This window comes from Chenopodium quinoa, unplaced genomic scaffold (genome assembly GCF_001683475.1).
Source record: "Chenopodium quinoa cultivar QQ74 unplaced genomic scaffold, ASM168347v1, whole genome shotgun sequence".
Classification (NCBI taxonomy): domain Eukaryota; kingdom Viridiplantae; phylum Streptophyta; class Magnoliopsida; order Caryophyllales; family Amaranthaceae; genus Chenopodium; species Chenopodium quinoa.
Window position 1 is genome coordinate 252,754 of NW_018743828.1, and position 72,089 is coordinate 324,842.

The 72,089-nt window shown below is 33.7% G+C and overlaps 5 protein-coding genes across 7 annotated transcripts; 3 read left to right on the top strand and 2 right to left on the bottom strand.

Moving 5' to 3' along the window:
• Nucleotides 1-12,036: 12,036 nt before the first annotated feature.
• LOC110685503 (glycosyltransferase family 92 protein At1g27200-like) lies at nucleotides 12,037-14,442 on the top strand. Its single transcript, XM_021862035.1, has one exon. It carries the CDS (start codon nucleotides 12,414-12,416, stop codon nucleotides 14,106-14,108), a length of 1,695 nt encoding a protein of 564 aa, XP_021717727.1. The 5' UTR covers nucleotides 12,037-12,413; the 3' UTR covers nucleotides 14,109-14,442.
• Nucleotides 14,443-17,324: 2,882 nt separating this feature from the next.
• LOC110685504 lies at nucleotides 17,325-22,382 on the bottom strand. 2 transcript variants are annotated; one of them, XM_021862037.1, is made up of 9 exons: nucleotides 21,549-22,382; nucleotides 20,908-20,944; nucleotides 20,607-20,742; nucleotides 20,419-20,464; nucleotides 20,221-20,319; nucleotides 19,249-19,317; nucleotides 18,825-19,176; nucleotides 18,525-18,679; nucleotides 17,325-18,419 (listed from the first exon to the last, which is right to left on the bottom strand). In XM_021862037.1, exons 1-9 carry the CDS (start codon nucleotides 21,978-21,980, stop codon nucleotides 17,679-17,681), a joined length of 2,067 nt encoding a protein of 688 aa, XP_021717729.1. In that variant the 5' UTR covers nucleotides 21,981-22,382; the 3' UTR covers nucleotides 17,325-17,678. The 2 variants fall into 2 exon arrangements, with proteins under 2 accessions (XP_021717729.1, XP_021717728.1); XM_021862036.1 differs by having other exon boundaries at nucleotides 17,325-18,422.
• A 12,256-nt stretch (nucleotides 22,383-34,638) lies between these two features.
• Nucleotides 34,639-39,664, top strand: LOC110685506 (transport and Golgi organization 2 homolog). The gene is made up of 5 exons (XM_021862040.1): nucleotides 34,639-35,975; nucleotides 36,083-36,266; nucleotides 36,698-36,904; nucleotides 38,183-38,374; nucleotides 38,456-39,664. The coding sequence occupies exons 1-5, from the start codon at nucleotides 35,893-35,895 to the stop codon at nucleotides 38,600-38,602; spliced, it is 813 nt and encodes a 270-aa protein (XP_021717732.1). The 5' UTR covers nucleotides 34,639-35,892; the 3' UTR covers nucleotides 38,603-39,664.
• Nucleotides 36,608-41,896, bottom strand: LOC110685505 (pentatricopeptide repeat-containing protein At2g01860-like). 2 transcript variants are annotated; one of them, XM_021862038.1, is made up of 3 exons: nucleotides 41,678-41,892; nucleotides 39,673-41,345; nucleotides 36,608-36,990 (listed from the first exon to the last, which is right to left on the bottom strand). In XM_021862038.1, the coding sequence occupies exon 2, from the start codon at nucleotides 41,216-41,218 to the stop codon at nucleotides 39,683-39,685; it is 1,536 nt and encodes a 511-aa protein (XP_021717730.1). In that variant the 5' UTR covers nucleotides 41,219-41,345; nucleotides 41,678-41,892; the 3' UTR covers nucleotides 36,608-36,990; nucleotides 39,673-39,682. The 2 variants fall into 2 exon arrangements, with proteins under 2 accessions (XP_021717730.1, XP_021717731.1); XM_021862039.1 differs by lacking the exon at nucleotides 36,608-36,990 and adding an exon at nucleotides 38,451-38,536 and having other exon boundaries at nucleotides 41,678-41,896.
• Nucleotides 41,897-53,270: 11,374 nt separating this feature from the next.
• On the top strand, nucleotides 53,271-55,541 carry LOC110685507 (high mobility group B protein 3-like). Its single transcript, XM_021862041.1, has 8 exons — nucleotides 53,271-53,481; nucleotides 53,616-53,667; nucleotides 54,340-54,435; nucleotides 54,535-54,592; nucleotides 54,676-54,720; nucleotides 54,816-54,896; nucleotides 55,012-55,101; nucleotides 55,204-55,541. The coding sequence occupies exons 2-8, from the start codon at nucleotides 53,618-53,620 to the stop codon at nucleotides 55,222-55,224; spliced, it is 441 nt and encodes a 146-aa protein (XP_021717733.1). The 5' UTR covers nucleotides 53,271-53,481; nucleotides 53,616-53,617; the 3' UTR covers nucleotides 55,225-55,541.
• The last annotated feature ends 16,548 nt before the right edge of the window (nucleotides 55,542-72,089 follow it).

Genomic DNA, 72,089 nt, shown 5'->3' on the forward strand with positions numbered 1-72,089 from the left:
CCCATTCAAACTTTTTTGTGTCAAAAATGGATTGGTTTTTCGATTCTCTTGCCCACATACATCATCGCAACTGCAAAGTTGAATGCATGATTCGTACGATTAATAATATTAAACGTACTCTTTTAATTCATGCTTCTCTCCCACTTTCATTTTGGAGTCATTCCCTTGAAACGGTTACTTATTCATTGAACATCTTGCCCACTAAAAATCTCAATCATATTACTCCGGCCCAAGCTATTTTTGGTGTCATTCCTTCATATAGTCATCGTTGGGTCTTTGGGTGTCTCAGCTTTCCTAATCTTTCGGCCCCCGCCAAACACAAATTAGCTCCCCAATCCACACCATGTGCTTTCCTAGGCTGTCCATCCGAACATAGGGGATATAAGTGTTTAGATCTCTCTACCAATAAAATCATAATCTTGCGTCATGTCACTTTTGACGAAAGCACACTTCCATATCAAAATATCTCTGACTTTCGATCCTCATTATGCTTTTTAGGCCAACAATGATCCCTCCCCTTTGTTTCAACGCCAAAATATGTTACATTTACCACCTATTACTCATGAGCAGCCCACTCCACAAGAGACCTGTGGCCATGTCAACTCCCTTACATCCAACCTGCGACCCACTTCACACTAACCAAGCCTAGCGCCAGATGGGAATTCAGCGGCCACACCAGAAGCTGAAAAGCCTCCCCAATCGTAGTCCCAACGCTTTTTGGCACACAGCAGGCCCAACCGCAACCTGCTCAGCCCATAACACACATTACCCATTCCCCGAGCCAATCTTCTAGCCCAACTACATACACTCCACCTCTATTAAGAGGAATCACGCTAATCTCCCCAACCAGGCCCATTCCCAACTCACCACAAATGCAAACCAGATCCAAACATGGGATTTACAAACCCAACCCCAAATTCAGACTAATTGTATCCCTACCCAGCACCTATATAACCCGTTCTCCTTTACCTAAAAATCACAGACAAGCTCTTTCTGACCCAAATTGGAATGCGGCAATGCGTGATGAATATAGTGCTTTAATTGAAACAGAGACTTGGGATTTGGTTCCTAGGCCTACGGGGGTGAACATTATTAATTGCATGTGGTTGTTTTGTCATAAATTAAATGCTAATGGTGATCTTGAAAGATACAAAGCTTGTTTAGTTTGTGATGGAAGGTCTCAGGTCGAAGGTGTTGAATGTGATGAAACTTTTAGTCTGGTTGTTAAAGTGGCCACTATTCGAACTGTGTTGAGTTTGGCTATGGCTCGTAAATGGTTAATTCACCAACTTGATGTTAAAAATGCCTTTTTGCATGGTGATTGGAATGAGTGTGTACATGCATCAACCCCCCGGGTTTGTTAACAAGAGGTTCCCAGGTTATGTTTGCAGACTGACATGGTAAAGTCGTATCCCCAAATCAAAATTAATACCTAAATCCTCTAACTAATGTAGATAGGGAAGTAGGGTCGATCTCCACAGGGAAACAAGTCTTTCTATTCCTAATTAACTAAAATAATCTAGATTATGAAGTAACCAATATTTCTGTTTAAATATGAAACTAAACTACTAAGATTGAGAATAGGGAGAAAACAATATATAAAAGGATCTAGGGTATATGTTCACCAATAAATAATACTACAGGGTAAAACATAGTAATCAATCATTAACATTGCATAAATAACATGATTAACAAGCTCTCGCAATTTATTAGTCTCCATAGATCTAACAGGCTTTCGCAATTTACTAGATCTAAGTTCTTATTGAAAATAGCCTTTAATATCAAATTAACATCTGCTCGATTCATCAATTTAATATTGCTATACTTTTACAAGCCGCAATTGTAAAGCGTTAAAACAATTCAATAAGAAATTATCATGCAATAACAATAATCAATAATAGTCAATCATCAATGCATCAATTAACCAGATTGTAAAGGGCTTTCGCTACGTATTACAATCACACAATTAATTTACCAGTATTAAATCTCATCTCTCGTATCTCGACTTAACCATTTATAAATTAATCTGCCTATTGAAACTAGACCTAAACATTAATTCTCATCTGTCGAATCTCGAATCAATGTTGTCAAACTCATGCATAAAAGACAGGCCTAATCTAGTCACAGAGCATTAAATCAATCAATAGGAAATTAATCTAGCATTGATAATTAACAACAATAAATTACCCCTTCTGATAAGTGCATAATATATTGTATTTTTAGTCCATAATATTAGTCTCATAGCCTCGTTATTTTAGTTAATTTATGAAATTATCGATTTTAATTATTTTAGATTCTATTTTATTTAGTATTTTATTTTATAGTTATTTTTATGAATAATTGGCACTTAAAATTATGTTGTGTGTATTTGGTAGGAAAACAAGAGGGAAATAAGTGGGCCAAGATTATACAAGTAAAGATATTAAAGCCCACTTGTATCAAAAGCCACTTGCAACCACAACATCAAGAAGGAAATAAGTGGATTTGTAAACATAAGCCACTTATTGAAGCCCACAAGCAAATTGTTTCCTGAACAAGCACGTGATTAAGAGCCAAAGCAAAAGAAATAAAAGATAAGAAGAAGAGGAAAAGGGGCGTGAATATTAACCAGAACAAGACCCCAAACTACCATCATCTTCCTTAATCAAAGAAGATCAATATAAAATATTGTTAACCAAGAAAATACACGAGTGAGGTAGTCCGAGTGACTCATAATTGGGCAATTGGAGCAGAGAAGGTAGCCATTGGAGGTAAGCTTAGTCTCGAGTCCAAGGTTGAACGAGAACGACGACAATTCGCGGGGTCGAATTCGGGTCTTGTACGGTTGTTCTTGGGAGTATAGTTCATAAGTCTTCTTACTCAATTGTTCCATTTACTGTTATTTTGGATTGTTTTTGCTAAGATTGATTAATTACTTTTATTGGATTATTGGTGTGATGATTTGATTATTGATTTTATAATCTATTTGCATGGTTTATTTCAATTTACGGCTATTTGAATTTGCTAGGTATTAATTATTAATTTTGCAGTTCAGCTATGATTGTTACCTTTCTATTGTTGGATTGTAAAGTATTGCTATCTATATGCTTGAGCTTAATTTAAATTGTATAGAAGAGTAGTCCCTAATTTTAAATCGAGTCTGCCATTATGGTTTGGTTTAAGTTAGAGAGCAATTTCAATCTAAATAATCTGACATTTATGTGATCGGATTAGTTAGAACTAATGAGGTCTCCTAGATATTAATGCTGCCAAGACTAATTCATGCAAGTTGCGACCATATTTGTGTTAATTAGATTGGTTTAGAGTCAATTTCGGTTTAGTTCAAAATTGGTTTAAAATAAGGGAAGATAGGGAGTCTTTGTTACTAAAGTCTCTACAGTTAGTCTGGTAATTAAGTTGATTAATTATGCGAGTCCGGTTTATTATGATCACCAATAGTTTAATTTGAGTAAATGTTATTAATGGAGTTGGTTAAGTATGTCGTCGATTGTATATAGTAGTTTAAATTCTATTTTTTTCATTATAGTACTAGTTGATTATTATCATTTAAACCCCCCATCACATGTAAATAGTGTAAATAGTTATTGTATTTTACGAGTTACTCGAGTATAATAGATTAACAATCTCTCTGTGGGATCGACCCTTTCTTGTCCTTTTTACTACTTGTAAATATTTTTGAAGGTCTAGTTAGGTAAATAAATTATTAATTTAATACGGTAAACGACACGTATCACCTTCATATTATTTATTAGATCCCCATAAACCCTAGAAATTAAACTACTCACAAATCATCTTGACTAAACTAATCAAATAAATAAATAAAAGCATAATCAAGGGAGCAAATAAAATAACTGAAATTAAAGGGGAAGAAATTGTTACCAAAAAGTAATCTAGAATTAATGGAAGAATTAAGAACAAAAGTTGAGAGAGAATTTAAAAGAGAGAAAAATACTAAGTAGAGAGAGAAAGTCTAAGGAAAAAGGTCCTCTAATAATTCCGTACAAAATCGTATTTAAACGTTTTCTAAAACAAGAATTAAAACTAAACTTAATCGGGTCTTCCAAAAACGCGCGCCTGATCGGGCGAAGGGCCGCCCGATTGGGCGCGCCTTTTTCTTCGCGTTCTTCCCAAGCAGCATCGCCCGATCGTGCTAGCAGCTCGCACGATCGGGCGCGCCTCAGCACGCTCAGCCTAATAGGCTTGCCGCTCCCGATCGTGCTAGAGGTAGCCCGATCGGGCGGTTGCTTCTCCTTGAGCTTGGACTTCGATTGGGCTTGATTTCTCGGCCCAATCCGGATTTCCTCCTCGGGTCTTGAGTACTTGGTCCAAATGCCTCGGGATCCCAATTACCGAGCCCTTAATCACCGGCTCTCACCGATCTTGGGCTCCAAAAGTGGTCGTGTCCTTCTAGCGTCCGTAGTTGATCCATAAAGCCCGGGAAAATGCTCCAAGAGTGCAATTTCCTGTAGAATACAACTAAAACTACGAAAATACTAGAACACACAAATTAGTAATAAAAGTGGCTCTAAAGAGCCAAAAACACTACTAATAACGACCAAGGGACGGGGGTAAAGCACTATATAAAATGGACACATCACAGACTCCGCAAGGCTTTGTATGGTCTTAAAAAGCTCCGAGAGCTTGGTATCAGCAATTTGCTAACTATCTCTTGCAGATGGGTTTTGTCATTGCAAAGATGGATAATTTATTATTCATCTTCCGCCATGGGAATGATATGGCATATTTGTTATTATATGTTTATGATATTGTGTTGGTTACATCTTCTGATATGTTATGGGACCGCATCATCTCTCACTTACTGGGTTTCTATGACTGACTTAGGTCCTTTGAATTTTTTTCTGGGTATTGTTGTCACTCGTACTCCTTCGTATATGCTCTTATCTCAGCAGAAGTATGCTCAGGTTATTTTAGAGCGCACAAGCATGGGCAGTTGTAAGCATGCGGCGACTCCAGTGGATACTCAATCCAAGCTCAGTGCAACGTTCGGTCCTAAATTTCATGATCCAACACTTTATCGCAGTCTTGTAGGTGCATTACAGTATCTCACTTTCACTCGCCCTTATATAGCCTATGCAGTTCAGCAGGTTTGTTTATTCATCATGCACGATCCCAGAGAGGCACATAATGATGCATTGAAACGCATCCTGTGATATATTCAAGGTACCATTAATCACGGGTTACATTTATATCCTTCATCTCCTACAAACTTGATTACTTATACTAATGCACATTGGGGCGGGTGTCCAGACACTCGTCGATCGACCTCGGGTTATTGTTGCTTTCTAAGGGACAATCTCGTTTCCTTGTCTTCTAAGCATCAACCTACTCTTCCAAAATCAAGTGCAGTGGCAGAATACAGGGGCGTCGCAAATGTTGTTGTCGAGGCATGTTGGCTTCGTAATCTTCTTTTGGAGTTACATTGTCCTCTTCGCAAGGCCACTGTTGTTTACTGTGATAATGTCAGTGCAATTTATTTATCTCATAACCCCGTCCAGCACCAATGCACCAAGCACATCAAAATAAAAATTCATTTCGTGCGAGAAAAGGTGACATTGGGGCATGTACGGGTATTGCACATTCCATCATGTTATCAGTTTGTAGACATTTTCACGAAAGGCTTACCTCGACAACTATTTTTGGTGTTCAGATTAAGTCTCAGCGTTCGCCCTCCTCCCGCTATGACTGCGGGGGTGTGTTAGAATATGATAAATATTCTAGATAACATTATGTATAGAAGGATATAGTTTGTGAATATTCTGTAAATATCTTTTGAGATTTCCTAATGTGATTAGGTCTCATCGTTCCAACCCTATATATACGAGTCAATGGAATACACTCCGATCTGAGGAGTTTCAAAAAATTTAACAACTTTAACTTCCCATCGATCGTCCTCTATAAGCTTCTGGCAGTATATGATATCATGCACATATTCCCCTCGCACTACATTCTTCTTCAGAAGAGCTTGCACACATGTTGCATTGTCCATTTGGACTTCCAGCTTTTCAATTTGTAAATTGCGGGCTATTTCAAGACCTCTAGTGTGCGCAAGAACCTCTGCTCTAAAAGCAGAGCAGTTCCAAAATTGGAAGCAAATGCAGTGATCAAACTACCCGTATAGTCTCTAATTATTGCTCCACCACCTGCCGGACCTGGATTACCTTTCACTGCTCCGTCACAATTCTATTATTATTTTTTGTTGTTGTTGTTACTTGACCCGCTTTGACTTTAACACTATTCACCCCCCTCCTTTGACCCTCTACTGTGAACAATATGTAAGGAAAAATATATTCATATCGAATCTTTTTGAATTCCCCTCAATAAGTACTATCATAATATATATAACTTTTATAATTTTTACTTATGAAGCATTAAAGCTATTGATCGTTAAACTTTTACATTGACAAGCGTGATAAAAGAAATAGGTCAAGTAAAATAGAACAGAGGAAGTATATTGCTAGCTATGTTTAGACTTTTCCAAAACCTAGGACAGCCAAAGCGCGTGTTGTGCGCGGTATGGCCAATCTTTCGGCTTATTTTTTCTTGGCTTGTGTTTGCACTTGACATGGATCGGAGTTATTGGACTAATTAAGAAAATATATCTCTCTATTGCTTAGCCTTAATTTTTTTTTGGCTTGTGTTTGCACTTCACATGGAGTTAATTGTCTGCTATCGAGGGCTCTAATCTTTGAAGTTGTAGGATATTCTGGGGAACCTGATACAACAGGTTGCACTGGTACCCTTATTTAATTAGTGAAAAAAACAACGTGCTGACACTTTATATAGGAACTTATGATACTAATATAACTTTTGCGCTCATTGACCTGATTGGAAATAACAAGCTACAACATATAGTAGTACAGGGCACATCATCACAATACATAGTAGTTGCATTAATATATTATAGTATTCAAATACACATGATTTCACAATCCTCAAAAGTTAACAAACAATCAGAAAATGAACTCGGACTTAATGCTTCTAACAATTTGGTTTGCTGTAAAATAAGCTTTATGTAGCCCCATAATTCCCTTGAACCCTGCTTTCTTCCCCTTTTCACCGTAATTAGTTTGGTTTCCTTTCTTCCAAGTACATCTAGTTTGGCACAATCATAGATTAATATTTTCCTCTAGTGGTTTCATCAATGTCCTTTAAACACAATTATGTATGTGTAAGTCATTAATTTTGACCTTCACAAAATTGATTAAAAAAACCCCTCCTACATAAAGCTAGCAACAACCTTTCGTTGTCCAGTGACAAATGTTGTCATGTAATTAAACCAATAAATTACATATAAAAAATTTTAAACTTTATTATTCTATTTTCCATTTGATTTCTAATAAATTGATGGGTTTTAGGAAAAATTACAAAATTACAATAGGGTAAGAAGTTAAACAAACATTTTAAGGGATATAATGATCCATGCACTATTTAATATAAGAATAATCTCCTACTTTTTATAAGGTAGGGAGGAAGAGGGATTAATTGTAATCTTAAGCTTGAGATATACCATATCAGCCCTTTTCCTAAACTTTCGACAGAAGTAAAGGGCTAACATTCTTTTTTTTTTTTTAATAAAAAAAATAAGCACCAAAAGAATTAAAGTAATCACCGTATCATTATTCTAATTTTAAATTACGTGCATGGATTTATACATCAAAGTATCATACTACTACGTATGATTCAAGGGACTGAGTGTTGAGATACTGGGATTATAAATGATAATAAATTAATTTACTAATGATAGAATATTAGAATCTTATAATGGAGTGCATGAAAATCAAATTGCGCACTTTGTGGTTTATTATAGCATTAAACCATTAAGTATAGTTGTAAAGGCATTAGCCTTTGATAATTGCTTATCTTGTGTCCAAATATATCTTTTGGAATTTGGACCTAATCCCTCTTGTTATAACAAAATCAAACCTCTTTTGTTCCTAAATAATCCTTCATATAAAATAGGATACATCTGTCGATCTTTGAATAATGTTTAGAAATTTGAATTAAGATACCATATGTTTTAATTTTACTGTCAATATAAATTCTTAAATTATTTTTAAAATTATCATGCATCTTCATATACTCTATTGTATAAACATTTTTTTTAGGAAAAAATGATTTTTGCTACCTATCAAACACATCAAATTGAATTTTGCTACCTATCAAAACTTTTATTGAATTTTGCTACCTAACATATGCCCTTTTTTAAAAAATTTTGCTACCACTGAACGGAATCCGTTAAGTGGGTCCATAACGACACGTATCGTGTTATTATTGGCCAAAAAAATTAAAAAAATAAAATGAAAATAAAAAGAAAAACCTAAACTACCCAGCCACCACCCCCGCGCCACCCCCGTGCCACCACCCCCTTCCCCCAACTCACCGCACCCCTCGCCGAAACCACCACCCGCGTCGCACCACCAGCCCCAACCCACCCTCACCCTCCCCCTCCCCCTCCCTTTCCCGCAACTGCATCGCCCCTAAAACCGCTAAACCCAAAACCCTCGTCCCCAAAAACGGCCAAGAATCTGGCCTTAAAAGGCCGAAATCGGCCGGTTAAGGCCACTGAGCCCCAAAACCGGATGATTTCAGCCATTTGTGGCCAGATTCGTGGTCGTGGTGGGATCTAGGGTTTTAGTTTTGGTGGTTTTTGGGGGCGACGCGGTTGCGGGAAAGGGAGGGGGAGGGTTCAGGTGGGTTGGGGCTGGTGGTGCGACGCGGGTGGTGGTTTCGGGGAGGGGTGCGGTGAGTTAGGGGGAAGGGGGTGGTGGCGCGGGGGTGGTGGCTGGGTAGTTTAGTTTTTTTTTTAAAAAATTTATTTATTTTTTTTATTTTTTTTGGCCAATAATAACACGACACGTGTCGTTATGGACCCACTTAACGGATTCCGTTTAGTGATAGCAAAATTTAAAAAAAGGGCATATGTTAGGTAGCAAAATAAAATAAAAGTTTTGATAGGTAGCAAAATTCAATTTGATGTGTTTGATAGGTAGCAAAAATCAATTTTTCCTTTTTTTTATACGAGTATTTCTTTAATCTAATTTAATCTTTTTATGGGTTGTTCTCTTCACCTTATAAAAATAAGTTAGATAAGGTCAAAGGTCTAATAAGTTCTAATTTTAAGTGAGGTGTAATAAGTTTTAATCAATTCCAATAATAAGGTCCAATAAGTTTTATTAAGTTTTAATAAGTTCAATCATGTCTAATAAGTTCAATAAGCTAAGGTTTGACCTTATACAAATTTGTAGGGAGTTTTGGAATTTTGACAAACATTTTGGTATAATATTTCCTTCAATTTGGTAATTGAGAAGATTTAGGGCCTGTTTTATTCGGCTTAATTTCAATTTAGTTCAGCTCCAATCAGTTCAATTTAGTCCAGTTCCTAATTTCTTTCTCTCATAAACATGACAAACTTTTAAATAAAACGGATGTTCAGTAAATTACTGAACGTCCATTATAAAGTGACAATAAAATGTGCAAAAGTTACACTAAAACACACAAAAGTTACCCTAACATATATAAGAGTTATTTATGCTTCATTGATATATTTGACAAAAGTGACACTAAATTTGACAAAAGTGACACTAAATCTGACAAAATTGTACCCGATGTACAGTAAATTACTGTAAACCGGGTGTATACAAAAGTTTTCCCATAAATAATTCATTCCAGCTCTATTCAGTTCAGTTCACTTCAATTGTTTTCAGTAAATCAGAACAGACCCTTATTCTATTACAAGTTTACAACATTGCACAATTCAACACGACCAAGTTGAACATGATAGTGTGACATAAAAATAAGCGGAGATTGGCAGGTAAGTGTTGTGCTCATAAAATGGCTTGATAAAGTTTGGGCCTAACAACTGGTCGGGCAAAAGTTAATATGCACCCAAACTCGTCCCGAACTCATTTGAGTTGTTCAGCTTATAACATATATTGTATAATTTATATTATTAATAGATTAGTAATTCTAACAAGTCAAAATAAGTTTAAATCGACTACATTGTTATTAATATCCTTCAAAAAAAAAAAGTCAAAATAAGTTTAAATCGACTACATTGTTATTAATGATTCAAATAAAGTAAAGATATAGTCATGCCATTTTCTAAAATATTGTTCCAAATTTTTAATCAAAATCTTTTCCAGTTTCAAATTCTCAATGAAAGAAATAATAGGGACATTTTCTCTTTCCTCCAAAAGTTTTGTTCTCTCTCCTCTAAAATAACCCCCCCGAAACCTAGAACTCACCGGAGTTTTAGCACTGCCCGCGGCCGGTTCTCCGACGGGTTCCTCTTCCATGTTTTAATTTTTCTTTAGCTCGTGTTCTAGCGTTGAAGTTGAAGTGGAACGAGGCTGCGTCCACAATGGGCTTCAAACTCCGCTTAGTACTAACCTCTTCTCGCCGGAAAAGTTCTCTAGTTGATTTTCTGAGTTTTGTAGTTTTAAAGTATAGTTGCTTTGTGAATTGGGTACTAGAGGGTAGCAAGGCTTTTTCAATTTGGGTTTAAGGTTTTGGTTGACGAAACAAGATTCAACGACTAGCTCTAACGCCGCCGACTACGTGCGATCGGAAAGATCGAGTTGGTAAAGCTCGTTAATATGTTTGCCGAAATTTGTTTGATCGTTGTCCTCCAAAGCATTCTCCAAGTTCAAAGGAAAGTGAAATACATAAACATAATGGTGTGTTCCACGTCGCATTCTCAAAGAAAAGTGGCAGATTATTCAAACCAGCAAGATCAAGTGTAGAAGGTTTTTTTTTTTTTGAAATAAAATTGATTCATAAATTAGTCATACGACATCTACAAAGAGATTTAGATCTAACAAATACATAATAATTGAATCAAATAAAAACATTATGTAAGCAAAGCTACGATCGTTGTTGCAAATTGTACATTCTTCATACCCTCTTTCATATCGCTGTGATTTACAGCCTTCTTTGGCAAGGGGGTCTAACGATCTGTTGTAGCCGTGCAGAAAAATTCCGTCTGATTCATTAGATTGTTGTTGAAATATTAATCTCTTTTTCGATCCCGCACAAAATTTTACCCATGAAACAACTCTATAGAAATCCATGAAATAAAAAAGCAAATCCTCCCTCAAAAGAGAGAAGAAAAATCCGGTCTTTTGAAGGAGCCAAATCTTGCTAAAGGGGAAGAAAAACCTTGTCTTTCGAGGGAGAAATATTCCTCCTAGAAGAGGAAGAGCTATTATAAACCTAAAACAAGAGAAAAAGCACAAAAGAAACAACAATTGAGTCTTTCCACCGGTAAATTCGATGGAAGCCCCTTCAAAATTCAACAATAGAGGCTAGGGTTTTAGAGAGAGAAGAGAGGAAAGAGAGGCTAGAAGAGAGGAAAGAGATACGTAACTCTTTACTCCCTCTGTAAAAGTTTTTTTTTTTAATTTAATGTATCTTCGTTGTAATAGAGGAGCTAGTAAGGCTCGTAGTTTGTAATACTTTTATTTTAATTTAAACTGTTGTTAAATAATAATAATAATAATAATAATAATAATAATAATAATAATAATAATAATAATAATAATAATAATAATAATTCCTGGACGGGTTGTGGTTGATGCAACTTATCGAAAGCGGGTTAAATATGAGGCTCGTTGTCAGGTGGTTGTTTAAGGGTTCATGCTCTTCTCCTTTTCTTCATTTGGTGAATTAGAGAATGAGTCTGTTGCGTTGCTTAAGCGAATTCAGAGGTTCTCGACGACAAAAGACATTGGAGCACGTGCTGCAGCTCATATTTTTACTAGGGTAGGCTTTTCTATAGCTAGAGGAGTGAGGGCCCAGATTGTATCTCGGCTTCCCACTAATTTATTGTAGGTTGTATGACTTTTTTTATTAATCTCAATAAAAAAATAAGCCTAAAGTTTAAAACAATGAATGAATTTTATTTTTAGACAATGAGGGAGTTTTTTTTTTTTTAATTTTTATTTATTTAATGGGAGGGAGTACTCTGTAATAATTTTTTTTTTTGAGACAGTACTCCGTAATATTTAAGAAATTATAATAAAATATTTTTTTTTACTAATAAAATATTATCTTTGTTAAAATAGTCAAATGATAATAAATGCTAAACAGAATAAAATTCAGCCAAAATTTATCTTTACAAAGTTTGGTTCAGAAAATATATTTATTCATTTATTTATTTATAATAATTACAAATATTCTCCCGCACACCCAAAAACCAATAACGAACACCCCTTTTTCCTATTCGCCCTCAACCTCCTTCTTCTTCTTCGTACTCCTCTGTTCTTCTCACAATTTCAAATTCAAACCCAGAAAATCCAAAACACCCAGAAAATCATGAACTAAACCCAGAAAAATTCCTTATTCTTCCTTAATTCTTTAATTCACCCAGAAAAATTCTCAAAAATAATAGAACAATGGTAAGAAAATCAAGGAAGAACATCTTCCTAATCATCCTCGCCGTTATCACATTCTTCGCCGTTCTCTCTCATCACATCTACCGTTTCGCCAATCAATCCCTTTCTCTCTCCTCCACCTGCATCTTCCGCCGCCAATCCCTCGATTTTCTCTCTCCACCACCATCACCGCCGCCCCCGCCGTCGAAACCACTTCTTCCATTACAACCACCGCCATCACCACCCTCAAAAGTTTTATCAACCGAAGCAATTTTAATCCCGGATTGGGAAGTCCTCGTAATCTTACCACCCGAAACACCATTACTTCCGCCATTAGAGAACAATTACCTCTGCATTTACCCAGATAAATCCTCAACTCCGGCAAAATTCGCCGGAAAACTCCCTTTCAACGGTGGTTTTTCCTTCAAGTGCAATTTCCCGGCGAGTAATCGGCGCCGTTTACCGTTTTTTCAACCGGCGTTAGTCCGTACAGAGGAGAGAGAAATTCTTGCTGGTGTTCTTCCTCCGCCGAAACTCCTGTTACGGTGGAACTTCATCGTATACGATTCCTTCACCACCGAAAACGACGTCGTTTTGCTCGTCAAAGGGGTCAATAACCGTCAAGGAAGCAGCAGACCTCCGTCAAATTTCCGTTGTGTTTTTGGACATGATTCTTTAACGCCCGTTAAAACTAACGTTACTTCTTCTAGTCAAGAGGTTTTCCGTTGCAATCGTCCGGGAATTACGGGGAGCCGTCCGATTAGTGTAACGATTGAAATTGTGGAGGATGATCGGACGGCTGTGATTATCCCATCGTTGGCTAAGTATGTACCGGATAATCAGCGCACGATAATGCAGTTTGAGAGGAAGTCGCTAATATGCGCCTGTACTATGGTTAATAATGTGGGCAAGTTTTTGAGAGAGTGGGTTATGTTTCATGCTAAAATTGGGGTTGAGAAGTTTATTCTTTATGATAATGATAGTGAGGATGATTTGGGAGCTCAAGTTGAGGGGCTTAGGAATGAAGGGTTTGATGTGAGGACGGTTTATTGGGTTTGGCCTAAGGCGCAAGAGGCTGGGTTTTCCCATTGCGCGCTTTACTCGGCCCGGATATGTGATTGGGCCGCGTTTGTGGATATCGATGAGTTTTTTCTCTCTCCTTCGTGGCTCGAGTCGCCGCGTCCGAGGGCGAATATGCTGAGGGAGTTGTTGCCGGAGAGGCCGGAGGTGGATCGAGTTGGGCAAGTGTCGATTCGGTGTAACGAGTTTGGGCCGTCCAATCAGACGACACATCCAATTGATGGGGTGACTCAAGGGTATACTTGTCGTAGTCGAGCGGATCAAAGACATAAGTCTATTGTTTACCTTCCGGCGTTGGATCACTCCCTTTTGAATGTGGTCCACCACTTTCAAGTCAAAGATGGGTATAAATCGCTCCAAATTGGAACAAATCGGGCTATTGTGAACCACTACAAGTACCAAGCTTGGCCCGAGTTTCAAGCCAAGTTCCGAAGACGTGTGTCGGCTTATGTTATTGATTGGCGAGTGACTATAAACCCTAGTTCAAATGATAGGGCACCCGGTTTAGGCTTTGAGCCTATTGAACCTCCCGGGTGGGCCCAAAAGTTTTGTGAAGTAATAGATGACCGGATGAAAGTGTTGACTATGAGGTGGTTTGGGAATAGTGAGTCCACTATGGCTTGGCAAAGTTCATAGTGTTGGGCTATCTATTCTTTTTGGTCACATACAAGTCTAGATTTTTTTTGCGATACATACATGGATGTGCATAAGAGATACTTCTATCAAATCTCATAATCTAGGAGTATATAGTATTAGCTGATAAATGGTTGCATGTCCCAAAAAATACAACAAGAAAACGTCATAATTAGTTGTATATATTAGTCTCTTTAAGACTGATCTCATAGCTAGATTAAAGGGAGAGAATAGGAGTAGGGAGTTAATTCACTTTTTTGCTTAATTGTTTTGTAAAGAATTGATTCTTCAACAAGGCTAATTAAGATTAAAGCTTTATCATAGTTTCCTGTTTTTGTCATTGTTCAATTGGGTTTTTGATTATTTAATCCATCATTTCAACATTATTAATCATTTAAATGTTAGAAATGTTGAAAACAATAATGAACGTGATATATTGCGTTGTAGTTAAACTTGGTTAGTAGTACTTTTTGGGTTTTTGAGGTAGAAAATAAAGTAAACTTCATTTATACAATACTCCGTAAAAACTTTGGTTCTAAGCTTCATTTAGCTTTTGGCCTTTTTAAGGTGTTTTAGATTCAAACACGAATCAACCTTCTAATTAATTATGTTTTTTTTTAATTTTATTTTTATGTGTGTTCTTTTTCTTTGGGTGATACACAAGCCAATAAAAGTAAATGTTACATAACCAACCGTTTAAAAACGCATAATTCTTTTTGTCAAAGAGGCTTCTGGTGTTTTATCATGTGGTAAAAATAGGTTTGTAATTGGCTTTTCAACAAGCTTTTTGCTCCTTTATAGTCAAAAAATCTGAAAAGGTGGGGTCTATATCATTTTACATAGCCAATTTTCCATGTTCACCGTAATTTATAAACAATCAATACGACAATATAATTTTATCAAAAGAAATAAAAAACTACGACAATATAATATAATCAAGCATTTTGCTAAATAAATTACATATCTATGTCTGATGTTTAATTCTTGCAACATTTGGCTTTTTTATTTCTCTTTTGATTATTCAAATGCTAATTTCATTATTAATATATGTATTTATTATAACACAGACCAATTGACCAGATTGGTAAATAAAAAAGAGCCTTAGCGACAATTTGGAAAAAAAAAATAATTCTTATGACAATTTGGTAAAAAAAATAACCCTAAGCGACAATTTGGTAAATAAAATAATCTCAGGTGACAATTAACCCAAAAAATACAAAAATTTCCGACAAAGTACTCGAGAATGCTTAATTTAGTTCGTTTTTCATGTTTTTTTTATCAACCCTTTTAATGGAAATAACAATTTCAAGAAAAAAAAAATGTTAAAGAATTTCACTTAAGTTTCATACCCCTTATTAATGAAATTCTTTTAAAAAGGGGTTAAAAAAAATTGGTATTGGGATTTAGCAAAAATAAAAAGGGGATGGCATAGTAATTCAAAATCTTAAATGGGAAAAATAAATTTAAAAACACAAAAAACAAATTAAATTAAGTTTTTTAAAGAGTCTGTCGACAAAAATAAGATTTTTTGGGCTAAATGTCGCCGGAGTTTTTTTTTTTACCAAATTGTCGCATATAGTTAGTTTTTTTACCAAATTGTCGCCGAAGTAAGTTTTTTTACCAATTTGTCACTAAGGGTCTTTTTTATTTACCAATCTGGTCAATGATGATGTAAATTCGTAATAAAATGATTTTAGGTCAAAACTATTAATACGAAGTATATCTCCTATTCCTTTCTAGTAGATCAATATGGAGTGTTATTATAGCCATTCATTACATTTTTTTTTTCCAATTCCTGTCACTAAGTATATATAATACATGATTAGTTGATGATAACCTCATAAAGTAAAATTAACATTGTTATAAGATTGGAGGCTTGGAGCATTGAATTGAATGGTGTGAAAGTTTTTCCTTTATTTTCTATTTTGACATCTTTGTTGTCATGAGTGAATTGAGTGGGAAAAAAAAAGCTTGTGTCGAAGTTCAAGATATTGGTATTATTGCATGTGCATGAGTTATACTAACGTACCATACACAAAATTATTAAATAAAGTAGAAATATTCAGTGGAATACAAACTATATTATTGGTAAAGTAACTAGACTAGGCTTAGGTAGTTAGGTGGATATCAGATGATCAGTTTGTTAACTGCTTCTTCTGTATTGAATTGGCTGTTAATTAACTAATTGTATCATGAAAAGCTCTATTATTCTTTCATCATATTCATTCAAGTATAAATTAATGGACAATCTAGCATTGGTTATGAATTTATGATGTATTATGAATAATTAAGTTCTACGAGTAGTAGTTTGACCAAAAAAATCGTGAGGGGTTGAGGTACAGTTAGGGTTCTTTTTTTTACTTAAAAAATGATTATTTTCTTCTATTTACCTTTTGGGATAAAGATTAAAGGCTATGTTGTTTTGGTATTAGGGAAAAAATGAAATAAACAAATTGGTTGAGAATTTTCTAAATTTAATTAATTCTAGCCTTATATCGATTGATTAATTGATGGGACGATATGATGCTTAAAAATTATTAATTAAAAATTAATGATATGTATGCAAAAGGAAAGAAGTTATATTGATACAACTTTGTATACCTTTCAATGACTCAATCACAAGGCAAATCCTTATTTCTAAATTATTTAATAGTGTAAATTTTCTCATAGTTAGAAGAGCATCGAGCGTAATACTTTTAATGAACTATACATCGCGTATCGCCACACATACTCAAGTGACATAAAATGCACGGGCTGACATGAAGAATACGGTGCAGTGTTCTATGACTTGACGCGCAGCCTGAACCATGGAACACAACCAGGCTAGTAGAACCGTTGAAAAGGATACATCAAAACAAATAAATATACACACCATATATAGTGAGTTGGGGATAATGTCTAAGGCACTAGAATGTGCAATCAATTCAGAACAAGACATACTTATGCGGCGTAAATTAAGGCAACATATATAGTTAGGTGATACTTACCTTTAACCCTATATCCACCTGCTGCTATTAATGCTGTAAATCTCATTATATCATTGCATCCGTCTTTATCATAACTGATTTGGTCATTATATCCTAACACAGTAACACATCAACAGTTTACAGTTTTGAATACGGTTACTTGATTTAAAAGAGCAAAGCTTAAGATAATACACCGCGAATTTGGCACCAAGGAAAAATATGATTACGACTTTATTAGCAAGCTCCTTGAATCTGCTACTGTAAATTCAAGATACCTGTATTAACCTTTAACACAATTACTTGGTACAAATTACAATGAATGTAACTCTCTCTTTCTATTTCTTTCTACATTTCTTCCTCAAAAGAGTCCTTAAGAAAGTTTGCGTTCTTTCCAAAAGAGGGAAACAAAATATTAATATGCGAAAGGAGAAGAGCTTTCCTAAATCACCAGAACTGTATAGTTTTCCCCAATTAAACTCAATAGTTGGTGAACCAATCTGTACAGCGTTTCACCCGTTTCTACTACCACTGTGACTGTACCAGCCAAGAGACTAGAGAGAATTTCCATAATATACCTACAACTAAAGAAAAGCCTAACATTGATATTTTAAAGCTGCAGGACTAAGTCTAGTTGCGGTGGAGAACCAATGGGCAAATTTGTACTTTTCGAACCAGATGCCTGAAATCCCTTATTGAGCTCCGCCGGATATGGGCGATCCCAACTTTCTTGTATGGATAGATTCTGCCAATATGGCATCCCATGGGTGACCATATCATTTTCGGAGTTTATCACGCCATTGAAGCTTCTTGAGGGATCAAATGAGCTTGAATCCAAACCATGAGGATTAAAGAATGATGATGATGTCTGCCTACCCATTGCTTCCTGAAAATGAGAACCTGGAGCAAAACTGCCACTGAAACCATTCATGCGCGGTTGAACAGAAGCCTGATGTTGAATCTGCAACAAAGGGCCAGGTCCCACCACCCCATTACCACCTTTCAGTGAAGACCATTCAAAATTGGAACTTAATTCTCGAGAATCCATTGGTTTTTCAGGGCAAGATGTAGTGGGTTTACCAGCCAAATTAGAATTTCTGAAGCCTGATGTCGACAGATGGTGTGATTCACTATTGAAGGAATCTTGTGACTGTAATGAGTTCTCTGGCAAACAAGGTAGTTGCGCTGATGACACCTTGCTTTCGCCAACCCATCCAGGACCAAACTCTACACCTGGCGGCAGAACACTTCTGATCTTTTTCGAGGCAACCTTCCAAACTTCAGGCCCAAGTTTCGCAGCAAATTGAGCCAGGCTTCTTGCATAGCTATTAGAATCTGAGGCAAGACCTACCTGCTTGAGTTTTCACAAGGAAGCATATTAGCTTAAAAGGTACTTAAACCAGGGAAAGTCAATATAACAAGAAAAAGTGTCTAAGATGATCTTAAATACACATACTGGAATTAATTGCCTCTCAAAGCCTCCAAAAGTAGCCATTTGTTGATCCTGTCCAGAATCAGGCTCACCAGAAAAGTAGTAAGTGTCACGCCTACTTTCATCTGAACCAAATGACTTTTTTCCATACCTGGATGACATTGATTTAGAAGAAGATCCTGAAAGCCAGTTGAGAAAAGAATCAGACATCAGTAATCTTTAAGATGATGAGAAAAGGTGTGAAAGAAGCTGTTTAACATAATAAACAAGAGACAGAATAAATAATGAGTATGAAGCAGCAAAAAACACACTTCATTGGATTACCTGAAAAATCAAAACAATTTTCAAGATAGCGAGGGAACCGGTACAAACTAGGTCCTTTCCTCAGATTGTAAGACCCTGATCTCCCCACATCCTCCTCCAGAGAAGCAGGAGTGGCTACTCGAGAAGCAGGTGTAGCACCTCGAGAAGCAGGTGTAACATCCCAAGAAGCAGGAGTAGCGTCTGATGATGACTCACGAACATTGCGATCTGGGGGTGAGCTTTGAAGGAGCTTTTTCAAATTTCTACTACCTGGTGGTCTACCTCTCCTGGGTTTGGCAGGTAGCTCAATAACACCACCATCTTGTTTCAATATTTCAAATTCCTTCTTTGCAAGTTCTTGGATAGCTCGGGCCTGAGACAATCACCAGCTTTAAACTAATGAACAAGATGGCCCAAAGAAACACGGAATTATGAGAGCTCTTACCTGTCGATGGAATACAGTTGAAGGTGAATTGTACTTCATTGCATTTGAACATATTAAATTTATGTCATCCTGTACAAAAATTCAAAGAGCTTAGTAACCAAACCAGTGGCTGGTAATGGATCCTTGAATACAAATCAATGCAGCCACAATCAATAGAAAGAACAGCATTATTTTCTTAACCAAATCTATCAGACTCTATTATAAATCAGGCCAACACAGCCTATATCATGCCAAATCATGAGCATCAAACTCAGGAAGGCATAGGGAACAGAGATTTATTCATCTAGAAGCTAATATGATAAAACATCATGCCTCTGGTTGTGCATATGTAGTACAGAAAAAAGGATCCCTGCACACCCTGCCCACACTGAGATTTAACTTAAGAGATGATAGAGCAAATAAAACTACATGATACAGATGCCCTCCCCAGTACAGCAACTACATATCAGGAGACAGAAGGCAGGATACAGATTTAGCAGAAAGAGATGCAATTCAAATAACAGCAAAGGATTAGCAAGGGTCCAAAGTAGATTGGCCTAAATGCGGGCTTCTTCTTCTATCCATAAACAGATGTGAAAAGGTTGTCATACATTATAATCAACTTAAGGCGAACATCTCAGATAATCAACTTAAGGCGAACATCTCAGATAATCAACTTAAGGCGAAAATCTCAGAGCAACACTAAGCACCAACTAAATGCAGTATATTCTTCCCATAAATGACAAATGCAATAACAGAGATGTTTACTTTAATGCTTCCTGCTTCAATAAGACGGTGTTGAATTGTATACCAATTTAAACCTCTAACTACAGTAAGTCTGTAAGAGTAAAGCATTTTCAAATTCCTTATCAGGAGACAGATAGATAATTCAAAAAGTCCAACCCCGCCAAAATATTATGCTGATTTATCAGTCACACAGGTAAGAAGAATGAGTATAAAGTCTCAAAAGAACATTGAAACCATTCAACTAACCTCAAGCTGCTGCAAAATCACATATAAGCCACCCAAGAGTTTCTTTCTCACTGTTTCAAAATCCATGGGATTCTCAATAATCTCATGGTAGTCCGGAAGCTGAAATCAAAACAACATTTCCAAAATCAAAAAACACGCATGACGATAACTAGTCGAATACCACCAACACGAGAATAACTACGTCCTGATTAACATTACCTCCTCTGGATCAACTGGCTCTGCAAACACGCCTCGAGTATCCTTCCTACAACGAGCAGCAATCACAGAACATCCCATAGTCAATAACAATCATCCAACAATAAAGAAACTTAAATGAATAAAAAGTATAGTACTCCATACATAAATAAATGAAAGGAAAAAAAAAAATTAAATTTAAAAAAACCCACTTTTGGAGTTTATCAAGAATGAGGAGCAGCAACTTTTTATCAGGCAAAGGTGTACTTGTTGAAGTTGCTGTAGCAGTAGCAGAAGTTGAAGGAGTGGGGCCACTTTCCAAAGCACCACCTAACATCCTCCTTGTCCCTGTCCTCTCACACAAGATTCAATTTACCCATTTTAGTATTCTCAATTATATTTTCACTAAATTCTTTCAACTTTTTTTTTTTAATTAAAAATTAAAAAAAAAATTAAAGATTTTGAAAACCCCAAAAAAAAAACCAAAAAGAAGAATGAAGAAGATTGAATAACCATTATCGTTGTCAGTCGCTTTCGAACGCTTTACGCCCTGCAAAGATTCATTCACTCAATTATTTATTCAATTATTTATATATTCAAATTTATATTTTCTACAACATCAAAATGAACAGTAAATAACAATAAAATCAAAAACAATCTTAAATTAAACTGATTTCGAGTACGGAATATTCAATTCTTCGAATTCTATAACACGACAAAATTCATACATTCCGCATAATTCGTTAAACGAAAAAAATAATTGCAGTAATAATAAAGTAAGAGAAAAAATAATGCTTTAAATGGAATGAAGGCGAACAAAATTCAATATTATCCGACAATTGCAGATAATATGGTGGGGCGACAAGAATAGAAAATTTAACAACAACAACAACACCAACATCAACACTCATTCAAAGAAGAAGAAAAAGGGGAAAAAGCCCTCTTCTAGAATGTTCGAAAAAAGCGCGAAATCCGAGGAAATTATCTGGGGAAAGAAACAAAATTCGATTCCAGAAACGATATAAGTAGAAGTAGAACAAGTAGTAGGTGATTAATTAATTGATTGATTGATTAATTAATCAATTAAATAAATTAGTTGATTAATTAATTAATTACCAAAACTAATTGGGTATTTAAGAAATTGCAAAATTCACCTGAGAAGCAACGGCATTGATGAATTTGTTGGAAGAAGAATTTGGGAATTGAACGACGAGTTTAACCTTTTTCTCAGCCCTGTCATCATCATCATCCACAACATCATCATCATCATCATTCTCATTATCATCATCATCATCATTTTGAACTAAATTATCGGAATCAATTGAATGATCGTCGGAATCAGAACCGTCGATAAAACGGGAGGGTAAATTAGGGATCCGGCGAGCGGATCGAGAACGACGATTAGGGTTTGATTGAGGAAAATGGGATTGGGAATTAGGGTTTTGTTGTTGTTGTTGTTGTTGTTGAAGAAGAAGAGCACGATTTTGAAGATCTGCTAATGAAGGCCGACCTTTCTTCTTCTTGAGAGGTGCGCCGGAGTTGAGTGTTGCGACGGCGGTTGTGGCGGCGGCGGTTCGTCGCACCATTGTTGGTTGTGATTGTGTAGACGGGTGGATGGAATTGTGTTGGGATGCTTTTACCCAACTTCGTCTTTCTCTTTTCTTTTTTTTAGTTTTTTCTCTCTCCTCTCCTCTCTCTTCTTTCTCTAATTGTTTTACTTTTTTTTCTTTTTTTTTTGTGATTTTTTTTCAAAAAAAAAAAAAAAGTGTTCATTTGATTGGCATGTGTAGTGTAAGTGTAACTTTTAAACTTCCTCTCAAGCCTTGTATTGGGATTTGGGAAGTGAAGTGGTATCTCTATGTTATGTCTCATCTTGTGTCTCAGCGTTATTAAAAGAATTAAGGGTAAAAAATGTAACATTTCTTGTTCAAGCTATATATTATAAAGTGAAATTGTATTTTCACTTTATGTCTCATCTTGTGTCTTGGCTTTGTTAAAAGAATTAAGGGATTGAAAACGTGATAATGTAATGATTTGGGTAGTAGTTGAATTGTTGTGACCTGGTCTAAATTAAGTAGTGAAATGGCATTTCCATTTATATATGTCTCATCTTGTGTCTTGGATTTGTTATATTACAAAGTCTTGAGGATTAAATTGTTACATTATTAAAATTTCATTTTAATAGTTGAATTGTTGTCATTGGCCTAGGGAAAGTAACGATGTGCGTAATATTCGCAACAATTAACTAAACTTGATCTGTATTTTGTTACAAGTGAATCCAAACGTTATCTATTGTTTCCATGTTATAGAGGATCAGAGTGTTGGATTGTGAAATTATCGTGGATCTGATTAATTAAATAGTTGAATCCATTCAGATAATATGTGTTTTTATAATATATTACTCAATAATTAGGTCTCTTAAGTAAAATCCTGTATAAGGGTCTGTTCTCATTGACTGAACACAGCTGAACTGAACTGAACTGAAATGAGCTGAATTGAACTGAATTAAACTGAATTTCAACGTATGAGAATAGGCCCTAAACCTTAACAAGATAATTAATAATAATCTTAGGGATTAAAGCAATTAGAATAACATTTAGATTGAAACCTTATCCACTGCATTTTATACTTGGACTATTTTTTAATCATGTTCAAACTAGAATTTGATTTTTATTTGGGAGACAGAGGATGCATGAATAGATAAAGAGTCTTATATATAGGAATATAATCAAGTTCTCATGACAATTAACAAAGTCTTTTTTTTCAACAAATATTAACTCTTGTTTTCTTAAGATTTCCTAGTTCATTCTAAATTGTTTTATTGTGTTTTATTGTTTTAGGAGCATTAAACTTTACATGCATATTTATACTTATTTTGATTCATTTTTCTACCCATCTATATGTAACCACAAGAAGGCATGGAAGAAGAAATCAACACTATGCTCCTTAAGGTCACCTACAAGTTACAACTCACTCTATCCTTCTAAGCACAACAAGAAAACACTTTTTTTTCGACTGCCTTTATCATTTAATGTTAAAATCAATAACCCATTTTGACGATGGTATATTATGCCGTCACAAATTAATGACATATTTAGTTGATTTTTACACGCTACTTTTAAACATTAATGATTGTTATTCGATTAGTAACATTCTAAAATTATTTGTAATTGTTATGAAATACCAACCTCATTTTACTATTTATCCTCTATATATCCTAACCATCAATAAAAATTCACACAAAAAAGTTTACGTTCACAATTTAGTCACAAAGAGAGCTAGAGAGAAAGAAAGAGAATAGCTAACGTACAAGACCAATTATCTTATATCTCATTTTATGTCCCATCTCGTGTCTTGGGTTTATCTAAAAAATCTTGGGGTTAATAACAAGAGATAGTAATGATTTATATCGTTTAATAATTGACTAGTCTAAAGTAATTGTGTGTGTGGTTAGTGTTATTAACCCAACACTATGTTATAAGGGATTCTAAAATGACACAATTTACATTATTTCATTTTGTAGTATAGACCTACAGAATCTTGGATTGCAAAATGATCTTCGATCAAATCAATTGAATATTGACACCAAATCGTGTACCACACGCTCTTCCCTAGGGTTGTGCACGGTGCGGTTTGGTCCGATTTGGATTTCAAACCGCACCAAATCACAAAATTGCCGTTTATGATTTTTTCAAGTCGCACCGCAAAATACGGTTTAGTGAGATGTGGTTTGCGGTTTTTCTACAATTTTTTTACCTCGCAAATAATGATTAAAACAAAGTAGTTTTATTTTGTGATTATGAAGTTATAATCTATAATAGTATTATTAAAACACAAGAAACAATATGCTAGTGCCATGTGTCACCGATCACTCAATATGGTTTAATTTGGCGCCACATCATTGGCTCATTGCTATGTGTCATCCTTATGTGTCGTCTTATAAGTCATCAGTCTAAAACTCTTCATATGTGTAACTGTTGCATTTAATTTTTCGTAAAATATAACTTCGAAGTAATTGCATAATAAATTACAATTAAATTGTAAAAAATTAATCACATACTAATGGTTATTGATTTCTTGAATGCTAATTTTCTTGATTCAATACCAGTTAAGCAATTATACACAAAAATACTTACAAGTATACTACTACAACATCTCTCTTTCTATACCCATATATTTTTTTCATTTATTTAATTTTATGTTAAACTTCAAGGTGATGTTTTCAAATTTTATCTAAACTTAAGATAACTTTTTCCATTTTGTATGTAAACAAAACCCGGGAAAATCGCCGGAGCCACAAAGGGCACAAACTAATGCAAATGTTAAAACTCATTTTTTTAATTATTAATCAACTTATACTAAAATATTATGTCATATTACTCTAAGTCTCTAAGAAGAAACAAAACTTGACCAACTTCAAATGTGATTAACAGTTCTAGTAAGTCAAAGTCCTACTCACATCCAACATCAAAATCTAATATATATATAAATAAAGTAGGCATTTTTCGGGAGCATTTGGCGCGCCACATAAGAAAAGGTATTATTTTGTCCAATGAAAAATTAGATTAATAATTTATTTTAGAAATAAAAAATTTACTCGCCACCTAAGAAAAAGTGACAAATAAGATTTAAGAATTTTGACACATAGGTAAAAACAACGAATGAGAATAATTAAAATTTAAATTAATTTTTAAAATCAATAATTATCTTCTCTAAAAAAACAAAAAAAAAAACTGAGTAATAATTATCTTTTTACATTTATGATGCAAATTTTTAATCGCAATTATCTTTAATCTCTCCCTAGAAAATATTGTAAAAGTTTGTTTTTAATAATGTACTCATCGAAACGAATAAAACTAAATCTCATATGACTAATTTCCCATAATATTTTATAGTTAAACGAGTATAAATGAGACTAACATTTTAAACAGAACGAGTATATTAAATAAACGCACAGACTTATTTTGATCAATAAGAAAACGAGATTTGTTATTTCTTTTTTGAATTAAAAATTTGAATTGTCACATAAGCAAAATTAGTGAATAAGGTTTGGGATTTTAAATTCAAGCGTCATATAAAATAAATAAATAAAACAACAAAAGATAACTTTAGTGTTAAAATTAAAGAATTATCTTATGATATTAGGAATTTTATCCATATATTTAATGAATGATCTTCATAAATATACACAATTTTAAATAAAATAAAATAAAATCTAGAACCGTGCATCGCACGGGATTATATCTAGTAAACTAATAATGGAGGCCGAAAATTAGCAATATGGTTGCATGTGGTGGTGGAATGTCTGAATTTCAATGGTCTTGATCTCCAAGAAATTAAGTTAAAAGGAGAAAGAGAAGTAGAAATTGATAGAGAGAGGAAGAAGAATGAGGGAGTGGATGAAGTAGAGAATTAGAGATGATGTCGGCTACTAAGATAATTGAATAAATTGAATTGAACTAATCTGAAAGAGCGGAATTAGGAAATGAATTGAACTGAAATAAGTTGAAGAGAACATACCTTAAATAAAGTCTCTTTTATTTGCATGCATTTAAGCCCACTCAAAAAAAAATTTAAGCCCACGCAATCTGTCTAAGCCCAAGTAAGTAAAGCCCAATCCAGGAAAAGCAACGAATTAACTAAATAAGAACATTAAAACCAATACATCACTCCTACAACTTCACTCATTTGCTCCAAGACTTCCAACACATCCAATTAGGCTCATTTCGGATAAGAAGTCATGTAGTTTTGGACATTAAATTTCTTGCATTAAATTTCCCTCGTTTTTTACGAGTATTTTTTGGGGGGAAACTTCTCTTTTGCTATGAAGTAAGATTCAGGTTCAATTCAATAAAAAGAGGTCACAATTTCCCTTGCATTGGTTATCTTTGTTAATGATCAAAGTTACTCTATAGATAGTTAAAGTGTAAAAATTGTTTTTTTTTTTTTAAATCTAACAATACCTCATTTGACTACGTTTTTTTCTTTTAATTGTGAATCATGAAAGCTACTAATCAGAGTGGTGTATGTGAATAGTGCATAAGTCAAAGTGCTGCAAACAATAAAACAGAAGTACTTTGCAGCTCGGATTCTTGTGTCCAAGGTACATTTTGATCTCATGCTACCTCATTCAATAGTGTAGTGTAGGCTTGTAGCTCGAAAGGAGGGCCCATATTGTCCCATGGTATTTTTTTCACTTTTGACTTAATGTGCGTGAATGTGACTTAAGAAAGCCCTTAAAGCCCAACTCAATTATCTGGCGGAATTATAAAGCCCAATGCAAATTGGGCTTACTATAGAAAGAGCCTAATTAATCTTTATACTTTGTATATTTACGAAACATTTTATACACCTGGGTGTGTCGTACCGTCCAACTAATCTAAAGTTAGTTTTTTACTCTTTATTTAATGATTAAATGAAAAAAATCATCAAAATGAGAATAAAATGCTTATAGTTGTACCGTGTATTCAGATGTATAAAATAAAATTTCTCGTACCTCTATACCTTCTATATTAAAATAGAAAGAAAATTTGGCTCTAAATAATCTCAACTATTAAACTTGAAATAAGTGAAAATGAAATGAACATATCCTAAACTCCACAATATTACGGTATTACATTTTTTGGTTTTTTTTTTCTCCCTATCATATTTTCCAATGTGAAACTCATACTTAATTTCTCTCACTATTTTTTTTCTTAAACCTATTGTTAATTTGGCTCAATCTTAATTTTGAATTTGGCTCATACTCCTTAGTGAATTTGGCTCAATCTTAATTTTGAGCATCTTTCTTAGAATATATAATTTCTACTGTGACCTCCCAATTACTCTCTAGAATTGAGGAGGACAAATCAAGAAAATTTGGGATCTTTTATCAAAATGACTAATTTAATAAAAGTATTTACCAAAACGGTTAATTTTTGAATTTTAATTCCAAAACTAGCTATTTCTTTTTTTCTTTTGAACCAATTTTGTTCAGGGTTCACTTTATTGATTTATTTTTTGAAAAATTTTGTTTTCTGGTTTTATTTTAATTTTGTTTTTAGGATTTTTTTTAAGTTGGAAATATTAACGATATACGGAGTACAAATATAATTTTTTTTTGGTCTAGATCGTATCCAGGGCCGTAGCAAGGGGAGGGCAGCTGGGGCGGCTGCCTTGGGCCCCTTGTTAAAAAGCCCACCTTCAATACAATACAAGGCCCCAGAAAAATTACTTCGCACTAAGTAATACTATGTATATATATTTTTAAGAAAAAAGAAAGAAAGAAAACAAGAAGTGTATACTGTACAACACTACAATAGTACCGTAGAACTCCAAAATATCAAATGACATTTTTTGTCAACGTATTTCTTCCCTAATTTTTTTCCCAAATTATTCACTTTCCTAAGTGAATTTGATTAACAAAAAAAATGTCATTAATTTTAATTATATCCCCGTTTTTGATAATTTTATTTTTCAAAATGTATCTCATTACAATTTTCAATTAGTTAAATTCCTTCTCTTTCTTGATTCAATTGAAGATGAAAACTAAAATAAACGGTCTTTTTACTCTTCAATTTTCAACGGGAATTTATCTAATTATATATAATTCTCTTTGCATACCCTACTTTTTTTTAATGGTGCATACATGACTTTATTCATCAACTTCTCTTATTTGTATTAAATTATATTTTTCTTAAATTGTATGACTACTTTCATTCAAATATTACAAAATTTTGGGGAAAAAAATCTAATTGATTGGTTGGGTACTTGGTTTGAATGGTTCGGCTGGTGTAATTACTTCAACGAGAGTTAGGGAATGTAATTTCAATGTTTTATGAAATTTGATGTTTTTAAAAATTATTAATCATAATAAAATATGTATTTTCATTTTACATACCCAATTTTTTAAAAATTTTATATAGTATATGTGAATTAGGGCCCCAAATTATGTTTTTGCCCCAGGCCACCGAAATCATAATAAATTTGGAATTTCAAGTAGTATTGTTCTATCAATACTATCGCAAATTTATACAATGATAAGGGTTTTTAAGGTATTGTCATCTTTTCATACCTATTAATTGTATAGTTTTGTTAATGTAAGCTAATTTGAATATTTTTTATTTTAATGTGTATAATAAATAAAATTTACACACATTTATGTGATATATAATGGTAGACAATGAATATGTTCTCAGTTGTTATTTATCTATTTATTTATTTTTATTTTCTTGTTAATTGGAAGTTGGAACAATTTTTTGATTTTTTTTTTTCTAATTTATTTTTAAATGCTGATGCTTGCACCTCTTAACAAATTAGAGTCTCCAGAGAATTGTTGCAAGTATATATTATGTTGAATGTTATTTTTCAAGTTAATGGGATTTTTTTTTGGTGCAAAAAAGGGGAGAACTCCTAAGAAAAGAAAAACACACTAACAGAAATTAAAACAAAGAAAAGAAAACAAACAAAATAGAAAACAAAAGCACACCCAACGAAAAACAGGTTAGTTGCCCTCTCATCATTGAATATCTTAAACTATGACATTAGAATTCCCCCCCCCCAAAAAAAAAAAAAAAAAACTTTAACAAACCCAATAAAGTGAACCAAACTAATTCAAAGGAAAATAGGAAATAAATAATTTCCTTCCAAGTATTAATATTGATAAGTAGCCGTTTTGGTAAATAGTTTTATAAAAGTAGCCATTTTGGTAAAAGATCCGAAAATTTGCTTATTATGAATTTTATACCGAGTACTCCCTCCAATCCATATATAGTATAAATTTCATTTCAACTTACTTGATCTTTAAGATGTATATTTTTTACATCAACATCTTACTAAGGCCCTGTTCACTTCACCTTAAAAAAGAATATTCTTGATCTTTAAGATATATATTTGTACATCAACATCTTACTAAGGCCCTGTTCAATTTATCTTACAAACATAATATTCAATAAAATTAATTTCAGTTCAGTAAAATTAATGTCACTTCAATAAAAATAATTTCAGTTCAGCAAAAATAATTTCAGTTCAGTAAAAATTAGCAAACTTAAAGAAGAAATATAATAGAAAATCAGTAATAATAATTTCTGTTTAGCAAAAATAATTTCACTTTAGTAAAATTAATTTCAGTTCAATAAAAATAATTTAAATTTAGCAAAAATAAGGGGAAGTGAACGGGGTTTAAATACAAGTTTTAAATTCATACTTATAAAAATTGTAAAAAAGTAATATTATTAAATTATACATTAAGAAAAATCTGACAACATTACATATGACCATATATTTAGTATATATTAATGTGAACTAGGTTAACTCATTTTGTTACAACACAAATTTTTACATGTAAGTAGCAAGTCTAGCAATGCCTTATTATGACCATTTCACATTCAAACAATTTATTGGGCACATGGGTTAATTGTCAAATAGAGTTATCATTATAAATAAGTGAAATTAATTTTATTTATTTTATTTTGAGTTTTGGTATCTCGAATATGACCCTAATTGAATTTTCGCACCCGTTTAAATTTTTTTTTTTTTATTTTGGTACCCATCAAAGTTACAAAATATAGGTTTTGGTACCTCCGTCTAACTTTCGTTAATCTTTCCGTTAGTGGGGCCCATTATCTAATTATTTAATAATTTAATTTATTAAAAATAAAAAAAGAAAAAACTTTAAAAATAAAAAATAAAATAAAATAACCAGCCATTGCCACCCCTTCCCCTCCCCGTCAGCCACCCTTCCCCCTCCCCGTGTCGGTTTTCGGTGCCCAAATATTCCCCGACACCGTCAAGCCCACCTCCTTCCTTTCCCTCCTCCGATTTCTGCCGCAATAACTGCTAAACCACCACACACCGCGGCACAGTTGCCCTCCAAAAGTCCAAAACAACCCCCTTCCCCTGTTCGCCGACCTCCTCCCTCCCCTGAAACAACACCCTCCCCTTTTTGTCGCTCCTTGAAATCCTAAAACCCACATGAAGCAACCCGAAAAACAAAACTCGTTTAAGGTTTTTAAACAACCCAGAAAACCGTTGAGGTTGGTTTTGGCGGGTCAGGGGATGACGAATTGGAGGTGAATGGGAGTTTCGAGTGGTGGTGGTGGCAGCTGGAGTAAGGGTGTCCATTCGGTTTTTGGTTTGGATTTAGCTCAAATCCAATCCTATCTGAATTTAAATTTCGATTTTAAATTTTCAACTCCAATCCGATTCAAATTACTTACCAAATCCAATTTGATCCAATTCGAATTATATTTCGATTATTTGGAGCCAATCCGAAAATCCAAATTAAAATACATTGCTAATTTTTTTTGGGTCTAATACGATTATAAAAGTAAAAATTGCAATAATAAAATTTCAATTCTTGAAAGTATAGTAGTACATGCATGATTTATAATCATAAACATAGGTTTACATGATTATTATTTTATTATTATTTTTGAAAGAAGTCCCAAAGGACATTAAATTTCATTAAATAAAGTCATACGACATCTACAATTGACAATTAACGATAATGAAAACAGATTTAACAAAATCAAACAAGAGTTAATCTGGGAAGGGCTAAGAATCCAAATACATAGATATAACACTTCGGCACATTCTCGATTCGTTGTCTCGTACAATTTTTTGAGTGGATCCGTCGCCGCTTCATAATTTGTGAGGAAGAAATTTCTTGTGTTGAATTCATAACCCGAATCCGAGCCATAATCAATTGAAGCCCCGCACAACTAGAGACTCTATTAAGCACAAATAAAACAACCTTGTCTTTCGAAGGAATTCGAAAAACCTTGTCTTTAGAAGGAGATCAAAAAAATCTTGTCTTTCGAAGAAGATAAACCCTTTCTTTCGAGGAAACATTATTATAATCTAAAAAACAAAGAAAACGTAAAAGAAATAAAGATTGGAGCTTTCCACTGGTGAAATCTGATGGAAGCCCCTTCAAAGTTAATAATAGAGGCCAAAGTTTAGGAGAGAGGACGGAGGCTAGGGTTTTTTTAAAAAAATCTTTTACATGATTATTATTATTATAATCATAAACATTGTTTAACATGATTAATATTAACAATATTTTTTGTAAAATAACGCTTTCATATATAATTTGGTTATTTCGGTTTTCTGGATCCGAATAAGGTCAATCAAATCCGATCGGAAAATCCGAATTTTCAAAAAAAATTCAATCTGTTCCTATACGATTTAAGTTTGGATCCGATCCAAATTGATAATTCGATTTGGATTAGATTGGATTTCGGTTTTTATCCGAATAATGGACACCCCTAGGCTGGAGTATTTTCGGCAGCTTTGGTGACTAGGGCTGCGTGCTTGACCGCGGCGGCAGACTATTGTGGCTGGGCTTCGGCCTGGACGCGGCAGGAGGCTGCTGTGGGTGGTTGCGCACCTAATAATTGGTGTTTTGGTGGCGATGGTGTGGTGGCGAGATGAGGTGTCTACGTGCCTGGTTGCTACGTGGCTAAGGGGTGGCTGGAAGGTGACAGGACCCAATTAACGGAAAAATTAACGGAAGTTAGACGGAGATACCAAAACCTATATTTTGTGACTTTAATGGGTACCAAAATAAAAATAAAAAAATAAAAAAAAAAATACTTTAAACGGGTGCGAAAATTCAATTAGGGTTATTTTCAAGGTACCAAAATTCAAATTTTTCTTTTTCAACAAATAAAGTTACTTTATTTCTAATTAAGAATTGATGTTACTCAAATAAGGTGACCCTTATATATATTTGAGATAACGCATTAATAATAAGGAAATAACAAGTTTGCTTTATTTTTTCCGAGTATTTTTTTGGATAGATTCTTTCAAAACTTGTTGGAAATAGACCAGTTGCAATGGCAAGTGTTAAACCAATCTTTTTTTTTTTTGAGAGTAAAGTGTTAAACCAATCTTAAACAGTGTAAGCATAATGAAATTGTTATGCATAAAATGCTCAAAATGGTCAAAGACATGCAACATGCAAGACATATAATTGGTCAAATTTCATAATTTTCCTAAATATATATTCCCAATTAAGCCGTTACCAATATCAAGGCAATTCAATCTTGAGTCTTGACGTAGCAAACTTATCTTTTAAGCACCAATATGCTATGCATGCACATGAACAATTACGCTACGGAGTTGTAAATCTTGTAATACGTTATGCGTAGTATCTTAACATGCAAAACGTACAATTGTCATTACTTATCTGATTTTTTTATTTTTTTTTGAAATAATAATTTCGCCCTTATATTAGTTGATATTTTTTAGTCATCAATCCTTTTTTTTTTTTTAATTATTTATATCATTATATAATAATAACAAAAAATTACTAATAATTGTTACTCCCTCCGTCCCCGAATGATAGTAACTATTTCCATTTTTGGACACCCAAAATGTTAGGGTCTGTTCTCATTGACTGAACTCAGCTGAACTGAACTGAACTAAATTGAGCTGAACTGAACTGGACTGAACTGAACTGAGCTGAGCTAAGCTGAACTGAACTGAAATGAATATTTTATAAGAGAAGTAAATTAGGAGCTGAGCTGAACTGAACTGAGCTGAACTGAGCTGAACTGAACTAAATTGAATTTCAACGTAAGAGAATAGTCACATTTCACAATTTTAGATCCCATATAATAACACAAAATGACCTATATACCCTCATTTATTTGGCTGTATTATCTGTGCTTCCCAAAATACCCTCATATTTGCCTTTGTACTTGTGCCTTAATTGAATGAGTTGTCTCCCTTTTTAATGACAATCACTTTCTCTCTCTTCTTTTTGTTTTGCAAATGATTGGATTTTAGTTCCCATGTACTTTATTTATTTCTCCTTAATTCCCGTGATTTTTACCCAAAAGTGACTATCATTCGGGACGGAGGGAGTATCTATCTATAATACATATTAAAAGGTGTTTCTAAGTACGTCGAAGTACCATGTAATCCCTTTTTTGTTACAGATCGAACCCTCGATCAACCTCTTATAACAAAGATAAGAATTTCACCATCTAATTCATCAAGTATGTTATTAATAGGTAATATATATATATATATATATATATATATATATATATATATATATATATATATATATATATATATATATATAAGCGCAAACCACAAAGTTCAATTGAAAAAAAAAATACTAAAAAAATAACTCGATTTTGGTTTGACAATGATAATTACAATTTTGAAAAGCCTTTAAAAAAATTTATCAATTGCACGTCTATCACAGAAGCATCACGTGAGCAACACCCGACCTACTCACTAGTTGATAAATTACAAATGGAAACAATTCTAACAAATTAAGCTACTTCATTGTGTTCCTAATCGTTCTTGATGCTTCTTATCTTCATGCAAATTTTGACAATTTGAAAAGAGTGTTGAATAAGTTGATAAGGTGATTAGTGTAACAAACAAGTGAATAAAGTATTCCATCTATCCCATAATATAGTTCTTATTTTCTTATTTTGGAGATCCAAAATACTGTTCCTATTTCTATTTTTAGATAGTGTGTAAAGACTATTGTACCCTTATTTTTTAACTTTATTTATTATACTTTTTAATTTATCCTTGAATTTTGCACATGCTTTGTATTTTTTTTTCACTTTCTCTCTCAAAATTTTGTCTATGATTGTACTTTATTTACTTATATTGATATACTTCATCCACTTTCTCTTCGAGCTATACCCAGTTAATTCCCCAGATAAACAAATGTTGTTTATCTGGGGATATAAGTGTCTTTTCAAGTACTAATGGAGGGGTACATGTGTCTTTTCATGTACTAGTTGAGGGGTACATGTGTAATTTCCTCACCAAACAGTAAAAGCAAAAGGCAAACAGTAATTGAACAGCTCACCAAAAGTACTGAATAAATGACCCTGCTTTTTCAATATATTTACAAAAATGTCATCAAATTATCAAAATTCGTTTATATGGCAGATTAACTTGTATTTTCCCTTTTTCTTCCTATTTCTTAAATACCGTGAAAAAACAGAAACATAAACTATATTATGAAATGGGGGAGTATGTAAGAAAAAGTAAGGGAGTAAAAGGTAAGGAAACTAAGAACTTAGGGCTTGTTTGGCATCATTTTTGGTTTTTAGTTTCCTGTTTTTTTTTTTTTAAACTAAGAACCAAAAACAGGAAACAAGAAAAAGGTGTTTCCACTTTTTTGTTATCAATTTTCAAAATTATTATGATTTTAATAAGTTTAAATAATTTTTGGTTCATTATGTGACATATATCATATACTTTTATACAACAAAAAAACTAAAAAAAAAAAAACCACAGCAATGCCAAACGAACCCTTAGAAAGTAAATAAGGATTGTCAATAACATAATTAAACTCCATTAGGGGTTCTTTTAATTAATTAAATATCTTACTTCCGAGTGAGTTTAATAGAAAAGTATAGAACTGCTAATGGTGTTTGCGGTTTTAATATATAGAACCGCTATCATCGATAGCGGTTCTTTGCTGAACAATAATTTAAAAATATATAACGAAGCTTCCACCAATCTTACGTAGACAATATGGTGGAATAAGTTTTCATAACGATACAAATAAGAAATTGATTTATATTTTAAGCAATTTTTAGGAAAAACGTTTGAAGACTTCTAGTTTGCTAACAAGTTGCCTATAATGATAGTTGAGACAAATTCACAAAACAAGACCAGAAAAAAAAATATACGAGCCACAACAAAATTACAAAATAATTCAAAAGGTACTCCTATAATCAAGAGGCCTAGCAAAATAAACTGTCAAACACGTTAAAACACCCAGAGACAAATATATGAACAAAAGGAGAGAATTTTAAAGAGTTACAATCAAACATATAGTCCAAATTAAGAGAACATACTAAAATTCTAGAAAAAAAGAAAAAAAAAATAATCATAACTATAGTCTAAAATTTGGAACAATTGATATCCAACAAATACATTGGATTAAATTGTCATAATTTACTCCAACTTAATAATCTCATTATCTCAACAAGAAATACAACTTGTCAATTCAAAATTTATTGTCAAAATTGACAAATAATTAAAGTCGTCAATATTACTAATCTCTATTATAGCATGACACCCCGATTAATTTGACTAAACCCATATAACAACTTATGATAGTGGTACAGGTATGATAATTAATAAAGACTTCTTGTAAACCACATTTGTTTTTGTTTTTGTTTTTTTTTTTTTTTTTTTTATTAACAAGATATCACGTGATTATGTTTTCTATTACACTCTCTAGTCGGTACAATATATAGCCTCAAAAGGGAGCCATGCACATAATGTTTATAAAAGGGAAGGAGCCACTCCTTGACTAACATCCAAAGTAGTGCAAAGTATAATTTTAGTCCATAGCCAATAAGAAAAACAGCGTAAATGTGCATCAAGTTGTCAATAAAACCAGCAACAATGCCCACTTGATAGTTGATATTCAAGCAATTAAAACAGCAATTTTTTCATACAAAAAGGCTAATAACAAAGTTTCTGTATCAAACACCTTAAAGAAAACAAAAGCAAAGAAGAGAAAAAATGTGCATAACAGCATTTGCTTGGCAAGCACTCTCCCTCCACCCTTTCGTTTTGTTGCTCAACCGAGACGAAGATCTCAACAGGCAAGTGTACACATTATATTTACATTTAATATACGTTAATTAAGATACATGATTATTGATATATTTTCATGCAATGTGTATAACGGGACTATGACATTGCTAAACAGGCCGACGAAGCCACTAGGGTGGTGGGAAGGAGGAGAGATTCTAGGAGGTCGAGATGAAGTAGGTGGAGGTACCTGGCTTGCGTGTACTAAAAAGGGAAAGGTAGCCTTCATTACCAACGTTTTGGAGCTTCATACTCTTGCTGATGCAAAATCACGAGGAGAGTTACCTGTTCGTTTCCTGAAGGTAAGTTGCTCGTAAGGCTTCTTAGTTTCAATCACCATTGAACTGGAAGGAATAGGATGTACATGAGCTTCAGCTATTTGGACGAGCAATGTGTAAATAAAAGCATTAAGGAATAGAAAATACGAGTTGTTAACTTTAGATACATGATGAGCATTATACGTAATTATTCATGAAATTTGCTGCTTAAGTCCACTATAAAGTTTCCCAATAAGCCAAAAATGAAGTCATACCTTGGGTTATAAGGTTTGGACTATATTATTTGAATTCTTCATTTCTCCATTTCACCTACCTATGTTACTATGCCAGACACAACTCATAAGTAACTGAGTCTGAGTAACATAGCTTCTGAAATATTTTGCGCTTTCCTCTAATGATAGTATGATACAATAATGTAGTCATAGATCAGTTCATCTATAAGGGTATTGTTGCAGGGTAAACAAAGTCCGAGAGAATATGCAGAGATGGTAGCAGAAGAGGCTCACGAGTACAACGGCTTCAACCTGATAGTAGCTGATCTTCTCTCGAAAAGCATGATTTACATAACCAACAGACCAAAAGGGGAATCTGCCAGAATTCAAGAGGTTCCACCAGGAATCCATGTCCTCACAAATGGCAGGCTGGATTCTCCATGGCCAAAGGTCAGAAGCTAAGAAATGCACTGGTAGTTTTCGTTGCTGAATACAGGAAAGCACTTTCCATATCTAGCTCATACAGCTAACATGGCCTGTGAATGAAGAAGAAATTGGAAAAGCATTAATTTTACTAGTGGGATTGCATTTAAGGAAATGGTTGGAAAAAGAAAGTTAAGAATTAGACAAAAAAAAATTCTAAGCATTTAGGATCTTTTAGTTCATGACAATAGTTAAAAATATAAGGAAATTGGAAATGCATTAGTTTAACTAGTAGGATTGCATTTAAGGAAATGGCACAAAAAAAAAAGACAAAAAAAGCTTAAGCATTTAAGACCATCTAGTTCATGACAGTTTAAAAAGAAAAGGAAAGTTAAGAGGGGGCTACCTCATACTTTGATCAGTAGTTTAGTACAAGTTAAGAACGAAGTAGACAAGGATTTCAGTTACGTATAACTGTTTTAGGGAAACAAGATGGATACTACAGAAGAATTTTGCTTTTGCAATAGTATATCGTACTCGTAACAAACTAACAAACCACATGCAAATGCATATCTAGCAGACCCCAGATCTTCAATGTAACCAATTAAGTACATTTGCATGTCTAGCCTTAAACCATATTCTTTTTTTCTTTTTTGAAAATTATCACCACTAATATGGATGGTCAGGCAATCTTCCAAATTAATTTAACTTCTACATTATATTGCATTCTAATAACTGGGGAGATTGGGGACCCCTTCTCAAAATAGTCCATGTGACCAACCTTACTAGAATACTCCACAGCAGCTTAAAAGAGTCAAAAACACTCTCATCCCCACATATTCAAGCTGTAGATCATCAGTAGCCCGCTCTCTCACCTTGACTCACTACAAACGCCATCAGAAACTCACCGGCTTGTTGCACAACCATCTGGCACCTCCACACACTCCAGCTCGGTAAACTAGGTGCCATGACACCAGTCTCCCTCCTAACTCTTCCATCGATCACCCCACTAAAACCATTTTTACTCCCTCTCTCGCTTGTATTGTAGCAATAAAGACCAAATTAGGGAAGGGGATGCCCAGCAGAGGTTGGGGAGGGGGCAGCAAACCTAGCAAATATGGCTACGTTTTTGGTTGAATACTATTCTTCAATGTTTATACACAAACCCTTGCTTTAAATCAATACTGACTTGTCTGTTGCAAAAATTCCTGCTATTTTCTCTGCAGAAGTATATAAATTAATTATCACATATTCACTCAACTATACAATAATTCTGTGAACCTGCCCCTTCTTCCAAACTTACAGGCAGAGCGCTTGGCACTAAAGTTCAAGAAATTACTGTACAGATATGATGAGGGTGAAATACCAGTCAAAGATATGGTTAACAAAGTCATGAGGGACACAAAAAAAGCTGATGAAAGCAAGCTGCCTCATATTTGCTCACTTGACTGGGAATTCAGACTGAGCTCTATCTTTGTGAAAGCGGATTCAACCTCGGTAAGAAATTTTGTAAACCTCTGCTCTTTCACTAAACAATAGGCCATCAAAATAAGTGATTAATTGTATTGTATGGCACAGCGATATTCATATTATTGCACAAGAAGCACCGCAGCAGTAACAGTGTCAGGAAATGGAGAAGTAAACTTCTATGAAACATATCTGGAGAAAGAAGTGTGGAAAGAGCACATAATTAATTACTGCATTGAAAAGCCAAAACATGTATAATTCATGGTAGCACAACCTAAACAGGAGAAAAGATCCAGATATCATTGTTTATATGATGGTTTATAATGACTGATGTGTAAGAGCATGAATATACTCTCCTGCAAGATCAATTACAACTTCTGTAGCCTTTATGCTGAAATTGTTGAATGATTCCTGTTTTTTTTTCTTCTTTCCTTCCCCCTCTGGAGGGTTGTTCCAGCAATGGCAGCATATATGCTGCAATTTTCCCTTATTCTAAGTGATGTAGTTGGGATGATGATTTAGTTCTTCGTTTCTATTTAAACTAAAATTTAAAACTTTTGTCTGTGTCAAAAAAAAAAAAAAAAATTGTCTATTTTCCATTAGTATTATTTCCAGAGACAGGTGCTCTTCTCTCTTTTCTCCCTAGTTTTCCAGGTGCAAATTTTATGGTCCAAAGTCCAAAATCAAGTATCAGTGAAAGAAAACACAACAAAAGCAGCATTATATAAGTTGAGGTCTTACTCAAAATCCAGGTAGAAAAGGCCATCAAAAGGCAGGTCAGCACCCCTTTGGACGAAGTATTTTATACAATCTAGACTCTAAAATATAGAAAAGATGAGGCAACATACTCCATTGATATCTAATTACAAATGGGGGAAAAGAAACTGCATCACTTGCATGTGTATAACCAAAAGCGATAAACTAAATTTAACGTGTTTAGGAGTCTCAGCTTTTAACTCACATAACCATCATAATTGTTGGTTCATTAGGAGTCCCAGCTTTTAAGTCACATAACCATCATAATTGTTGGCCCATGACTCATGTCGCAGACTTGCAATGACATGAATTCACTCAATCGTAGTTTATGAATGTGAATATGATAAAGACAACATCAAAAGATCAGGAGAGTCATTATTCATTGAGCTTATTTATAGACAGAAGGTATGTTTAGTTGTTGATGGCTCGTCCTAAAAATCTCCCTTAATAATCTAGAGAAGGAAAAGTGAAAGAATCGGCACAAAATTAGCCAGTAGACAGCCTAGCTATATCATTTAATAGTTAATAATAAAGCCATTCATTAACCAATTACTACAAATATTAAAACAAACCTGACAAGCTTTATACATCAAGTTGCACCAAATGGGACCTCAATTCAGCATCCAATTTGTATCCAGCCAACTCTAACTCCTTGCATACCTCCTTGCACTTAGCAAACCTCCCAGAGAGCAGGTACATACTGATCATGTCCCGGTAAATATCATAAGTTGGAGAAAAACCTGCCTCCTTAATCTTAGAAAAATATCTAACTGCCCTTGGGAGGTCATTTAGAGCAACAAATAGCTTAATCACCACCCTATATGCTGGCAAGTCAAAGTGACAATTTATGCGCTCCATTTCCCAAACTACAGCCAATGCCTTCCTATACTTCATAGCGAACAAGCGACTATAAATCACAGTAGTATACATAACAACACTTGGTTGATTTCCATTCTGTTGAAACCAGTCAAACAAGGACTCTACATAATCAAAGTTCCCAAGCCTAATACAAACTTTCATAATGGCAGTGCAGTCCTGCAGGTTTAAGTTCAGATTGTCTCGCTGCCCAAGCTCTTCCAGTAAGACTACAACAAGGTTATTTTTATCAGGGTTTTTCCCCAGCTCCGATAATAACTTGACATAGATGCTGGAGTCCAACATTCTTTTACCACGTCTAGCTGCAGATAGAAGCTTCCATGCCAGATTCAAGCTTCCTCCCTTGATAAAACCCTTAGCAATTGCTTCTAGAACACCACGACTAGCCAAATTAACAAATTTATCAAGATCAAAGGGTAATTTAAGGTCATGGGTCCTTGCCAAAATTTCTACAGTACTTGCCAAAATCCGGTCATCTGGAAAAAGGTGGGTCTGTTTCTGTGCCCAACAGAATGTCTGCAGTGCTCGGTCAGGAAAACCCATGTGACCCAATTCCCGGATGGTCAAAGACAAAGACCCCTTACGCAGAAATCTACCCCATTTGTTGAGAGCACAGGAAACATCTGCCTCTTCAGGAAGGTTTCTAATTTCTCTTGCCAAATTGAGTAAGAAAACGGGATCCTTGTAGACTTGCTTTGATATCGATATTCTGGAGAGTGCTGCTGGTGAAGAGGACCTGACATGCTTCTTTGTCGTTGGGAGTCCCAATGGTCGGATTTTATGTGGAAGAGGTAGTGGAAGTGGCCTTCTCCTATTCAACTTCCCGGGTTTTTGAGGTATTCTTCCTTGAAATAGAGCTGATATTGCCTCAATTTCATCAGCTTCACAAACATCACGTTCATCCTCATCTTTGTCTTCATCATTCTCGTCATCACTGAAAGCAACCCTTTCAACATGATCATCAGAACTCCACTCAATTTGAGCATCCATTTCAAGGTGTTCCTCAACCTCATTCCCTGATTTTATGAATGTATCAATCCCAAAATCAGGAGGAAGCTTGGTACGTCGTGGATAACGTAGATATTTAGGAGGTTTTCTAAGGTGAATTGCTGAATCAAAATGCACCTTGGCATATACCTTGGACAAGTTTACGCGTTTTATGTTTCGAATTAACTTGTGCGTGAAAATTTGAACAGCGGGTAGGGGTTGATGTAATCTAGACCTCAAAAAACCAGAATCCATGTTATCACACTAACATTCATCAACCCAACACAACAAAATTAGCAGTGCACTCTACAGTGTGATGATGAAGCTCAAAGAACAATTCTAAGCATCATCAACACCCTTTCTCAATCAAATTTAATTCAACCTGCAAAAGAAACCATTTAACCATTGCTAAATCCCTATAAAATCAACCATAAATTTGGATTCCAGTATAATTCAACCAAACCCATTTCACAGTTCAATTCTAACATTAAAGGGTTCTGCAACACATTAACAACCAAATTTGATTCAATCATCACATAAATAATTTTGGGTAGAAAAGGCATATTTGATTCAATTATCAATCATATAATCTTAGAACTGTAATTAGAACCAATAGTTAAAGTTTTCAAACAATAAACTACAAGTAAAATAACTTAAATTAAACCTTAAATTGTGAAATTGAAATGATGATTACAAATAAAAACAACAAATTACCTCAGTAGCTGCTTCAATGGAGGATAATACAACTCATACAAGTATCAGAAGGCGCTTCATTTGTTTTTTTGTTTTCCTTTATCACAATTAGAGGTGTTCAACCCGCCCCCAGCTATAAATGGGTCAGGTCCGTCCAACATATAAATGGGACGAGTCTTTAAGTCCAATTAGAAGAATATACAAACCAACCAAATTGGGCTTTATTTTATTTTATTTTATTTTATTTTAACTATTAGGCTATTACACCAATTTATTTGTACTTATTTTTACTAACCTAAAATTATACGGGCTTTTATATCGAGTGATTTTGAAATTTAAGACTTTTTTTATCGAGTGATTTTGAAATTTAAGACTTTTTTTGTTTACAACGACTCTTGATTTAAGGATTTTGAGTTACAGTTGTACTATGATTCTTCCCTAAATTTATCGTTTCTGGATTGGCTATTGTGAATAGCAGATATAGATTAAACAATGATAGAATTGAAAATTAAAGCATACTTGTATTAGATATAACTAAGCATATACGAGTACCAAAAAAATTAAGTATCCCACAAATAATATTCAAATTATTTTATCCACATTTTGGGAGAGAGCAAGAGAGGAAGATGTACAGTACTTACCAAGTTACTAATTAAAGAAGACGAGCCTTCGAGGACTTTTAAAGGGAGGAATGTATATTCTATAAAAAAAAATGGTAGAGAGAGAAAAAAGGAGAGAGATAGAAAGAGATAGGTCTCTAGGTGGACCATACCTTTTTTTGGTTAAATTGTATCACATGATGGGAGGCCACATACTGATTGTTCCAGTGTAAGCTTATACGACTAAATGTATATATAATGCTGCTATATGCATATATACCATCCCCATGTTTAGTGGTATGTTTTTATCATCCAATGATACCACTATTGTACATATATGTAACTACATGAATATCCCTTATCATGCATTTTTACATGCATAACATTCCTTCATTACTATTACTCCCGAATAGTTAACCAACAGTTAAAGGATAATAATTTGTTTTCAAACTATTTAATCTATTATCCTGGTTTAAAAATGGATCTTGCTAACGAACGCCCCCAGGGCATTGGATAATCAACTAAAATATTGACTAAAAATGGTATTATTTTGGAAAAGCATGACAAAATCACGCGTCTATTGGTGTAATTAATGTTCATTTTAATTTAATCTTTCTACTTTTACCTAGCTTAGTTTTTGCCTTAAAAATAAATAATTAAACTATTGTTCTATTTGTGCTTTTTTTTATTGAAAACATATTTGGGCCTTACTTGGAAGATGGGGTTGTTTAATTCAGAATTAGGTCATGTCATGTTTAAGCAACGTTTGGGCCGTGAAATAGGTCAACATTAGACCCGGTAAATGCTAACAGGTCTTACACGATACAACACTACAATACGAATTGAATATGAAAAGAAAAAAAAGGGTTTGTGTAATGAGTTTACAATCTATCTAATAGGGTCTACACAACATGACACATTTAATTAAATTAGTCGGGTAAGTGTTGCGATTCTTAATATGAAACTAACAAGATTCAATTCTTCAAAAAAAAATGACCAATGATTTAGAATTGATGATTAAGTAAATAAAGGATACTCTTTTTAAATTAATACAATACAAACTAAACTTGGAAAAAAGAAGTAAGTGTTAAGGACTTCCAATTCCAACTCTTATAATTAAACGAGTCAATGCGACATGTCACTTTTTTTTTTTTTTTGAATAGCAAAAATATTTCATTAATTAAAAGTCATACAACATCTACAATAAAGATTCAACATTAACAAATACATAACATATTGAATCAAATAGAATTTTCCTTCATAAAAACTACGATCGTCGAGTAGATCTTGCACTGTGGAGCATCTCCCGCTTATATCGCTGAAAATTACAGTCTTATTGGAGAGACAATCTAACGATTCTTTGTAGCCGTGAGGATGTTTTCCTTCTGATTCATCTGTTTGTATTCGAAAACTTAATAACTTTTTCACCAACGAAATAATTTCACGACAATCCATTAGATCTGCTACTATGGATTTAAAACTAAGAAATTTCTCCCTCGAAAGAAGGAGATAAACCTTGTCTTTCGAAAGGAGATCGGAAACCCTTTCTTTCGAGGGAGAAAAGTTCCTCCCAAAAGGAGGAAGCATTATTATAAACCTAAAAAAACAATAAAGAAACAAGGGGGCTTTCCACCGATTAAAATCGATGGAAGCCCCTTCAAAATTCAACAATAGAGGCTAGGGTTTTGGAGAGAGAAAGGAGGAAAAAAAAAGGAGAATGCGACATGTCACTTTAAGTTAAACAAGTTAGGTTAGTGTTAAGGTTTTGACAACACTAATCATGATAGTTGATATTTTAGTGTAAATTTACATGACTTTTATACTAGTCGGGTATTTCTAATTGCTACCAATATACTAAAATAAATTCAAATAAAGTTAATAATATGAGTGGTATTATTCTAAAGGTTTGTTCTATTAACTGTATTTTTACTTAATTAAGACTAAAATAATTTCAAATAAAGTTAACAAGTTTAGATAATAAGCAATGTTGAATAATAGATGGTGAGGCTAGACCCAAGATAGAATGGGCCTATGTAACAAGGCATGGGGCCCAATATCCAAATGAATAAGGTTGAGCCCAATATCCAAATGAATAAAGTTGAGCCCAATAACCAAAGTTCTCTTGATATTTTGTTTGCATAGGAGATAAGAAGATGCTTCTCAAATTCCTCTTTCTCTTTCCTACGTCTAGCATTATCTCTTTATTTAGGTAGGGGGGCAAAATAGGCATTTTAGAAACCCACTTCATTGACGGTCCAAATTTATTATTTTAATTTAATTTTTTATGAGTGGGTTTATTTGGATGATAAAATGGTCATTTTAAGGAGGTTAGGCAATGTGAGCAAGGAAACGCGTATAGTAGGTTTTACAAAGGCAACTTGGGGAGGTGGGGTATATTAATTTTTGAAAGGCCAAGGGTATTTTCGTCACAATCACAGTTTATTATTGTATGCCTTTAATATCTTCCACTCAAATCTGATTCCATCGGAATATTAATCTCACAATAAATTTTATATTAAGATCTCTTTTTTTGTAAATTACTTTTCCAACTAACTTTCACAAGCTTTCTTCCTCTACCCACATGTTGTGACTAGTAGTGAGTACAATTTTGTTTTAAAGTTTTGTTACTATTAACACATTATTAATTTCCTAAAGGTCACTTTAAAGCCTATGAAGTTCCTTTTTTTGGAAATGTGTTTTGCTTAACTTCTTTCGGATGATATAAATTCTAAATAAATATATGTCATTTTCAAACTAATTAAGTTTAAATAAATTCATACTATATACTCCGTACAAAATACAGTGTAAAATTGTAAATTAAAGAAAAAATACAGAGTAATTGGCAAAATAAGCTTAGATAAGTCTATATAAATATGACTATTCAAAAAATTGAAGAAAAAATACGGAGTAATGTACATAACTTAGGATATGATCTGTGCATAAAATTTCTTGATTTGACTAACACAATTATTAAGCACAGTGTAGACTTTATTTACTTGACCTTATTTGAATAATAAGCAGTAAAAATTTCCGTTCATTTGATAAAAATAAGTTCATTCCAATACAAATAATTTTAATTCAGTAAAATATTAGTAACTTCAAACAAAAAAGAGGTACTATACATCAGTTTAAATATGTTTTAGGTCCTGTTCTCTTCACTTTATTATTTTTGCTGAACTGATATTATTTATACTAAATTGAAATTATTTCTGTTAGATTTAAATTTATTTTTACCGACCTAAAATTAATTTAACTAAATCCTTATAATTTTTCTTATTTAAAATCATCAATTTTTACTAAACTAAAATTATTTTTATTGTAGTGAACTTTTTTTTTTTATTGTAATGCTCCCTCCGTTTTAAATACTTGCTCCAATTCTTCATACGCGGAGTTTTAGGAGAAATTGGAGAAAGTAATAAAATATGGAGGTAGTGGGGTAGTTGAGAAAATAAAAAATTATAAAAAGTAAAAGTAGTGGAAGAATAGGAGGAGAGAGAGTATTATGTTGGGTCCACTAGGTGTGAGAAATAAATTAAATATTGTAAAAGCTTTCCATAAAAGAAAATGGAGCAGGTATTTAAAAACGGCCGGAAAAGAAAAGTGGAGCAAGTATTTAAATACGGAGGGAGTAATTTTTATATTGAACTAAATTTATATAAACTGAATGTTATTTTCTTAAGGTGAAGAGAATAGGGATTTAGTCAATAAAAATAATTTAAGTTTAGATAATATAATTTTGGAAAAATTGCTCCCATTAATCTGAACTTTGCCTCGTCCGCCGAAAATAATCCTAACTTTCGTTTATTATCTATTGCACCCAACTTTAGGGGGTATTAATTTTCGTTGCACCCAACAGGTCATCTAACCTGATGTAGCAGGTTACCTAGCCACGTGTCAGCGTATGATTGGCTTAATTTTTTATTTTTATTTTTAAAAAAACAAAAAAACAAAAAATAAAAAAATAAAAACCCCACAAACCCACCCATACCCAGCGGCTGCCACCACACCCCCACCCCCACTCGCCGGAAAACACCCCCACCCCCGAAAAAACCCTCCCCTGGTGCCGGAAACCAATCAAACCCCAGCCACCAGCAACCCCAAAAACCACCGGCCAACCCCAACAATCACTAGTCTAACCCCAAACGGCGGCGCTAATTCCCCTCCCCCTGCGTCGGTTTCCTCTCCCCCTTCCCCGGCGACGGTTTCCCACTCGCCGCTTTCCCCTTCCCCTCCCCCTGAGGCGGTTTCCCACTCTGCCATTTTTAGCACAAGGCCACCTCCGACCATTCCTCCACCTCGCTCACCGCCTTCTCTCCCAAACACCCTTCACTCTCCCTCTCCTTACCACCCCTTTAAACGCCGCAAATCTCCGCCGTCAATCCAACAACCTCAACATCATCGAACTCCCCTTCACCAGCACCGACCACGGTCTCCCTCCTAAACCCGAAAACCCCCAAAAACTCCTCCCTTGAATTTTCGATTTAGGGTATCGGTTGCTGCGAATTTGGGATTTTGGTGGCTACTCTAACGGGTTTTGGTGGCTGCGAAAAACCACCACCACTCGAAACTCTTTTTGGTGGCTGGGGTTTGATTGGTTGGCCGGTGGTGATGGTGGTGTTGGTGGCTGGTGGAGAAGCTAAGCGTGGCTGTTGGGGTTTTTTTTTTAATTATGTTTTTAATTTTTTTTTTCCTATTTTTTTCAACCAATTACATGTTGACACGTGTGCAAAAAAAAATCAGAAATATTTACCTGATTTATCGGTTGCAGGTCATTTGGGTGCAATAGAAATTAATACCCCCCAAAGTTGGGTGCAATAGATAATAAACGAAAGTTGGGATTATTTTCGGCGGACGAGGCAAAGTTCAGATTAATGGGAGCAATTTTTCCTATAATTTTAATTTAGTGAAAATAATTTAATTTCACTTTAGTAAAAATAATTTCAATTTTACAAAAATAATTCTTGTCTGGGCAAAAATAAGGTGAATGGAAAAAGGCCTAAAGCTCTATTCTACGCTACTCTCTTTAGGGTCATTTAAAAAACAAACACAAAGTATTACAGAGAACTTAAGATAATCAAATAATGAAAGGTTTAATTAGGAAAAGGCAATTTAGAATTTGTGAAAAAGTATGAAAATATGATAAAGGATGGGTGTTGTGTTTTGTGAACTTCTGAAATTATTAATCCTAAAGACCCAAAGGTAGAAAAAGTTACTACCTCCGTTAATTGTTATCTGCAACTTTGGGGTATTATTTGAGAGATATAAAATATTTCAAAGTTGCAAATAACAATTAACGGAGGTAGTATTTTAAAAAAGGTAAAGAGGTTAGAACTCACAGAGGGAAAGGGGACATCTAAAAAGGATGTATAGTCAAATGATAGGATAGAAACTATTTTTGATCACCAACTCATCACTAATATATGAGGAAGTTCAAATTACACAATTTAATAAACCAAAAAAGTTATGCCTAATATATATACGGGTATTTGTTATTCTCTTGACTTGAATGTGCTCTTTATATATAAGAATACTTTATTTACAAAGTTTTATGTGCTTTTTAGTTGAATTTTATTTATACGGAGTAAATTGGTTTAGCTATTAGGTTGTGTTAAGCGCATAGCTAATTAGGGTAAAAATAATCGATTAATTCAATATCAGCTGAATGACCCTATAATAAGCTAATCGGAAAGTTTGGTGGTGACTCTAATGAGCAGATGGGGCTACTAAAGGGTCACTAAGGCTGCTAGTAGGAGGAAGTGGCATGGGGTTCGTCAAATCGTCGTGACTACCATATAAATTTTGTGAGAGCTTTTGTTGCAAATTTTGGCATATGTAATGCCTATAAGGCTGAAGCTGAACTAATGGTTGCGGGATTAGGACTTGGTACGTCGAAGTGATTGGGCATATATAAACTAATCTATCTTACCAACGGACAACAATGCAAATGTGTGCGTATAGGTAGGGGTGAAAGTTCGGTTTGCGGTTTGGATTATAGCCAAAACCGAATTCAATCCTAATTAATTCGGTTTCGAAAATCTCAATCCGAATTAATTCGGTTTCGAAAATCTCAATCCGAATCCAAACCGAATTAAGATTCGATCCAATCCAATCCAAACCAAATTAATTCTGTTTTTCAAATTAGAATCCAATCCAAACCGAAATTTGTTCCCTTCTTTTGCAACATTCAAACCCGAAACTCAAACTTCATCCTGAAAATTCATACAATCATTTCTGGTTAACTATATTCTTTGTGAGAGAGTAAGATATTGAGAAAGGAGAATTGAGATTTAGGTTTTTTTTTCAAGTTTATATATGAAAGGGGAAAGCGGTTGGATACTTTGAAAAAGAAAGTGGGCTTAAAGTATTAGGTCGAAATTCAGTTTGTAATTCGGTTTTTAGTATTTTGAAACCCCAAATCGAATCCAATCCGTAATCCATATATTTTTATTTTCCCAATCCGAATTAAAAAAAAAATCCAAAAAAAAAACCGAATTACTAATTCGGTTTGGTTTACGGTTTAGTTCGGTTTTAATCCGAATTACTTTCAGCCCTACGTATAGGCCACTTAAGATGAAGATCACCGGGGGTGAATGCGTGCATATTCTCAATAATTGTGGTTCTTTAATTCGTGCTTTTAGTTGTAAATTTAATGCAGTTCAATTTAATTAACAACTAGTGTGTAGTCCGGGTGTTGCACTGGTTGCTACTTTAATTAGACTTTGTGATTATCAATTATATACATTTATTTTCATGTTTATAACATAGCTTATGATTGGCTTAGATGGTTAAGTAACTACTTTTCTTATAAAAGGTTGGGCGTTCGAATCCCCTTGAAGCAATATTCTAGTTGATTGAGTAGTGATGATGTGGCATAATGAGAAATGGCACAAAAACGTTCTTAGTAAAGCCTTTTAATATATTAGTATAGATGAAGCTAATAAGATATTTATATGTAATTTATGTGATCTATATATAATGGAAAAACGTAAGGAAAGACAATGGGGCTAAACTAACTAAGGAAGTAATGTGAATGTTTTTTAAGTGGAAAAAAGAGTGTACTCATTAACAATTATTGTTCTTTTGTTAAACTATGAAGTTCTTTGACGTCCCTTATTAAACTAAATATATTCACAAAGGTTTCACTATGAACAACCTTAAACTAAGTTAAAACCAACTTGGAGGGAGGGGATCTCTGTCCTTTGTAGGAAGTAGAAAGTTTGATCACTTCATAATCAACTCGTGATTTGCTAGCTTAGATAGGGAAAAAGTGCTTTAGTAATCAGCACCTATTAAGAATTTTTTTCCCACAAAAAAAAAAAAAGATTAAAATTAAATTAATTACAATTTAACGCTTAAGAATTACGGAAAAAATAATTTTAGATAGAATGAAATTCAAAATTGTTATGTGTTGTATATGAAGCAGATTTATGTATTGTATGTTAAATCTTTCAAATGAGCTTCATCAAATTTGATCCCTAGATCACATAAATCATCATGAATCGAGGTGGAAAGCGATATCACTACTCCACTATCTATTCTTGAAACAGTTGAATTAGCTAATAATAGTAAAGGAATGGTTCCATGTGTGTTTTAAAATAATCTTGAAGTCACATATATATCAAACTCTTCCTTTAACCTTGTCCTACAAATTGAGGATTTTAGTGATAAATAGATAATTATGTATGATGAAATATACAAGGTAATGTAAATAAATAAATAATAGAAGTATCATGTCATTTATCATATATATAGGCCAGGGTTATGTATAATTGTTTTCGTACAATATATTATACAGTTTTGATGCAATGATTAGTGTACGTATGCATGTATCTTACATATATGATGAGTATCCTTATAAATTAAACATGGTTACGTGGGACAATGTATTGATGGTTGTTTAATTATTTTAGGAGTGTATATGCACCCATGACACCAAATTCATATACTAGCTTGGGTTAAGATGGATTTGACATACAATGTTTTACTTGGGTTAAGATGAATTGACACATAATGTTTGAACAGAGATGTATCCCAAATCTAGTTGTAATAAAATCAGTGGCTTGATCAATACTAAAGAACTATATATAATAAAAATCTAGTTTATGCATAATATTTTGAATCAACCAATTGGTTGTTGGTGTAGTGGTGATTGAGACTACACTTGGTAGGGAGGACTCGTGTTTGATCCCCCACAACAACAATTGGGAGGGGACTGAAACCTAACCACCCAGAATTGATCCTCGAATCCGGATTAGCCCAAAGGGTGAACCGGGTAGAACACCAAAAAAAAAAAAAGATATATATTGAATCAACATTGGCGTGTCAAAATGTGACATATTTTTATCATGAGCTTATACTACTATACATGCGTGTGTTCTAGAACGCGTGTGTTCTATCTATTCACCTTATTTTCACTTATCTAAACTTTTTTTTTGATCTTCTTATATGAACTTATCTATTTTTTTGATCTTCTTATTTTAACTTATCTAAACTTCTTAGACCTTATTAATAAAACTTATTTTAATTATAATATAATTTGTATTTGGGTAGAACATATTCTTCTTAAACTGAACTTATTAAACTATAAATAAGTGAAATAAGATGGTTGAAAAGTGCGGGATCTAATATTACTTAGCTAGGTTTGCTTTCTTTTAGTGTGTGTTACAAGTGTGTTTATTTTATTTGGTGCTATACAAATATTTTAGTGATTTGGATAAACAAAAGTTAGTCAATAATATAATGCTAGCTTGTTTTTTTGAGTTAACTAGCTTGAAAAGTTTTGTTGAGTGTATGAATGTCCATTTCTTTAACCATACAGCCTATTCAATAATAAGAATGGACTGAAGCAGTTTGCAAGACAATGGCACAAGAGGTTTGAGGACTATTGACCTATTGTGATATAGTGATATAGTGATTGTGCTTGACTCTATGATTCGGTATGATTGTTGTACCCACTACAATTAGTCTTGTACGTAAATGATATGTTGGTTTGTAGAGAAAAGTTGTGATATTAAGAAATTGAATTGAAGTATCTCTCAAATGCTAAATTTAATTTGAGATAGCTGATATATATATGCAAGGATAAAGGTTAGAAAATAAATAAGTAATTATCACATAAACGTGTATTATTGTTAAGTATTGGTAAGTCTAAAAATTTAAATACTCTCTAATAATTGCAACTATTCAATTTTCTACTATGTTTCCATTTTAAATCAGGGAGACGACATCCCCCATTGATCTTATTAATAAACACTTGGTATTGATTTGATGGCGAATTTGTAAATAAAAGAAATAATACGTGGAACATACAATTCATATTTGTGGTGTTCATGTTTCACGCATTGATAGACTAATGTGTTGGGGTAGACCTCATTTTTTCCTTTCCACGATTTCTACTAACATTTTCATCGACAATCCCACCATTTTCTAGCAGCTTTGCTGCCATACTAAACGAAAATTCTATGAAAAAGTTGAAATTCAAGGCATTGTTAATCCCAAAGGATATGAGTGACCGTGTCACGAAGCGACATTTTAGGATATGCTTCATGGTTGATCGACAAATTGTTGGAGAGATGGTAGTGGTGACGATGATGGGTTTAGGCGAGCAAGTAAGAATATCGATGATGGCGGTGATGGGTTTCAAAGAGGAAAGGGGAGCATCGAAGGAAATAGTTCTTCATTGGCAGGAAGATGGAGGTGGCGGTGGTTAGTTATATAGGAAATATAAGCTTGTTTTCACCGGGAAGAAAAAAGGGGAATGATCTGGCTCAATATATAAGAGCAACTCCAATGGTTGAAAAAATGGACTAGCTTGCAAATATTAAAACTCTTAAACTAATAGTTATACCATTGTTGCACATCTTGCTGATTAGCTTTGTAGAGCTAATTAGCTTGGTAAATATTTATTAGATAAAAAATATTTTAAATTTAAAAATAAATTAAATTATAACTAGCTTAACCATTGGAGCAACAAATAACTAGAATTGTTGTAATAAAAAGATGATGTGGCATAACAAACTATTATATAAATTAATCAACCATTGTAGTGGCTCTAAGCTTGCAGTTTAATGAACAGTCAGCAGTCCATTGTTGCTTCGACCACTGGATTAACAAATTTCATTGATAAAAAAGATCTTCTTGTACTTCCTCATAATCATGTATGGAATACCTAGCAAGAGCCCAATTGTTAGGGATAGAAAAATTGGGTAGATGAAATTTGAATTGAACATGGGTCTCTTAATACCAATAACTAAGTCAAGACCTTGAAAAAAAAAATTGGTTTAATAATTTGTTAATCAAATAAATAATTGTAGTTATCCTTTTTAAAATTTAACTTTAATCAACAGTATTCATTCTACCATAATTCTTTTTATCTAATAATAGAGAACATGAGTAGGAGAGATTCAGACTTGTGTCACACAGTTTTATACACTAGACTGATATCCTATATACATTCTACTTTTTTCAGTTGTGTAGGACTAGTCATATATTTACCAGATAAATAAGTTCAATTGGATTTTTTTAAAAATTCAAATTTAGTTATGATATCCACTTTATATTCATTTTTTAAAATCCTGTAGTTTAAAAAAAGAAATACGCGACACATTTATCAAAAAACAGAGAAAATCATTGATGCATTATCTAATCGTATATCCCATCCCATACAAAATAATAAAATATCTAAAACTTGGCACACTGTAGTTTTCATAAACCACAGTTAGATTAAAAAAAATTCAAAAGCATCAAAAACTCAAACATAACGGTCGAAAAAAAATGAACAAATCAACTCAATGAAGAAAAAATTCCGTTAGGCAACAAGCACAATAGAAAACACAACAGAAAAAAAAAAATTAAAAATAAAAAAAAACAAAAAGAAGAGATCGATGAATCCGAAAAATATCTCCGAAAACCAATCCAAAACCGAGCACACGGATCAGTGACGTGTCAAGAAACAATAATAATAAAAAAAAAATCCCGCCTAAAAATCCTAAGCTTTAATGAAATTGTATTCCACTTAAGAAAGGGAAAACTGAAAAACACTCGCGTAGGAATATCAATTCAAATTCCCACAAAACCCCTCCTCTTCTGCCCTTTTATCCCTCCGCTCCTTTCAACTTCTCTTCTTATCATTCTCTCTCTGAATTTCGCATTTCTCTCCTCAAACCGCATATCTCTCTCTCTCTCTATTTTCTCTCTCTTCCTTCAAACCCTAACCCTAGCCTCCAGGTACCTCTTTCTTCTCAGATTTTCTCCTTTTTTTTGCTTTTTTTCGTCGTTTTTCTGCTTGTTTTTCGCTGATCTTTCGATTTTTTGATGTTTTTTATTTTTTGTTTTTGATTTTGTTGTTGTTGTTGTTGCAGATATGAAGGGAGGAAAAGCTAAGGCTGATACCAGGAGAGGCGGCGATGCCAAGTATGTTAATTATTTATTTTTCAATTTTTTTGGTTTTTAAATTTTTGTTAAAATTGATTGTTTGTGCTTTGCTTCTGGTTGTTGATCTTTCGGTATTGATGCGTTTCGGTTTGAGATAGTTTTCCTGATTATTCAGCATATTTGAGATTTATTCCCCGATTTCTGAGCATATTTGTGATGTTTTTCGGTTTGTTGAGCATATATGAGAATTTTTTTGGACTATTGTGTATATTTGTGATTTTTTCGGACTATTGAGCATATTTGTGGTATTTGATTTGTTTGAATTGTTTCGTAATGAGATTTGTAGCGTGTTTAATTTTTTAATTTATTTCCGCCTAATTTTTGAGCATATTTGTGGTTATTATTGATCTGTTGTTTCTCAATTATATTCTAAAATTTCTATATGATTTTTGAGCATATTTTGAGGCTTTAGTATGATGTTTACGTAGATTTGTTGATATTCTGATGTGCGGTGAATTTGTTTTGATTTTTTGTTTATGTTTATATAATTATGAGCATGTTTGTGTTGGTTATCAACCTTGAGATGGGAGGATATGTAATTTTTTTGGTAGTTTTTGCTTTCCAGATCTGAGATCTTCATATAATGTGTCTGTTATATTGTTTGTTTACCCGATTTCAGCGATTAAATTGAGTTTTTACTTTATTATTCAGGCTTTCTGTGAAGAAAGGAGCTGCGGCTAAGAAAGGGAAGCCAGCAAAGGACCCTAACAAGCCAAAGAGGCCCCCAAGTGCCTTCTTTGTTTTCATGTATAACTCTAATTCTCGCTCATTTTTCAGTTTTTCTGTTTGTTGATTCTGGAAATATGCTTTGTTTGCTCATATTGACATGTTGATTGTGAATTATAGGGAGGAGTTTAGAGTGACATACAAGCAGAAGCACCCCAACAACAAATCTGTTGCTGCTGTGAGTCTCGATTTTACGATTTGCTTTTTGAATTGTTTGATTTTGCTAGTTTGTCGTTTGATGGAATTTGATTTTATGTTTAGGTTGGGAAAGCTGGTGGTGAGAAGTGGAAATCATTGACTGATGCTGTAAGTTTGATCTTTCATTATTCTGTGCTGGGTTGACTTTTGTATGTGATTCGAAATTATTGAACTAATTATTGTTGTTTTGTAATTGATTGCAGGAAAAGGCTCCCTACATCCAGAAGGCAGAGAAGAGGAAGGCTGATTATGAAAAGAGCATGAACGTATACAACAAGAAATTGGTATAGTCTAATTAAACTCTATTTTACTTTTGAAATTTTGATATTCGTGCTGTTATCATTAGAATTGATATTGGAGAATCAAAGTGTTAATCACTGGTATGTAAATGAAATGCAGGCTGAAGGTAAAGATGCTGAGGAAGAAGAGGAGTCAGACAAGTCTAGGTCTGAGGTGAATGATGAGGATGACGAAGAAGGCAGTGGCGAGGTATATTGATCTTTAGTGATCTGTGTTCTTAGTTTATGGATTGGGTTTCATTGCTTTTAAAATTTGCTGATTGTGTGTTTTTTGCTTTGATCAAATATATAGGAGGAAGAAGATGATGATTAGTGTTCCACTGAGCGGGGATGATGAAGGCGTTTTGTGGTGTTGGAGCGTCTCATCTTGATTGGAAGTATAAACTGTTGGTAGTTTTAATATAAGGAATCAAGGAAAAAAATCATCACTCTGTATTTTAAGTCTTAACTTTGACTTGATTTAGCTTTTGGCATCTTTGCCCTGTAGAGCAGTAGTGTTTTACTTTCGTTCTTAGTTTAAACATGATTAAGATCGCGTTGGGTTAGCTGAATGGTAATCTTAAATACAGTAGTTGTTTTTCTGTGCCCAATTCTCTCGAGTAAATTGAATGTCATCTATCTTTTTCATTATCTGTTTGTTGTTTGGCTGCTGGTAATTTATTGTTGTGGAACTTATTGCTCTTTTGGCCTTTTGCCTTCCTTATCCCTTTGCTCATGAGCATTTTGCGAAAGCTGATCACATTTAACTCTTAAATTGGCAAATTTGCTGCAACTGTTTTTGAAACCAACGGATAGTCGAATACCAGTACTAGTTTAAATTACATTGCGTGATCCGGGTACACAGATGCTTATCTAGCTGTTTTAGCAACTTTGATTCTGTTAAGTGTGCTGTGTTTCAGTTATTTTAGTGAAGTGTCGTGCCTGAGTTCTGGTATGTGGGATTTTTGAAGTATTGGTATTTTGCAAGCTTTGTCGCAAGTACAAAGAACTAAAGAAAGCCAAATGCATTTCAACGATTGTTTCCTTCGTGTTATTCTTATTTAGGAAACTCAATTTTAACTGTGGAAACTCTAAACGTTTGATCGTATAGGCAATTAGGCAGGGCAACATTAGTACTCCATTACTGTAATATTTAATTACTCCAAGTCAAAGTTAGTAATTGATCATTTGATTGTTGATTTAAATATGATTTGATAGTTTAATGTTTAAGTAGGGAGTATTATTCTGTGAATATTAAAGATAATCGTTCCATTATTCCATTGAAGTTTAATATACTTGAAAGTTGAAAGTCAATGTAATTAGACAGGACAATCTTTGAACAGTGATTGGATAATAAGACTTCTATTTCATATTACTCTCTGTAGTTGACAAGTTATATTAAATCACATTTGCCTATGCTGCTATACATGAAATGGATAAAACTATATTTTTAGATGAATCAATAGAGAAAACTATACTTTTAGATGAATTAATAGTTTGTCATGTATATAAACCAAAGTAGCCTATATAAATACTGTTAAAAGTCAAAATGCATAAATTAAACTACAGAGTGATAACAAATGGAATATGTCTACTTCACGGCCCCAAAACAAGTATAACTTGCTGGTTTGCCCAGCATTGTAATTTTTGTTGTTTTTATTTTTGACATATGCATTGTTATGGTTAAGAAGGCTATGTTCAATTCATGTGTATTTTTTTATAACTTAAAAGGGTATTTTAGAAATGACTAATTAAATAAGATCATACTTAATTTTTTTGTTAGTTCCAAGTCTTGTAACTATTTGGCTTATGTACCATAAGTCCATAACCCTTTTTTTTTTTTTTTTTAAGATAAGATAGTCGTATGAGTTTTTTTAGATTGCTTTGTGTTGCTATTGTGTAAAGCGGTCGAGAAATACTTAAATACTTTAGCTCATTTTGTGGCTAGATGGGATACTAGCGGTTGTGATGAGTTTGTAAGTTTGGTCCATTCCCAAGGCCTATTGTCTTTGGCAAACATTGAACTTTATTAATATATTCCTGAGCTATTTTGCAAAAAATATTGACATGTTATTTTGTAAATCCATATATGGAGTAATTTTTTTCAACAAAAATCAATAACATAATATTAAAACAGGCATTAGGAATGACACGTGTTACTTCGTGGTGCTGTTTTTTCCCTTCAAAACTCCTTCTCCCTTTTTAGCAAAACAAATCTTCTATTTTTGTAATATTTATTATATATTATTCCTAATCTTATATATTATCTTTATAAGAATTGTATTCCTTTTTAGTTTGTGTTCAATTTATAAATAGTTACTACAGATTTTGAGAACTTTTAACTTTTTTTTTGAGGAAAAGTCAGCCGGAAATATTATTGCAAATCAAGTTCCGCCGAAGTTATATACTTTGGGGGAAGGAGTTCATACACAAACGTTCGGAACAATCATTAGTGTCCCACCTAGCTACTAAGTGAGCCACGGCATTTCTGGCCCTTTTAAGATGAGTAATAATAAAAAAGCTAAACAAGTTTGACAGCTTTTTGATGTCTTCATACAAGAGGTAAGTTGGAGCTCTTCCAGTATTATATTATTAACAATTGTTAACAACTTGTAAATAACTAAATAGCATAATATGTGTAGAATACCCAAAATTTAAAATTTAAAAATTCAAATGGAATATATTTTCAAAGCTATGTTAAAAAGGATTAAAAAATATGACATCATCCTTGCATTTTGGAGGGAAAAAATAAAAATAAAAAAGTGACACGTAGGCAGTGATGACATCAGCGGTTGTTATTTTAGTATAAATTAACGGGCCAAAAAACTTGAAGCTTGATATATAGATAAATTATAATTTAGAAGCTTGATATATGGTGGAGATCAAGTATAGACTAACGGAGCCAAAAAACTACAATATTAATATATACTATCTCCGTTTCTTTTTAGTTGACACGTATTCCTTTTTAGGAAGTTTCTTTTTAGTTGACACGTTTCCTTTTTGGGTAAATTTTTTACCTTGCAAGCTACCCCACTTGCTTTTTCATTCTTCTATCACTCTCTCTCCTCTCCTTAATATGTGTGCCTAAATCAAACGCGTCAACTAAATAGAAACGGAGGAAGTATCAATCAATCAATCAATAACATTATACTAAAACAGACACCAGAAATGACACGTGTAATTTCCCGGTGCTATTTTTTTTCCCTCCAAAACTCCCTCTCCCTTTTTAGCAAAACAAATCTTCTATTTTTGTATTATTTGTATTATACAATTATAATTATATATTATTCCTAATCTTATATATTATCTTTCTAATAATTGTATTCCTTTTTAGTTTGTGTTCTATTTATTTAAAATAGTTACAACCTATTTTGAGACCTTTTAATTAATAGAGAATAAATTATAATTCAGAAGCTTGATATATGGTGGAGATTAAGCCCTTGTCAAAAAAAAAAAAAAAAAAAAAAAGATAGGAGATCAAGTATAAACTAACGGAGCCAAAAAACTACAATATTAACATTTAAATTATCATTATATTTTTAAGAAAAAAATTACCATTATATAGTTGTAAAATCTTATGAAATAATAATAATTGAGTTAGTTTTCGTTCCTGTGATAATTTTTTTTTGTAACTTATAACTTTTTTTCCTTAAATCAATTAACTATTATTAAAGTAGGTCTTGCTTACATCGATCGATTTATAGTCGCTATCCTTAAAAAATTTCTCGCTAATAAAAAATATGATGTCAGCTTTAATTTTTTTTTTGTTATTCTACTTAGCTTATTTATTGGAAGTACTATAGTGTATTTTTTTTTAAAACTAAATTAATTTATTATTAAAAGATACAACATCTACATTATTTAGTTTTATTGGGAATAACATACTTCATTAATGTAACATAATGTATACTATTTATAAATACGTACTTTCAACACGACCAATAAAAAATAATTTTTTTTTCTCAATTGTAGTTTTAATAATTATTGCCTCGTAATTTAATTTGTTAATAATTCCACATGAATTGCTTCATTTTCATATTATATCAGAAATTAATTAATGGAAAAAAGACTATTACTATCATGCATCGCACGGGCACTAATCTAGTTAGTGTTAAAAATAAAGTTAAAGCTTAATTATGTCAGGAAAATAAATATTCGTAAAATGGCCACACTAATATGGATATATTGACATGATTTATTTGGTACTTCACATATGAAGTAATTTTTTTCAACAAAAAATAGTGTAAAACTAAGGTCAAAGCTTAATTATGTCAGGAAATTAGATTAGTTATATAAAAAATCAGTGTGTCTTGTGTGCGGCCGGCCATATGGTGTGGCCACTTATACAAAAACAAAGTAACCCCTATAACACTAATCCGATAACCTATGTAATACTGACCAAGTAACCCCTACAACACTGACGAACTAACTCTTGTAAAACTGAATGAGTAACCCCTATAACACTAATGAAGTAATCCTCATGATGGATGTCCACCACACCGTGTGGCCAGCCACATATAAGACTTTGTGTAAAAAATTCAATGCAATTGATATCAATCAAATCAATATAGAGATAAATATAGCTATATATTTATTACAAATTAATCATGGTTCAAGAATTGAATTAGCTGCCTATCACATAACTCTTGTAGTTAGGTCCTATGTTAAGGCCTGTTCTCTTTGATTGAACTGAACTGAACTGAGCTGAACTGAAATGAATTGAATTTCAACGTAAGAGAACAGACCCTTAGTAATCAAAATCAATAGTATCTCTACTTTGTGGGTGAGTTTATCTTTAGTTGTGAAAATGTGAATCTTTGATGTTTGCAGACTGGACACAGGCCCAACAAACTATAGGCTTTGTGCCATTACTTAAAAAGTCTCGAGGCCGTGTTTATAGGCCGTGCAAAGTTGCCTAATTATATGATTCGTAAGTTAGTTAGTTAGGGTTTCTTTCCCTCATTTTCCAATCTCAATTTCTCTCTCTTATCTTCTCTTTCATCAATCCTCTCAACAATCGACAATAGCCAATCAAAAATTTACAATAGATAATTAACAAATAACAATCAAAATGAATCTCAAATTGATGATTTGTTTTGTTGTTGTTTTTTAATTATATATTTATTTTTAAAATTCATCGCATGATTAATTGTTTTGATGGCTATATCCGTGATTAATCGAAGTCTTGTATACATTTTGTCAATCTTAATTTTATTTTCTAAATAAATTACATAATCTATCTGCTGTTAATTGTTTAGGTTGATTGCAAACGTGCAATGTGGCTCAAAGTCGATTGCTATTTCTGCTATCAGATGTTGCATTTCCGCTGTCTATGGACTTTGAGAATGTCGCATCCGATGGCTGATGGATGGCTTTTGGTATGGTATGAGTCACTCTCAGATACAGATAGATCATTACAACGATAATGGAGGAATCTGCTGAAATCCTAATCATCGTTGAGATCAAGGTCTGTTTTTTGTTTATTTATGCCATGGATTTGCTACTATTCAATTGATTTGCTACAGTTTTTACATAATTATTAATTAGATCCATTTAATTAAATTTAAGTTTATATTAATTGAGATCATTAGAGATTTTGAATTGGATTAGATGGAAGAAACCAATGCCTCTGTTTTGATTGATTTCCTGGGATTGGATTGGTGAGCTGTTTGTTATCACGATTCACGATTGTGGGTTTATGCTTAGAGCGTTTATATAAAATTATTATTTTCAATTATCTTTAAAAATTGGAGTTAAAATCATAATCAAGAAATTAGAAAATATTAATTAATTTCTCACTCTTTCTTCCTTGCAATCTGTTACCTGTTCTTACATTTATATACGTTTATTGTGTTATTTTTCGAGTTCACTGTGATTGGCACACCTTAATCCATAGGAGTTATGATACTCCCAAAATGGCAACCCACCACCTTCTCGAACCCCGTGCCCAGTTACAACCACACAATGAGATTCAGCCTTTCAATCTCTGTCTTCAAATCTTCATGATTTATCCAAATAAAGGATAATAAATCTTTCACTCCTCTTCCTTTTCAAATATAGGCTCTGTTTGTTTGGTTGAGTGTAAGATATTTTCAATGTAAAACAATTTACAATGGAAAAAAGAAGTGTAAGATTAGTTTTCCATTATTTTAATTTGTTCCATATAAGAAATATGATGAAAAATGAAAGAGAAATCGAGAAGATCGTGAAAAGAGTGTACAAGAAAGGTAGGGAAAATGAAAGAAAATAATTTTGAGGGGAAAATAGTTTTCTTTTATTTTAAGAGACAATTTACTAGGGTAAACTTCTTTGCCAGCCTATCAAACAGAGTTAGTGTAACTATGTCCCTTAAAGGGTGTGCTTAGGTTGATAATATTGTATTAAAGGGTATTTAAGTCATAATTGAGAAATATGAAAGTGAACAAATTAAGGGGGCTTGCCCAGTTGATCTTCATGGTTAACATATTTTGTCAATCTAGTGCTTACTCATACTAGCCAGCTCATACTAATGCTTTGTCAGCCGCTTAATCACCAAGAATGCAAGCCTATCCTAACTCTGTTTACTAACGGTAACAATAGTGGTGTTCAAGCTGCTTCCTCCATTGAAGCTACCACACCACCATCTTCATCATGTCCAAGATTCATCCAATAAACCGACCACCGACACCATCATTTTCGGCGCTGAATCAAACGAAAACCCTAGGAAGAAAAGGTGAAATTAAGGGCTTAAATGCTTAATCAACTCCAAAGGGTAAGGGTGATCATTTTTCCTTGAATTTACTAACTTAGGGAGCTTTGTTAGGAAATAATTCTTGCCGACGCGCAGATGTGAGATTGATTTAAGTACAGACACCACCACCACCCGTTGCCGGAGTCATAGCTAGTTGTCGCCAAGTACTAATTTCAGTTTCATTATCACCGCTACACCTACCCTCCATCGCCGGAGGTACTACACACCTGCCATTGTTGAGACTTTGATAAAGAGGAGAGAGGAGAGATGATAGGGATGTCAATAGGGTGGGGCGGGGCGGATGTTGGCCTTCCCATCCCCATCCCCACCTAGAATTTCCATCCCCATCCTCATCCCCATTCCCGCGGCTGGTCCAATGTTCATCCCCATCCCCGCCCCGGTAGGTACAACTCCAAAACCATCCCCGTCCCACCCTCCACTTGGATATCCATCCCCACCAAAGACCCGCCTAATCCCTACCTAAGACCCACCTAATCTCCGTCTCTCAAATACACAATCCTACGTAATTAATACGGATTATGATAAAAAAAACATTTTTAATATTACACACATTTTTGTTTATAATATAAGTGTAGTACAAAGTATTATAACTAATATTTTATTTCACATTATTATTTTATAAATTAGTATTAAATATATAATTTTGCTTGTTAAGATATATAGACGTGGGTATGAGGTGGGGATGGGGCGGGTACGAGGGCGGGCGGGGCGAGGCGGGTACAACTTAAAATTCACCCCCGCCCCATCACCCATGACGGATATGGTTTTTATCCCCATCCTCGCCCCACCACCTGCCAAGCCGAGACCCATCCCCGAGCAGAGGTTATTTAACTCCCTTGGATCTTTTTGCTTTCTTTCTTCGAGAGTGAAGACGTGCCCTGGGTCGAGTGATAGAAGGATCTCCCTTGCATTTCTTCTCTTAGCCTTTCTATTGTCTTTCCAGAGAGGGTGATATCGGCTCGCAAGGATGGATGTTATTTAGTAAACCGCAGCGAACATATGCATTCTCAAAACCTATCCTATAACGTTAGCTCAGCTGGTATAGATAGAATCATCCCATTACGGTACTTTGATCTTTCCTCCCTCACCTTAGTCATTTCCAGTGGAGCAGGTCCATTAGAAAGAGGAGGGTGCGCTTAAAGGAAAAGGTTCAAGAAGGTATTCAGAGTAGTAAACTTTGAAAGGAAAGGATGAGACGGGTCTCCTACTTGAGGGCTTTGACCCTAACTTTGTTGTTAACGCCATCAAACCTCAACTAACACAATATTGCATAGCTGGCAATATGAACATGTCAGCACATGTGCAATGACATTACTATCCTTCACTTAATGAATGAAAAGACACCATCACCCCTATGATTGACAAATTATGTTGATCATGAAGATCAACCAATATTTTCCCCAAATTAAGATGGAAAGAGGGAAATTGAAAGTAAATAATGAAATGACCTTGTGATGAGAATACAAAGATGGAGGAGATATCCCAAATGAGAGTATTTAGGCCTGTTCTGATGGATTGAACTGAACTTATTGGTGCCGAGCTGAATATAATATTTTATGAGAGAGAAAAATTAAGATAAGAACTTAACTAAACTTATTGAAGCTGAATTGAACTGCTAAAATTAAGATGAAGAGAACATACCCTTAGTTACCCACTTTTTATAAGGTGGAATATATTCCTCTTCCTTTCCTTTTTCCTCACCCATACTATTTTTGTCCCCTCCACGTATAATAACCTCATGCTCTTTATCACCACTTTAATCTACCTTCGTTTTAGTTATAGTCTAATATAACAAGGTAATATAGCAAATATAAAACAGTTTGAGAAGGTATATATTTTAACACTTTGACCAGGTGAGTATGATTTTCTGTACTCTTAGCACACCAAGGAGTGCCAAAATCCCAATATCATATCGGAAGGCATGAATATTGAATACCACATCCCTTTAGAATAATGTTGACTTCGTTTGGCAGAATGTAAAATGAATATTCATGTTGAACATTTTACAATACAATGGGAAAACAAGTTGAAGGGAAAGGGAAAGGATGAATAAGAACACTTTTGCTTTCGATGGAAAATTGTTTTACATCAAGTGAAAAATGATGTTAATTCAAATTTCTAATTTTGCAAATTAAATTAAAATGAGATAATAATGATAAAATGAGATAAAATAAAAACTCTTGTAATTTTGCAAATTTCTACTGACGTATTATACTAGTATTAGATTTTCCTTTTCTTTGATTGTATGTTTTTCTATCCTCTTTGTTGGACATGAGTATTTTATATCCTAAGTACATACCAATGTTCCCATTCCACATAATTGATGCTCCCTCTGAATTATACCTACTCTATCGGGCTGAAGTTTAAAGTTTATCCTAAGTACTTTGATGATGATGCTACTCCGTATTAGTATGTCAAAAGAGGTGACAGTTTTTTTTTTTCATTCGATTTTTTATACTGTATTTTTTAATATTTTAAGTTCAATTTTATACGAGTACATAATATTTTTGTTGATACTTTAATTTGTATTTTACCTTTGCTAGGAAATTGAGGCGCCACCACTTCATATTCAAGTTATGCCTTTACTTACGCTGCCATGGCACCACCACTTCGTATTCAAGATATTGTTGGAAGTTCTTGATATAAAATAAGAGGGATGGGGAAAACAAGAGAGAGAGAAAAACAAATGAAAGGGGAAAATCCCACATTGGTTGGGGGAAAAGGTTTTTCCTTGTTTTTATATTGTAGTGTCTTAACACTACTTAGTTGAGTGAGTGGGAGTTAAGTGTTACTCCACACACACACGCGCGCGCCGAGCCGGGTCGGGCCTCGGGACTTGGGTCTTGGGGAATGCGCGGGCGTGGGTCCTTGTTATCTTTTTGGAGGAATTTTATTTCTTTTTCCTTGTTAAACAAAATATTCTTTTTATGTCAGTTGGGAATATTCTTTTCTGTCTGTTGGAAATATTCTTTTCTGACTGTTGGGATTACGGAATTAGGTCAGTCATTAATCCCTTGATTATAGCTGAATAATTAATTCCTTGTTTCTTGCTTACGTTGTTGACTGGTTGAATGAATCTGGTCGTTTTCTTAGCCAGATTCGTACCTCGTTTTACGTTTCATGTCTCCCTTCTTCTGCCTATATATACTCGTTGCTTTTTCCAGTCAAAAATACACAACACATTCAGTTATCTCTCCTCTCTAAAATTATCTAAACACGAGTTTCTTCTGTTCTGTTTTCTGGGCAAGTATTATGAGTTCCAGTCGGGTTTGTGAGTGCACATAAACTTCGGCGCCGTGCTTATCCTGGAGGGCGACCGCTTCTAGTCTACTGCACCGGGAGGTAGCGCGGAATCGTCTTTTAGGTCAGTGGTTTTCCACGACTCGGCTATTGTCACTTTGGTTCACGCATCAAGAGATAAGTAATTTCTGTTTTATTGCTTAGTAGTATAACAATCTAAAAGACGATTATGGCTTCCAAGTTTCTGATTCCTGATATGTCTAAGTTAGAATCTCTAGATGGAAAGAATTATAAACGTTGGGCTGTTAGGATGCGTTTTTATTTGGAGCAAATTGATGTTGCATATGTTCTTGATGATATTGTTGAACCTGATGATAAGGATAATTTGTCTGAAAGTGATGTTAAGTTTGCTAAGGATGATAGAACCTGTAAGGGCATGTTGTTGCATTATATGTCGAATAGTCTGTTGGATATTTATATGGGTTTTTATCATGCTAAGGATATTTGGGATGCTTTAGAGAAAAAATATGGAACTGATGATGCTGGTACTAAACGTTATTGTGTTAGTAAGTGGTTAAGTTTTCAAGTTGTTGATGATAAGCCTATTATTGATCAGATTCATGCTTATGAGAGTGTTTGTATTAATATGGCTGCTGAAGGTCTGTCTATTTGTGATACTACCCTTGCTATTGTTCTGATTGAGAAACTCCCTCCCTCTTGGAAGGATTTTCGTAACCAACTCATGCACAAAAAGAAAGACCTAACCTTAGAGGAACTTGCTGCCCACCTCAAAATCGAGGAGGAAAACCGTATCAAAGACAAAACCCCTTCTGTTTTTCCTTCCTCTTCTTCTGCCAAAGCCAACCTTGTTGAACCCAAACTCAACAACCAGTCCAAAGCCAAAAACAGTAACCTTAAGCCTAAAGGGAAAATTCAGAAGTACAAGTTTAAGGGTATTTGTTTTGAGTGTGGTCTGACTGGTCACAAGGCTAAAGATTGCAGGGTCAAGAAGAAGAATGGGCAAAGTCAAGCAAATCTTATTGAGGATTCTGACGTTATTGTTGCTGTTGTTTTAGAAGCTAACTTTACAGGTAATGCTGCTGAGTGGATTGTTGACACTGGAGCTACCAGACACATCTGCGCCAACAAGGACATGTTCACTACCTATGACAAGGTTGAAGGTGAAAATGTCTTCATGGGCAACTCAGCTTCTGCTTCTATCCAAGGCAAAGGGAAGATCGTTCTCACTCTCACTTCTGGAAAATTGCTTACTCTGACTAATGTTTTGCATGTTCCAGAAATGCGCAGGAATTTAATTTCTGGCAGTTTACTCATGAAAGCTGGACTGAAGCTCTCATTCGATTCTGATAGATTAGTTCTTACTCGCAATGGGGAATTTGTGGGGAAGGGATTTTGTAATGGGGGGCTTTTTACTCTTGATGTTAAGATTGACACTATGAATAAGAATGCTAGTACTTCTTTTGCTTATATTGCTGAGTCTATTGATTTATGGCATGCTAGATTAGGTCACGTTAATATTGATTCTGTTAAAAGGCTTAAACACTTAAATTTGATTCCAAGTTTTTCTAATACGGATTTTTCAAAATGTCAAGTTTGTGTTGAAGCCAAATTTACAAAGAAGCCATTTAAATCAGTAGATAGACAGACTGAAGTACTAGAGCTTGTTCATGGTGACTTAGGTGATTTTAATAATCACGAAAGTAGAGGGGGTAAAAAGTATTATATTACTTTTGTTGATGATTGTTCACGTTTTTGCATGGTTTATCTTCTCAGGTCTAAGGACGAAGCTGAGGAAATGTTCCTCAAATATAAAGCTGAGGTAGAAAACCAATTGGACAAAAAGATTAAAAGGGTTAGGAGTGACAGGGGTGGTGAGTACAACCCTGACACTCTTAAGGCATTTTGTGAGCAACTTGGCATTGTTCATGAGACGATGGCTCCCTATTCACCCGAACAAAACGGTATAGCTGAAAGGAAAAATAGAACTTTAAAGAATATGATGAATTCTATGTTTATTAGTTCTGGGCTTCCTAATAACATGTGGGGGGAGGCTATTCTTTCTGCTTGTCATGTTTTGAACAGGGTTCCTCACAAGAAGCTTGACAAGACTCCATACGAAATATGGAAAGGTCGAGTGCCAAACCTGAAATACTTGAAAGTGTGGGGGTGCCTAGCAAAAGTAGGCATACCTAGTTTCAAGAGGGATAAAATTGGTCCCAAAACTGTTGATGCTATTTTTATTGGCTATGCTTATCAAAGTGCAGCTTATCGTTTCTTTGTTAAAGGTGCTAACAACTCTTATGCAGGTGGTCATATCATTGAAGCTAGAGATGCTGAGTTCTTTGAGAACATTTTTCCTTTGAAGATGTCTTCTTCTAATGATAGTGAATTGCATGCTAGTAGTTCTGTTAGTTTGCCTATTGCTAATGCTCCTATTACTAACGATGATTCTGTTTTAGAGCCAAGGAGAAGCAAAAGGGCAAGAAAGGAAAACAGTTTTGGTCCTGATTTTATTACTTCCTGTTTATCTGAATCTTCCTTAATTGATGATGATTTTGTGCGGCTGAGCTGGGAGGTGGAGGGTCTTTTGTCAGTAAGAGGTAAATCTAGGTAAACACCAAGGTCATCAGTCTCACAAATGTTGAAGGAATGGGTGAAAAGGTCTCTAGTGAATGGGGAGAAATTTTTTGAAAAATGGATCTTGATATTATTAGGGTTCATGCATTGGCCTGACACATCCCAGAAGGTGGACAAGGTGGATTCGACACTAGCTAAGGTAGATGGGGAAGCTTCTCCAAAACGGAGAAGGTCATCAGCAAACGTGAGATGGGATATGGGAGTGTTGTTCCTCCTAATCCGAAAAGGTTTCCAAGCTCCCTCATGAGAGGCATTCTCAATAAGAAAAGATAGTTAGTTCATGCAGATGATGAAGATATAAAGGGAAAGGGGGTCTCCATTGTAATACTCCATATTTTTATAATATTTTTTTATATATAAATTATTTATTTTATTTTCTTAAAATGATTTATTTCATTTTTAAAGAAACTAATTATTTAAATAATATGTAAATGTGTATTAATTAAATGAGTCGTGAATTGAGGCAATAAAAGTTTTTTGAACTGTGTCAATTTTATTTAAATGATTAGACCAACTTATTGGGAAGTTAACGAAACTTGAAAGCCTAATAAGTTGGCCCCAAAGTAGGATTTTGTAATGGCAATGTTGTAATTATCAGTTTTTGTTTTAAAAGTAAAGTATAAATACTGTAAAACCTCAAGGTTTTTCCACTCAAAATTCATAATTGTCGGATTTCACAAAAATACCCAAAAATTCTCTCTTTATTTTCTATCTCCTTTTCCTCTTATTTTCCCCTTCTTTTTCTTTCTTCTCTTCCACACCTCTTCCTTTCTTCTTCTTCCCCTCATCGGGCCACCACTCACCGGTGCCACCACCACCACCGGTGCACCATCGGCAGTAGCATCAACACCGATGACCACCATCTTCTCTTTCTAACTCATCTTTATGATTTGGTTTGAAAAACAAACAAACAAACTCTTTATCTTACTAAATTAATTCTATTGATATTTTGTTTTCAAGGAATTATTTTATTTATGTTTTGATATTTATTTTGGGATTTTGATGTTGTTAAATTATTGATATAAATTTCAAATTTTTATTCAATTAAGAACCCTAAATTATGAACCCTAGAAATTGGGGATTTTGTGTAATTGGTTAGAGATTAATGCTAGGTTGTTGTTATTGATTAATTCATGGTTTAAACATGTTTTTAATGAGTTTAAAGCCCTCGATTTAATATTTTAATTTAATTATACACACTACTTTTTAATTATTGAGTTAGGGTTTAATTACCGATAAAAAGGAAAAAGTTTTAATGATTTAAATATGATTTCCCAATCTAAAAGTGATGTTTTATATTAAATAAGTATGCTGGAATTTTATTTAAGTCATAACTAAGTCTTTTTGAAAGGATTCTAAGTACCCACTTAAGGAAAAGGTTTTAGGGCTTTCATGTCATTAAATAGGGCTGATTAGTAAGGCTTAAAGTGTATAATAGTTGCTGGAAATATGTGAGAATAATGAATTAATTATAGTAATGTATTTTTATTAATGGGAAGCTTCGAGCTAGGTGATTTCTAACGAGTGTGGCCAATTTTAGGCAATATTCAAAGTATGTATGTGCATAAGAATATTTGTGTATGCGTAGTTGTAGGCGTCGCTCGAAGTGCACCTACATTAAAGCATGTGGTGAATATGCTTGACACTCATAGGAAGTGGGAATTGACATTATGATTAGGGACAAGGAAAGTAGGGAGCCGCCAACAAGTTTTTAAGAAACATGTAAACCGTACACGGATCATAAAAGACAACCACGATAAAGGGACAACAATAGGCAACAACGATTGACCCGTGAAGGTTACACCCCATTCATAATCCATAAGATTACTAACTCCATATAGTTTGGAACCACGAAAGTATAATCGGGGACGATGGTACGAAGTGAGTCATGAAGTCACATTCGCCAGTATTGGCCTCTACTCGATTCTTATAGTGAAAAGTGATTCATGCGATCTCAAAGGCATACAAACAAAATATTCAATTTGCTCCAAACTATTATTAGGCTAAATTGGTTAAATATTCACATAATTCTAAAATATCGTGATCACTTGAATTAATAACAAGATTAAAAAGGAACCTAAACCGGTCGTCCAAATTATCTTATTAGGCGTGATTTTCAATTACATATTCCCTTTAAACATGCATTATATTGAACATAATAACAATAAAATAAACATTAATATTGGAAGCAATTTAACAATAACAGCGTTAGTCAAATAAAATATAAAATAACCCTAATCATGATACTAGCAATATTAAAATAAAATAAGAGTAATTAAATTAATTAATTACTCACATTCCGCACGTTCCATTAAATTGCTACATCATGAATAAACTGTTAGTAACTTCAATAAAAATATAAATCAATTTGAAACAATTAAATTAAATGTAGATTTTATTTGGTCCAAACCCTCAATCAATTATACCTTTCACGCCTTGGTTTAAGTATAGAATTTTGGGTATTATATGGACTCCTTAGAGTGCTTAAAGGAAGGAATAATGAAAGAATGGGGAGGCTAGTGTTTAGGCTAAAGAGGGAGAAGAGAATTATTTGACTATCAAGCTTGTTGATGATTGGAAAAAGGGTGATATGACCTCTATTTATAGAGAAAAAAAAAGAAGGGTTAAAGAATTAAGATAAGATCCGAAATAAATCGGAATAAAACTCGATAGTCTGCAGTTTTTGCAGTTTTTGTTTTTATCATATCTTTTGATTTAGAAATTGGAATAACATAAATTAGATATAGTTGGAAATCTCTTGACGTCTACTTACTAACCCAATAGGAATCATATTAAAATATTTTATAGAATGAAAGATATGGCCAAAATAGTGAGACAATGTCAGTTTTGGATAGAGTTTGACATTTTATTCATATCTTTTCCGTTATAGCTCATAATTGATATTATAATATATCATTGGAAAGATAATTTCAAGGGATATCCAACCGTATAAAATTTGGATAAAAAATATGAGGCACGAAAACAATATCTGTCTATCTTTGAATGTCTTTCAATCAGTGGCGATTCTAGGATTTTTCCATTATGGGTTCGGATTTTCGGAGTTCATTACTTCATTAGATAATCTAGTTGATCGATATATTGATAAATATAACAAGATATACAAAATAAAGTATGATTGTGTAAAATAAAATACTCCACATGCTTTGACTTTAATGAAAAGGAAAAAATATTCAGTAATGACAGTAAAATGAAGCAAAAATAATTATTGAAATTTACAGGGTACTCCATAGTATATAAGGATAGTTTTACAATGACCACATCACCACACTAATTTTGTATCCACTATAATATTTTGATCCATACTGTTAATTACTATTATTAGATCCACACCCTCCTACTCATACTATGGTATCTTTAATCTTAATTAGATACATACAACCAATTATGATCAGTAATTGTACGTGTAAGAATAATAAAAGAGTAAATACATATTTTTTAAATTTAACAAAAAAGTAGAAACAATATAATGAAAATCAAATGAAGCAACAAAACTATCATAGAAATTAATAGGCGGGTAGTACTATATAAAATGTGCAGTTTTTTTGGAAAAAAAAAAAGCAAAATGGATTTGGCATGGGATTAGATCCCGCGTCTTTTAGTGAGTCTTTCACAAGAGTTCTTGACCGCTGAACCACAGACAATACATAAGTAGTTGAATATTTATTTATCTTATATTTATTTTATCTCTAAATTACGAATTTTTTCCAAATCCAGTATGAGTTCAGTTGAACCCACTGAACCCATACTGGAATCGCTACTGCTTTCAATTCGGATAGAAATAGGATTTTCAAAAAGAAAAGTTTTATTCAATTTCAAACTCTTTAATCTTATCTTTTCAAAACGGATAATTAAGATCTTTTAGAAACTTATAGAAGCTTCCAATTAATCCTAATTGGTTTAGGAATGGGATTAAATAATTTGGACCCTCCACATGATCATTGGATCGTAGGTAAGGTGGGCTTAGGTTTGGTTTGGACTCAGTTTAATATTTTGGTCATAACTTATTTGTTATAACTCGGATTTGGGCTTATAATATATCGTTGGAAATCTCTTTTCAAACCCCATCCAATTATTCTATAATTAGACCCAGATTATGGACCAAAATAAACTGGATTAAACGTTTTTAAAAAAAGGACACGAAATGAATGATTTTAAAGGACACGAAATGAATTATTTTTGGTTTAAAGACACGAAAAGAGGAAAATAAGTTATGGTTTGGGGAAATTGGCTAGAAGTTGGGTTGTTTTATGAAATGGAAATACGAATATAATCCCTCCAAGATTAAATACTCAACCCGACCAATAATGGAGGTGAAAGGTTGTTCATCATCAGGTTTGGTTTTGGGGAAACATTTTTAGGTGTCTACAGAAGCCCCCACGTTGACTGAGTTTGTAGAAACGTTAGTTTCGAAAATGATAGTCAAAGTAGTCGATAGGGACACAGAAAGATTTAAGACGTTCTGCGATCCTAAACCACTCTGTATACGTCGATACATGCAAAAAAATATTAATTCCACAGATAAAAGAGTA

Excerpts from the sequence above, each read along its gene's own strand:
- LOC110685503 (XM_021862035.1), top strand. The coding sequence starts at position 12,414 with ATGGTAAGAAAATCAAGGAAGAACATCTTCCTAATCATCCTCGCCGTT.
- LOC110685504 (XM_021862036.1), bottom strand. The coding sequence starts at position 21,980 with ATGGTGCGACGAACCGCCGCCGCCACAACCGCCGTCGCAACACTCAAC. Across the intron at positions 20,945-21,548 it reads TCAATGCCGTTGCTTCTCAG|GGCGTAAAGCGTTCGAAAGC; the intron begins GTGAATTTTGCA and ends GAATCTTTGCAG. Across the intron at positions 20,320-20,418 it reads AGCCAGTTGATCCAGAGGAG|CTTCCGGACTACCATGAGAT; the intron begins GTAATGTTAATC and ends TTTTGATTTCAG.
- LOC110685506 (XM_021862040.1), top strand. The coding sequence starts at position 35,893 with ATGTGCATAACAGCATTTGCTTGGCAAGCACTCTCCCTCCACCCTTTC. Across the intron at positions 36,905-38,182 it reads TGGATTCTCCATGGCCAAAG|GCAGAGCGCTTGGCACTAAA; the intron begins GTCAGAAGCTAA and ends CCAAACTTACAG. Across the intron at positions 38,375-38,455 it reads TGAAAGCGGATTCAACCTCG|CGATATTCATATTATTGCAC; the intron begins GTAAGAAATTTT and ends TGTATGGCACAG.
- LOC110685505 (XM_021862038.1), bottom strand. The coding sequence starts at position 41,218 with ATGGATTCTGGTTTTTTGAGGTCTAGATTACATCAACCCCTACCCGCT.
- LOC110685507 (XM_021862041.1), top strand. The coding sequence starts at position 53,618 with ATGAAGGGAGGAAAAGCTAAGGCTGATACCAGGAGAGGCGGCGATGCC. Across the intron at positions 54,593-54,675 it reads ACAACAAATCTGTTGCTGCT|GTTGGGAAAGCTGGTGGTGA; the intron begins GTGAGTCTCGAT and ends TTTTATGTTTAG. Across the intron at positions 55,102-55,203 it reads ACGAAGAAGGCAGTGGCGAG|GAGGAAGAAGATGATGATTA; the intron begins GTATATTGATCT and ends TCAAATATATAG.